General features: G+C 45.4%; 3 protein-coding genes and 2 long non-coding RNA genes across 6 annotated transcripts; 3 read left to right on the top strand and 2 right to left on the bottom strand.

Moving 5' to 3' along the window:
* Positions 1 to 11,805: 11,805 nt before the first annotated feature.
* Positions 11,806 to 13,056, bottom strand: LOC147966694 (uncharacterized). Its single transcript, XR_015607847.1, has 2 exons — positions 12,765 to 13,056; positions 11,806 to 12,450 (listed from the first exon to the last, which is right to left on the bottom strand). It is a non-coding gene; the product is annotated as an uncharacterized LOC147966694 (long non-coding RNA).
* Positions 13,057 to 20,017: 6,961 nt separating this feature from the next.
* On the top strand, positions 20,018 to 25,878 carry LOC125515459 (protein LUTEIN DEFICIENT 5, chloroplastic). The gene is made up of 16 exons (XM_048680927.2): positions 20,018 to 20,530; positions 20,637 to 20,856; positions 20,957 to 21,028; positions 21,147 to 21,257; positions 21,346 to 21,537; positions 21,640 to 21,801; positions 21,885 to 21,980; positions 22,069 to 22,170; positions 22,315 to 22,347; positions 22,445 to 22,525; positions 22,599 to 22,681; positions 23,093 to 23,224; positions 24,272 to 24,332; positions 24,597 to 24,662; positions 24,731 to 24,989; positions 25,546 to 25,878. Exons 1-15 carry the CDS (start codon positions 20,250 to 20,252, stop codon positions 24,944 to 24,946), a joined length of 1,908 nt encoding a protein of 635 aa, XP_048536884.2. The 5' UTR covers positions 20,018 to 20,249; the 3' UTR covers positions 24,947 to 24,989; positions 25,546 to 25,878.
* On the bottom strand, positions 25,518 to 27,175 carry LOC125515460 (uncharacterized). 2 transcript variants are annotated; one of them, XM_048680930.2, is made up of 5 exons: positions 26,822 to 27,175; positions 26,432 to 26,608; positions 26,173 to 26,242; positions 26,018 to 26,089; positions 25,518 to 25,801 (listed from the first exon to the last, which is right to left on the bottom strand). In XM_048680930.2, exons 1-5 carry the CDS (start codon positions 27,095 to 27,097, stop codon positions 25,746 to 25,748), a joined length of 651 nt encoding a protein of 216 aa, XP_048536887.2. In that variant the 5' UTR covers positions 27,098 to 27,175; the 3' UTR covers positions 25,518 to 25,745. The 2 variants fall into 2 exon arrangements, with proteins under 2 accessions (XP_048536887.2, XP_048536886.2); XM_048680929.2 differs by having other exon boundaries at positions 26,432 to 26,611; positions 26,822 to 27,174.
* A 27,064-nt stretch (positions 27,176 to 54,239) lies between these two features.
* LOC125513036 (uncharacterized) lies at positions 54,240 to 59,276 on the top strand. The gene is made up of 3 exons (XM_087529028.1): positions 54,240 to 56,179; positions 56,265 to 56,484; positions 58,752 to 59,276. The coding sequence occupies exons 1-3, from the start codon at positions 54,458 to 54,460 to the stop codon at positions 59,036 to 59,038; spliced, it is 2,229 nt and encodes a 742-aa protein (XP_087385154.1). The 5' UTR covers positions 54,240 to 54,457; the 3' UTR covers positions 59,039 to 59,276.
* Positions 59,277 to 64,646: 5,370 nt separating this feature from the next.
* LOC147966695 (uncharacterized) lies at positions 64,647 to 65,642 on the top strand. The gene is made up of 4 exons (XR_015609042.1): positions 64,647 to 64,786; positions 64,924 to 64,971; positions 65,069 to 65,101; positions 65,222 to 65,642. It is a non-coding gene; the product is annotated as an uncharacterized LOC147966695 (long non-coding RNA).
* The last annotated feature ends 5,654 nt before the right edge of the window (positions 65,643 to 71,296 follow it).

The following is a 71,296-nucleotide window of genomic DNA, read 5'->3' on the forward strand; positions in this document are numbered from 1 at the left end:
GAACAAAGAGAAGGATGAGATAGCGAGTTCAACGCAATGCTAGAAAATTGACGGCATTTGACTGATATTGGAACGAAGAACCGAGACATCACCAGCCAGGATAACAGTGACAAAGTATCAAGTACTCTCTCCGAGGAAGTACTCATATAAACAAAAGCCACGGCTAGCAAAATGAAACAGGCAGACGGCGAGCACCGACATGATCTTGCATAGAATGGCCACGGTTCGCCTCTCATTATCCTTCAGCCGGCCTCTATGCAACACAAATCCTCACCGTATGGCTGCTAATTAACTGAATTAACATTAACTGTACCTGTTGTCTTTCTCTTACCATATATATGGAGTATATATATACACTCATACTACATAGTTTGAAATTTAAATGCGGTGTCGTCTTACGCACGTACGAAAAGCAGCTAGCGGACCGTTTCGCGGTCGGTCGTGCCTGGCTCTGGCTGGCTTCTTCTTGTCTCTCGTGCATGCGTCCATGCATGCATGCATGGCTGGGAACATGCCACGTATGAGGCCGGCCATGAACATGCCACGTCTGTCTGTCACACTGCTCCGTCCGTCGAGCCGGCCGGCCGGGGCAATGCAGGTTTTGCAAGAGGAGACAGCATGTGATAAGTGGAGGGAGTGGAGACACCGCTGCAGCGCCTGTGATCGGTGTTCCGGCCGGTACGTGCACCTGTGCCAGCTCGAGCGAACCGGAGCACTACCTACCTACTCCAAATTCCAAAACAATCACCAGATGGATGGAACAAAGTGTAGTACTGCTCCAGAACGTATCAACAACAAGAATCTGCTTTTCAGGCTTGGCGGCTTCCTCTAAACCCAGCTCAGCCCAGCTGACGGTGTGCCCTTCATGCTTTGCAGGTGGTTGGGTGGGGGTAGTGATACAGCCTTCCCCCTTTGCCCGCGTGCACCGTCGCCTCGCCTGCCCGCCGGCCGGCCGGGCGGTCTCTCGACCTCCTCTCCTCTGCTCACAAGGAGACAACAAAACCACCGCTGCATTGCGTTTATATTATTGCCATGTACTATTCCCATGACTGCTCCTGTTCCATGGGTCGAGTCGACAGGGAGGGAATGGTTCCAAATCGTTCCATGGGCGCGGGCGCGTACGTGCGTGCGTGCGTGCGGTCTTTCTCTGCTTGCTATGATATGATATCCGGACCGGGCAGGACAGGGCAGCAACACTCTGGACACGCGACGAGGACGAGAATGAAGCAAGTTTGGAAACTGCAACGATTTTCGTTCATATGCATAGGGGGGAGCTCAATCAGTCGAGCGCAAAAAGTCCATGAACAAATGAAGCAGTATAGTTGCTCGCTGGATTTAGAGTATCTATAGCCGGACTTTGCAAATCCAGCCCCTCAAACTCACACATACGCGATCGGGCGCGTCCGCTGACAATGATCGGCCACGCCCCAAATTAGCCACTCTTCATCCGCCTCTTTCATATTTCATCTCGTAGATCCATACAAAGCATGCAAAATAAAATCCTACGTACTACGCTAACTAGTCTTCATCGTCGGAGATGTCCACGACAACGGTGCCGGGCGCCGGCTGGACGGGTGGGTAGGAGGGCTCCGGCTCATCCTCCTCCTGCTCGACCTCATCCATGTAGACGAACATCTCCGCCTCCTCCGCGACCTCTTACGCCTTCATCTCCTGCCGGCGACGGCGTCTCGCCTCCGCAGCCGACTCCGACCAGAGGGAATCAAGGATGGCCTGCTACTCTGCCTGCAGATCCGCGTCGCAAGCGTCCCCTACATCCTCCTCCTCCTCCTCCTCCACCTCCTCTTGATCCACTGCATCCGGAGGTAACCCCACGGCGATCCGGGCTTCGAGCCTAGCCCGGATTCTCTCAAGGAGCTCGAGCCGGCGCTCCGGCGTCAGAAATGGCTCGCTTCGCACCTGGCGGTGTGGGGGCATGACTACTAGGCGGACGGGTGGAGTGGAAAGTGGCGGCGGCGGTGGACATCCGGAGGAAAATGTGGATGGATGGTAGGGTTTCAGTGTCGCCGGTCGACTTAAATAGTTAGGCTAGGCAGTACGCGGCCCGCCGGAGCAGCGCCACCGGTCCAACGGAGGAGACGAGCGTCAGACCGTCGGATTTCCGGGCGTTTTCGCGTGAGACCCCGCTATCAGTCCGACGGGGCGGGCGTGCCCGAACGCCCTCATATCCGTCCCATATTTGGACTGGATATCAGGAGTGTCGGTCAGCCCGGGCGTTTGAGGCGTCCATATAAATCAAAAAATCGTGACCGGTCAATGACCGAGTAGCCCGGCTGAGCTTTTAAAGAGGATTTGGGATGCCCAGTTGTAGATGCTCTTATCACATTGAGAAGAATAGCTAGAGGCAGTGATTGATGACACCATCCCTCCACCAGACCACGGGACAAGGCATAAGACCGACGGCCAACAACCGATGCCCAAGAGAACCAGCAAGCACCGTAGCTTCACTGCTAGGCGTCACAGAGAGTATGCCCAAAATGGAGAATCCGTTTTTTTTGTGGGTAAAAAAATGGAGAATCCGTTATTGCTCCAGATTCCAGGCCGAAGATCCATCTTCGATGCATGGTCGAAATGGGGATGCACCCACATGCTCCACCGATCCACTATAGGTAGCCTCCCTCCGCTATGGATGGCAAGCTTGGGAGGTGGATGCCGCCCACCGAATGCTCGTCTCGTGCGCGGGTGGCATGCCGGGGGAATCGTCTCCCCTAAAGTCGTACTATGGCGGTAGGGTGTTGACTAACGGCTACCGTCATTGATTGTGACGGTAACCCATCTTATCCTACGGTCATTGTGTACGGTGGTAGAAAAAATGTCTGGTCGTGCTAGGTTTTTAAAGAGGAGCTAAATAGTGCTAAACTTTGATCAAAGGCTCAAAACCAACAGTAAATTTGCTCGTGGTGGATAGTGCGCGCTTTACTTTTTGCCACTCCTCCCGCCGGACCCACCAGCCAGCCAGACGGCGAGCCGACAGGGCACGGGAGAAGTCGTTGCACGGCACGGCAGTCTACCTTCACTGCGGGGCAGAGCAGTACGTGGCGGTGTAAGGGCATCTCCAGCCGCGTCCCCAACAGGCCCTTCCCAGGCGATTTTGCCGCGCCGGCGCCAAAAAAACGGGCCAGTCGCGCCCCCAGAAGCCCGTTTTTCGCCGGCTCGGGCCAAAACTGGTGCTGGCGGACCCAGGCCGAACCCGGCGCCCTGGGGGGCGCTTGGGGAGCCGGCACAAGCAAAAAAGGCGCGTGGGCCCGCCCTGGCGGCGACCCGAGGGCTTTTTCCCGCCACTTCTTGACGCTTTTCCCTCGCATCTCTTCCGCTCGCTCGCCTTCCTCCCGCCATTCCCTCCATTTCTCCCGCCAAACCCCCTCCAGCTCGCATTCCAGTCGCCGCCATGCCGCCGAAGAAGTACGCCATGCCGCGCGCGGCGGCAACCACGACTGGCACCGTGGCCCAGCCAAAGCAGAGGAAGCCGAGGGCGCCGCCATCGAAGCCACCGGGCATGTCGAGCGCCCAGTGGAGGGTGGAAGTTCAGCGACGCGACGCAGTCACCATCGACCGACGGAACAGGGCCATTGCCAAGAAGGCCCGCACAACATGGCGCGTGCGGCGGCGTCTTCCTCATCGGTCGACCACGTGGAGGTGATGAATCCACCCGTCGTCAGCCACGCCCAGTACGCGCCCTGGGGACAGCAAGGCGTCGGATCTCCATGGGGATCGTCGTCGCCCGGCTACGCCGACGGCGACGCGCACGGGGGTTTCAACCCAAACGTGACCTTCCCCCATGGCCACCCCGCGATGCGCACACCCTCGCCCGCCTTCGTCGGCGTGCAGTACCCTCCATACAACTACTCGCCGCCCGCCGCCTACGCGTCCACACCGACGCCCCATCTCCGCCGTGGACCGCTGCCCTTCTCGCACCTCGGCGACACCGACGACACAGAAGCCGACATGGACGACATCATCACGACAGGATCGACCGCGGCCGCCGCGTCTCCCGGGTTTGCCACCCAGGACGAGGTAGTGGACCTCAGCGGCGACATGGAGGCCGAGCTCGGCCACGTCTACGCCGAGGACGCGCATGAAGCGTAGGAACCCGAGGAGGAGGAGGAGGACGAGGAGGAGGAGCCGTCTCCTGTTCCGACGAAGGGGCGCCAGAAGAAGAAGAAGCGGGCGGCTAGGTCAGGCGAACCGCGCATCAAGTGGACGTCCAAGGAGGAGGAATGCCTCGCCGAAGCACGGAAAGTCGTCTGCCTCGACCCGACCACCGGCGTGAACCAGAGCTTGGAGACGTACTGGGACCGCATCAAGGCCGAGTTCGACGAGCGGAAGCTCGTCGACCCGTACTTCAAAGGCGTCTACATGCAGCGCGGCTCCAAGGCGATGGCGAACCATTGGGGGCGTATCCAGTTGGCGTGCAACAAATGGCATGGAATCGTCGAGGAGGTCGCGGGTCGCCCGGAGAGCGGCGCCAGCGTTGAGGATCAGGTACGCACGCCATTCGCCCGCATCGCTTCGTCGTCAACGCCCGCCGCCCAGCAGCTCAGGGCGTGGTACATGGCGAAGCGCGGCCTCATCCTGAACCAGATGCAGACGGTAACGCCGACGACGCAAGCTCCCGCGCCCACGACCACACGGACGCCAAGCCCGAACGACGCCTCTACATCGCCGCCCAGCAGTGCCGAAGCCGCGCCGACACAGCCCAGCACCGAAGCAGCTGCGACACCGCCGAGCACGCGCACGCCGACTCCGCCAGCTTGGAGCCGACCCCGCCGAGTGAATCATTGCGCACGCGAACTTGCGGCGTGCGGCGTTCTGTTTTTTGTAACGCCAGACTACGTCCGATCGCCGGATTTGTGGCGTCTTTTGAGAACGGAAACGATCAAGTTTAAATTTTCCGCATCCTGGGGCCGGCGCTTGGGGGCGTGACTGAGAGTTAGCTCGCCCCATAGGCCGAACTAGCGCCGGCACGCCCCCAGACCGCTCTATTTAGGCGCCCTGGGGGGCCGACCGGCTAGAGATGCCCTAACGCGGCGGCCGGATCGCCGTGCGTAGCTGCGTGCGTCTGGCCACGGCCAAGGTCCTGATGATGAAGGAGGGATTGTTGGATTAATTTGAGATGGATCACTTTCACTTGAGCGGTTGTTTTACTTTTACCAGGGGCGCGCGCTGTGTGGCTGGGTCCAGCTTGGCGCGTCGCTGCTGTTGCTGCAGCGGAATGGCAGGCAAAAGAGAGTCGCTCCCTCAGGGCTTGTTCGGTTAATCCCTCCCACAAGGGATTGGAGGGGATTGAGGTGGATTTTGACATGGGAAATTAAATCCCTCTCAATCCTTCCAAACCCCTTCAAATCTGAAGGAACCGAACAAGGCCTCAGGTATATCATCATATGGAGGCGATGAAAAGGTGAGAAGCTTGCTTTCGCGGCCTGCATGCATGGCTAATTCTTGTGCATGCATCCATGCATCTGCTGCCGAACTGAACTGGACCATCGGCGCAGGCAGGCACAGTGCTTAACACGAATCAGGCTTTGATGAATGCGCACTGATCATCCCACGCCGGTGCGGCGGTGCGTCTCATCCCGTCCTCTCTTTGCTCTCCGCCTCTCCCTGCCTATGCGTGTGGGCTGTGGGTTAGCTCGGCGACGGTCACGTTTGTTTGGGCTGTGGGTTAACATTTTGGAGTTGCAGGTGGTGGTGGGGGTACAGCTGCCTTTTTTTTCGAGAGCATACAAATTATGTGCCTTAGCTTTATAGAAGATAGAGAATAAAATACAAAAAGCTCCCACCACATCCCGGTGAGAAGCAAGAGCCACTCCATCTCAACGATCACAAAACAACCACAACGCAAGAGAGCCTACCCTAAAAAGTCTAACAAAGCCGCGTCTCGACCAACATGGAGCACTTCCGAAGAGCAATAACTCGAAAGAACTCTCCTTGCCAACGCACCCTCCACCCATGAGCGCCTAAAGAGAGTTGGCAGGTGGGTGGCGGGACTCGGACAACTCCGTGAAAGCCATCGTCTTGGAAACACCCACGATGACGAACATAGCGCCCTTGAAGAACAATCCAGAGCAGCGGCGAGCACCGAAGAAACACAACAAGGAACCTCCAAGCCCTCCTCCAACAAACGATGCTCCCAACGGAGGAACGACGCCAATGACGCCGTCATCGCCGATTCGCAACCGAATCAAGGCTTTCGCCCGGAGACAACATACCAAATGAGAGGGAGCAAGGTGTCGACACACCACAGCGACGCCTTCAGGAAGGTGAACGACATCCACAGGTGCCGTCGCCGCTGGCACCGACCAAAGCCGGGCTGGATTTTCATCCGTATCGCCGCACACCTACAATCCAACCCATCGGAATGGGGCTGCACCGTCCAAGTTGATTCACATCGCTACTGCCGCAGCAACTTGCCGAAGGAGCCATTTGTGAACAGCCGCACCATCGCCAGGATAGCCAGCACCACCCCGCCGAACCACACCGCAGCTGCCAGCACCACCAAGTGCCCAGCAGCCTCCGAGGGCGCCTGCTTGCCCAACACCACCACCACCACCACCGGACAGGGCTGCCACCAGAGCCTGGACGCGCTGCGCCGCCAGGAACTCCGCCGGACGAGATCCCATCTGGGGTAGGGAGGGAAGACGCGCCGCCCAAAGCTGCCGCCACCCAGGCAGCACCACCGGACGAAGCCAGCCCACCACCGCCACCTCCGCAGAACAGGGCTGCCGCCAGAGCCTAGGCGCGCCGCACCGCCAGAAGCTCCGCGGACGAGATCCCGTCAGGGGAAGGGAGAGGGGGTCGTGGCGCCCAAGTCGTTGCCGCTGCGCTCGCCAGATCTGGGCCGCCCGGACCTCCCGAACGCCCGCGCTGCACCTCCGTGCGCAGCCGAGCTGCGCCACAGCGCGCCCTCCAGGTGCAGACGCCCCCGCCCACCGCGAACCCTCCAGGCGCCAGATCCGCGCGCGACCGCACCGCGACCTGGGCGCCGGAACCATCCCGCACCGCGACCTGCGCGCCAGAGCCACCCTGCGCCGCGCCGTCGACTTGCCGCCCCGCCGTCTTGCCGTGCTGCCTCGAGCGATGCGTCCCCAAGAACTCCAGCAGAAGCCAGCGGCCCGCGCCGCGAAGCCCGGAAGCGGAGGTGAAGAGGGCCCCGGCGCCGCCAGGCCGCGCGGGCTTGGCCCGGCGACCCATGCCGGCGGCGGCGAGGGGAGAGTAGCCGGAGGTGAGGAACTGGCGGCGGCTAGGGTTTTTACTCCCGGGCCGCCCGCGGGACCGACTCGGGAGTCGGGAGTCCACTACTCTAGGCTTCTACGCGCCCACGCTGCTCCACTCCAGTACTGCACTGGGGGGGACACACGCACGGAGAAGGTCTGCCCGTACCATCAACACACGCACGCACTGCCACTGCTAGTTGGATCGACCGAGAAGGGGTCCGCGCGTAGGAAGGAACGTACCACACGCTCTCTCTCTTTCTGTGCTTGATACAACGACACTTTGGAGATTCTTCATGTGGTGCCGTTGCGACGTGGAGATGAGATGAGATGGATAGATGCGGGCGGTTGGTTCACCCGGGGTGCGTGCCATGCCACCGTGCTTGCCAGGTGGCCGGCTGGCATGTTGGCGCTGCAGCCTGCAGCACGGAGGCAGACTAGGGACTGTACCTTCACTGCGCCCCGGCAGCTACGGTCCAGCGCGGCAGGCTCGTATAGTACAGTCGTCGCCCATTTCGCAGGGGCTGTGTGGTTTGTGACTAATTTAGCCAAAGATTATCACAATTAAGGTTAGGCAAGCAACTTAGGTGAGTGTTTGTTTAGTTCATGCCACACCTTAGGCAAGCCACACTTAGACCCCACATGGCATACACACAAAAAGTGTGGCAAGATTAAACAATTAAAGTATGAAGCCTACTGGGAAAGGGAGGGTATGGTGTTTGAGGATCAGATTAAAGCTTCCTGGAATGAAGGTACGTATGTTCAGGATCTGAAGGATGTGGCCAACAATTTGAATAGTGTGCTTGGTAAATTGCATGCCTGGAGTAGGAAGTACATTGGATATATTCCCAAAAAACTTGAGCAAGCTAGGAAGAGACTTGATGTACTCTATAAAAGGAATAATCACGATGATATGCTGGAAAGAAAAAGAATTCTCAGGGACATGGATGAGCTTCTTTTTAAAGAAGAGATATTATGGAAACAAAGATCTCGGATTGATGAAATTAAATGGGGAGATAGGAATACAAAATTCTTTCGATCAAAGGCTTCCTGGAGATCCAAAAAGAATAATATCTCTAGGCTGAGGAGGAACGATGGTACAGTTACTGAGAATGTGGATGAAATACAGGAAATCGCTAATTCCTTTTTTAAGCATTTGTACACCTGCAATGGTATGGTTGATCCTTCTCTTATTATTCCGCTTGTCAACCCAATTGTTACTGATGAGATGAATGATGATTTATGTAAGCCGTTCTCGGATCAAGAAATCAGTGACGCCCTTTTTCAAATTGGACCCCTTAAAGCTCCAGGTCCAGATGGCTTTCCTGCAAGGTTTTTTCAGCGGAATTGGGGATTGCTCAAAGAAGATATTATTCGTGCAGTAAAAAGGTTCTTTGACACTGGGGTCATGCCGGAGGGTGTAAATGATACGGTTATTGTTCTAATTCCTAAGGTGAAGAACCCCCAGTCGATTAAAGAGTTCCGGCCTATCAGTCTGTGTAATGTTATTTATAAAATTATTTCTAAATGCCTCGTCAACAGATTGAGACCGATTCTTGATGGTATGATCTCTCCATCCCAAAGTGCTTTTATCCTTGGGAGACTAATCTCTGATAATGCGCTTATAGCCTTTGAATGTATGCATTCTTTGAGCACGCTTAAGGACGGCCAGGGTGAATTTTGTGCTTATAAATTGGATATGGCAAAAGCGTATGACAGGGTCGACTGGCACTTTTTGAAGAGCATGTTGGGGGCATTGGGATTCGCTCCGGGGTGGATAAAATGGATTATGGCTTGTGTTACATCAGTCAAGTTTTCTGTTCGCTTCAATGGCCAACTGTTGGAATCATTCTCCCCGTCCTGTGGTATTAGACAAGAGGATCCTCTATCTCCGTATTTATTCTTGTTTGTGGCGGAGGCGCTATCTCTGTTGCTTCAGGATGCATGTTCTAGAGGTGCTCTTCTGGATTTCAAGGTTAATAGGAATGCCCCGGGTGTTTCCCATCTTATGTTTGCTGATGATTGCCTATTATTTTTCAAGGGGACTATTGATCAAGCGTTGGTAATTAAAAATGTTATTGCCTCTTATGAAAAGGGAACTGGTCAGCTATTGAGCCCAGATAAGTGTTCTATTATGTTTGGGAAGAACTGCAGTATGGAATGTCAAGTGGCTGTTATGGTAATCTTGTGCATCACCGCTGAGGGTTTTGAGGACAAATATCTTGGACTGCCGGTGCCTCAAGGGAGAATGAAGGCGGGTAAATTTCAATCTACCAAAGAAAAAGCTCTCAAAATTCTTTCGGATTGGATCGAAAAATATGCGTCTTGTGGGGCGAAGGAAACTTTGATTAAATCTGTCTTGCAGGCCCTTCCGGTGTATGCTATGGGCATCTTTAAATTTCCGGCGTCACTTTGTGAGGAATTATCGCAGATTATTAGGAATTTTTGGTGGGGTGATGAGGAGGATAGGAGGAGAACTCATTGGCTGGCTTGGGATAAATTGACTAGGCCCAAGGGTGAGGGAGGCATGGGATTTCGCGACCTCAGATTATTTAATCAAGCTCTCCTAGCTAAGCAGGCCTGGAGGTTGGTGGTTAACCCTGAATCCTTGTGCGCCAAGGTGATCAAGGCAAAATATTACCCCCAGGGGCATCTCCTTGATACTGTTTTTCCACAATCCACATCTCTCTCTTGGCAAGGTATTGTGCATGGGTTGGATCTGCTAAAATCAGGAGTAATTTGGAGAGTGCCTGATGGGTCTAATATTAATATCTGGAGAGATAACTGGCTCCCTAGAACCTCTGGGCTTAAAGTTACTGCAAGGAAGAACAGGACCAGAATTAAATGGGTATCTGAATTGATCTTGAGTGGCCCTAGGAGATGGGATGAGGATTTGGTCAAGCATCTGTTTTACCCGCATGATGCGGAGGAGATCCTTAGTTTGCGCATTCAATCAGTAGGGGACGGTGACTTTGTTGCGTGGCATTATGAGAAGAATGGGTTGTTCTCGGTTAAAAGTGCGTACAAGCTTGCGCTCAATCTTAAGGAAAAAGAAGAAGATGAGGGGCAACATAGTAGGGCTATGAGGGGGTAGAGAAAAATTTGGGATTTGATCTGGAAAGCCAATGCTCCTCAGAAAATTCGTATTTTTGCGTGGAGGGTAGCTACCAATAGCTTGGCTGTCCAGGTTAACAGAGTGGTGCATCACCAAGCTACGGTTAGTACTTGCTCAATTTGTGGAGTGGAAGATGAAAGTATGTTTCATGCGCTTGTCCACTGTCCAAAGGCTTATGCTTTGCGTATGGCCATGAGGGACACTTGGGAATTACCTGCGGAGGAGGTGTTCAGGTATACTGGGTGTGATTGGTTTCTTATCCTTCTGGATCAATTGAGTCCTCTGATGCGTGACAGAATTATCTTCATCTTTTGGAGAGCCTGGCATTTGAGAAATGATTTGATTTTTGGTAAGGGGAAGGAATCTGTCACAGGCTCTACTAGTTTTGTGGATAATTACTGGTCGTCGTTTGTTGCTTGCCATTCCTATCCACTGGTGGACTCGAAGAATAAAGGAAAAGGTACCGCTCCTGGTCTAAAATCTGTTCCTAATACCTTGGGAATTCAGGTGGCTTGGCAACCCCCTCCTTCGGATTATATCAAGATAAATGTCGACGCAAGCTTTGTGGAGAGCATTAGCGCTGCAAGTGTGGGTGTGGTGGCTAGGGACTCCTCTGGAAATGTCATTGTCTCTTCTTGGGATTTCATTGGATGTTGTAAAAGCATGGAGGAAGCGGAACTTCGGGCCTGCATTGCTGGTCTCTATATAGGTATTACGCTCCACAATCCTATAATTTTAGAGACTGACTGTGTGCTTGTTGCTGCGTCTCTTGCAAAGGAAAGTTTTGACAGGTCAGCGCTATTTGATTTGAAGAAGGAAGCAATGAGTATCTCCAAGATGCTACCTATGGTCAAAATTTCAAAGATTAACCGGTCAGCCAATGTGGTAGCTCATCTTATTGCTAAGTATAGTTTTGATAATAGGTCAGACGGTATTCTTGTTAATGATGTTCCGGCCTGTGTGATGAATTTTGTAATGAGTGATTGTAATAACTCTGTTGGTTAATTAATATATGAGGTGGTTTTCAAAAAAAAAAGTGTGGCAAGATTCCCTTAGGTTTGCCAACTTGTGGCTCTCATTTTGATGAACTAACCTTAGGCAAGCTTGACAAAAATGTGTGACAAGGTGTGACAATGCTAGTCCTAGAACCAAACAGCCCCGCAGTCTCCTCTGCGTGCTCCGCCTGCCAGTGCCACACCACGGCCCCTCCTCCTCGGTTGTGATTTGTGACTGTGGCAGCTAGCGCACCGAGTCCGAAGATCGACAACCATCGACCCACAGCCCGCCCTGCATCGTTTCGTTTTCACCAACGAGGGCCGGTAGACGAACCAACCATGCATACTTCACCCATCAGTGGAGGCGCAATTAGTGGCGAAGCTTGAAAGAAATCTTTGGAAGGGCGAAGCTGTAAAAAGACTCAAATACAAAATCATACAAATACCACAAGTTAGATATTGCAAATATCGAGAAACTTATACGATTATATTGATCTTCTCCACAGTAGCTTACAAAATACATTTCTAATTTTAATTATATATATAACCTACTCCATAACAAAAGGAACTATACCAAAATGCCATTTAACCATGGAGCATTCAGTTCACTACAACAACACTACACTACAGATTAGCTTTTCGCTTCTTTGCACCCTTAAAGTGCATAAGAACATCTTCACAGTTGTACTTCTCTGAGATTTCACTCTCTATTTTTACTAGCAAGTTTACTAGCAAGCTATTGGATAGATAATCATCTTCCATGGTATTACGTAGCCTTGTCTTAATGATCTTCAAAGTTAAGAATGCTCGCTCGACACTTGCTGTAGAAACTGGAAGAGTTAGAACCAATAGCAACAATCGATCAACCAAATTGTAGATAGAATGTCTCCCTGTCTCAAAGAGATATCGACAAAGATTTGTTAAGGTTGACACATTTTTCGAAGGATGTGGTCCATGTTGCTCAAATTCGAGCAACAACAGAGGCTGAACATAGTCTGTTGGCTGAACAAGCATTGCTTCGGTTGCTGTTGGTTCATCAACTGAATCACATCTCTTTCTTTTTGAAAAATGCATCAATCATTTTCTCTTTAAGCTTCACTGACTCCCTTCACTGCAAAGGACATTTTCTATTCAGTACAAAATGCAATTGAATAAATCCATGACGAGATGACCTAATTAGAATTTTCCTCAACTAAGGTGAAATAAAATTCAGAATCAAAATAATTGAACTTTCTACAATTTCCATACGGGAGAGATGGACCCAGATCTAGCGAGCAGTGTTGACAGGGTCCAAATAACTTTGAGAGAGCACTATTGACAGAGTAATCTAGCTAGCTTGCTAGGACGACCAGATGGGGGAGATTGACTAGCAGACTAGGCAACGTACAGGAGCAAAAGCAAGATCCAGCGAGAGCAGCTGCTCACCAGCTCACTGAGGCACTACAGGGCGCCGATGTGGTTGCCTGATGTTTTCCGCAGCAGAGGTCGGAGTAGAGGAGTGGATGGAACAGCGGCTAGTCCTAGCCGGCCGCCCGCCATCAGCAAGTGGCCAGTCCCCACGCGGCGCCGGCAAGCCACAGCGGCCGGTCCGCCGGACGCCGGTGCCCCACCCGACTCTCAGGCGTCCATGGTCCCAAGCGGCAGGTCAAAGGGGAATTCGATTAGGTCGCAGGCGTCCGCAGTCGCAGGTGGCTGGATTCATTCGTCTCCAGGCAATGAAGACTGTAGTTGATAAACGGGCCTTCTGGTTGTGGGCTGTATGTAATATATAGGGGTAGTAAAAAAATTCATTTTCGCTGGAGGGGCGATGGCCCAGGTTCGCCCCACGTAGCTCCGCCGTTGGGCGCAATCACTGTTCAAAGCAGCATATCACTCATGCGTGCATTTTATCCAAAACAAAATTGCATATGGATGCATATTTTTTTTTAAAGGATGTCATCCCGGGCCTCTGCATCCGAAAGATGCATGTGGCCATGTACATGCATGCACATGCATGGTGCCTCACTTCCCCACGGCAAACGCAGTTCCCCTCTCCAGCCTAGCACCTTGCCACACGGGCGAAACTGCTCCATGCACGATACAAGTGCATGATTTATGGACGACACAACAATACAGCGGACGGCGACTTGCTCAATCGTACATATGTCCGGCTAGACTTAACCATCATGTGTGCATCGTACAAAGTTTGTCATGTGCATAACACTTCTCCCGCACATACGGGCTCAACTATAGTCTACCTGCCTCCTTTTTTTTGGTGGCTGTAGCTACTCTCGGGGTTTCACTAGACCGAGAAATTGGATGACCAATGGGCCATTAACAGATCAACTAACTAGGTGAAGTGAAGAGTAAATTGTCAGTATATGGATGAGCACATCGTAGGCGCATTTCACTGGACCGAGAAATTGGATGCAAAGACAAGGGTCAAAGCATATTTCAGTGTTTTTTCTTCTTCTAAATGTGATGTCTTACTAAACAAGAATTCTTAAGTTTTTAATAACAGGTATAATTACTGTTTGTTTTTCTGTTATAAGTCAACTGAATCATCATGTGAATAATGTTTGCATAAGTGATCTGAATTATCATGTTAGTGTGTTGTTTCTATAAGTCAAGTGACTTATCATCTTAGTGTACATATCACATAGAAGGAAATGCTGCCTTTCTGATATAAGTGACCTGACTTATCACTTATAAGTACTATTGCTTGTCGCATATAAGTAACCTGACTTATCTCATATATGTACTAATGCTAAATAGTCAGTTAAGTACCACATTCACTCATCTACTAAATATTCCATCATTTCAACATCAAATGGTATATCATGATGTCTCCACAGCATAATAGCATCACTCATTACACATGTCCTGCTTGCTAACAATGACACCAAACATAATGGCACACATGGGAAGATACATAACAGTCAAAATCCCAACATCCTATCCCTAGACAGCAATCTTTCCTTCTGCATCCTTCCAATTTGCCCTCTTTTCATGACGATTCCTCTGTATTTCTACCTCACACTCTTTGACCCTGCTCTCCAACTTCATGGTCTTCATGGCAAGATCCCTAATGACCGCCTTAGATTTGCCTTCCTACTCCCTTTCAATCCACTCAACATATGTGCAAGCACCAACACCTTGCAATATATAAGCAACAACATAAAAACCAACATGCCTATTTTTTATCCACTTAACAGTCCCACATTGCAGCAGAAAATGCCTCTATTTGGCAACCTAATAACCCTCTACTCGTGACATCTCCCTCATTGCAAACACGATGAGCAGGGCTGACTAGACACTCACGAAGCTTCTTCTTCTTGATTCCATTGTACTATGAATCGTACTGATATTTTGGTAGCCCATAATCAAGTTGCTACCTAATGCATATTTTCCGACTTCATTCACTAATCTAAAGATGAGGTTTTTCAGCAAACAAGAGTGGTGTGGGGAACTCACCTGATTCACCCCATCATCCGGAGACAGGCGGATCAAATATTCTGGATGTAGTACTCGAACGAATAGAAGTACTACTTACTGACAATGAAGACTATGCTTTCCTTCCTCAGATGAGATCATACTACAAAGCAACCTTATGTTTAATTCCGCACTAGGCAAGCACACTTACAAATCGCACGTTATCACCATCTAAACACAGCATTGCGTTGCAATTTGTTTTGTCACCATGTACCATCAAGCCTTCCCATGATTGTTCGTTCGATCGAGAGAGGGAGAGGGGAATATAGTATCACACTATCACTGCTACTACTACCAGTGGCGAGTCTGGTAGGGAGGCTTCAACAGGCTCTAGCTTACCCTCCATAAATACAATTTTATTTACTACTACACGTCCCAAGTCCCAACTCAGCAACCGAATCTATCATTCTCAGCCGAACAACACCAACAACCCACACGCAAGTAGTGCACAGGACATCAAGTAGGCACGCATGAGAGCGAGATGACGGACATGCTCCAGGGCTCGATACAAGCATATCAATATTTGTTTGCTGCAAAAGAAAAACATATCAATATTTGCATGTTTAAGTTGGCAAATACCAAATATATAGTCCAATTTGATACTTTTCAAAAACTTCGAAACAATTACAGTAAATACTACCGCCAAAAAATGTCTTACATTATGAGACGGAGGGAGTGCATGTTTTCAGTAGTAATCTACCAATTTTTGAGCTTATTTCAAGAATTTTTTTTAAGATATAATGGCTATATTTTGCTACATAAATTCAAATTTTGTTTTTTTTAAGATAGCAAATGATAATGACTATATTTTGCTACATAAATTCAAATTTTGGTTTGTTCAAAATTTTATTTCTAGTAATAATCTAAGACATTTCAGCTTCTTTGGAGCGAAAGGACTGGAAGATAATGACTATTTAGCTAGATAGATTGAAACGAACACTATGAGAGAAAACCGAGACAACACCATAGCAGACTAGCCCTATTACAAGCCAGGATAAGAGTGACAAAGTATCAAGTACGTACCCATATAAGCAAAAGGCACAGCTAGCAAAATGAAAACAGGCAGTCTGAATAAAGCTGCAGGCTGCAAGCACCAACATGATCCTCCGCAAAATGGCCAGCAGATCACCCCTCATTCTCCTTCAATTGGCCTTCTCGACGCAGCACAAATCCTGATCAGGTTCACAGTATGGCTACTACTACTTGAACTGACTTTAACCCTACTTGCTGTCTATTTTTTGTAGATAAGTTTGAGTTTTAAATGTGGTGCCGTGTTTTACGCACGTACGACGAAAAGCAGCTAGCGGATCGTTTCGCGGCCGGGCCTGGCTGGCTTCTTCCTGCCTTGTGCATGCGTCCATCCATCCATCTATGCATGCATTTTGCTCAAAAGAAAAAAGAAAATAGAGAGATCCATGCATGCATATGCATGCCTCTACTGCCTCCCTGTGAACGGAGCAGGCGCACTGCTCGTGTGGACAAAGAAAAAGAAGAAGCAGATGGATGGAACAAACGTACAGTACTGTATACTTAGGCCCTGTTTGGATCATGGGGTTAGAGTTAGTTTGGGTTAATTGGAGGCTCAAATAACTCAAAAATATCCAAACAGGGAGGGTTAGAGTGGGTTAATTCCATCTAACCCAACTATCCCGATGGAGAGATGCTTATTTGGATTAGAGTGGGTTAGAAAATAACTCTAACTCTAACTGTGTTAAAGTATCCAAACAGATATTAACAACAAGAATCTGCTTTTCAGGTTTGGCCGCTTCCGCCTGTGTGCCTCTGAAGTCTGAACCCAACTCAGCCCAACTGACAGTGTGCCCCGCATGCTTTGCATTGCAGTCGGTTGGGTTGGGATACAGTCGGCCTGCCGGCCTCTCCTCTGCTCACAAGGAGACAACAAAACCACTAGGGGCAGATGAACTCTGTTTAGTTCACCACTGGACAAGCTCGATCGTCTAGTTCGCATCTTCTCATCGCAGTCTAAACACTGCTGCATTGCGATTTGTTTTCTTTTGTTACCGTGCAGCATCACGACACGCATTGCCTTCGCATGACTTGACTGTTCCCGTTGGATCGGTCGAGAGAGAGGGAGGGAATGGGTCCAAATCGTTCCAGCGGCGCAGGAGCGTACGTGCCGTATCACTGCTACTACTATCACTACTGGATCAACCAGCTGATAATTAACTCTTTTTTTTTGCGGGTGAGCTGATAATTAACTCAACTGAGATGTACCACTAGTACTAGTAGTACATACATACAGTACTACAAAAGGAGTACGCATATGTATATGCCATCGTCGTCTGCTGCTCCGCATCCCTGTTGGTGTGGACCCTGGCCGGTGGATGCCTCCATGGATTTGGTGGCCGTCAATCGCTCTCGCGGGCTGTGGCTGGCTTGGCGAGGGTGCGTGGGAGAGCTAGCCTAGCATCTTTGACCGGGAGCACGGTTCAAGCCAAGGAACGGAACACAGATACAAATGAGTTAATTGCACAAAAACCGGAAATTGCTTTTGGAGACCGAGCTCCATGGAGGCCTCCAAATACAAAATCCGAATTTTTGGACAATTCATATTTTTAGATTTCAAAAAATTCGGAAAAACAATATAGAGATAGATGAAGGCATGGCGCACAAGCGTGTAATTTTCAGGACGGGATACATTGAAATGAGGGCTCTGCAAAAATAACAAATCTGCGGCTTTTTACTCCCTCCATTCCACAATGTAGTGCTTCATCTATCCACGTGCTTCAAATTTGACCGTAAATTTAACTACCAAGACCGATTGTGGCGGGAGCAAAAATTATATCAGTGAATTCGTATTCGAAAGAAGTTTTTAATTATATAATTTTTTTCTCCCGCCGCAGTTGGTCTCGTTGGTTAAATTTATGGTCAAAGTTGGACCTCGGAAAGCGCGGGCGCACTATATTTTGGAATGGAGGGAGTAACACATTATACTATTCATCCTTCCAGAACATGAATTTGTCTTTTTTCAAAGGTCACATTTCAACGTATTTCATCCTGAAATTGTACACACATACGCCTCACATCCTTGTTTACTTACACAATTTTTTAGATTTTTTTCGAAACAGAAAAGTTTGATTTTTTTTTATTTTCTTTCAAAGAATCGGCCTCCGTGGAGGCCGAGAGCCAAAACGCCATGCTCCACAAAAACTAGCTATACAACCGTGGCTAGTTTAACGGATTGGTGCTATTCTTCATTTTTCTTTTGGAGCATCTATATACGTTAGGTATCTGAAAAAAAATTTATGTTTCAGTCACATTGAATTTGGTCCATTAGATAATAAATCAATGGATATGAAAGAAAACAAAAGAAAAGGTGAGTGAATTCTGTTTCTTTTTCAGACAAATTACCTGGAGGCCACAAAAACCGAGTTGGCAAACTAACCGGGTTAAAGGTGCGATCCTTTAACCCATTATTAATTCTGTCCCCCACGCCATCGAGCGCGCCCGTCCCCTAGCCGCCGCCGGTAGCAAGTAGGGAAAGATGGATGAAGATGAAGAAAATCAGAAGATCAGAAAATTGAAAGGGAAACAAATTGTAGAGGAGGCATCAGAACCTAAGATATGGATGGGGCTGCTCAATAGGTCAAAATTATCTAAAACCCTACATGCTAAAACCCTAGATGAGACATGATCAAGAAAACAAGCTTATCTAACAAAAAAAACATAGATCATAGAAACATTTAAAAAAAGATGTTGCTTAGTGCATCCACACAATATAACTAGGGGATCATCACCAACTTTTCTTGAACCATGAACCGTAGAACAATTGTTCTACGGTGTATTTAATTAATAATAATGTACATCAACTTTTAACCGAGCAACTAGTTACAAACCATATCTAACCATTATATCTGTGTGGGCAGTCAAATTTGAGCCTAATTTTTACAAAAATTAGTAAAATATTGTTTACGATATTTGTAAGTGGATCTTCATCATGAGTAAAAAAAAAGGCGACGAGTTGCTGCTACGTGGAATGTTCATTTCAACATTCCGGATAACCAAAAGTTTGCCATCAAATGACTTACAATATCTGGAGATTGGATGGATCAGGGCGATGAGATTCGAACCTTGAGCAGTATGGACGTTGGATGGATCAGTTGCGTGTTAATGTCGTCACCATCTTCACCCGAGCAAAACGAAATTTTGAAAGCAGACGAGCACCGTGATCTTGTCTTGCGTCTCGGAAATCGGTCTTGCTCGTGGACGAGCGCGGCCTGGGTGGGATCTTGAAACACGTCGGCTCTGCCTGCCTGCGTTTCTGGGCTGTGCTGGTGTTTCTTCAGCGATTAGTTGCCCTGTGATTTACAGAAACCTCTATCTAGTCTGAAGTTTGAACCTGTGTTTTTTCTTTCTTTGTTTCGCGAATGCAGCCTGGACCTGTCTGTCTGTCTGTTTGCATCGTCCAAGCTTGAGCATTAGGATTTCATTTTATTCATTTATCACTCGAGCTGTTGATGGTTTTCCAGCCGGCTGCAGCTAGCCACCTCAACTTAGGTGCTGAGCTTTCACGATTGTGATTGATTTATTTATTTATTTATCTACAGTAATTTGTGCAACTCTGAATAATATATCCTTCAGGAATGCAGTTCAGTGTTAGGGATGCTTCTCTTAGTTTTTTAATGAGCACTTTTTAAAAGACTGAGCCGACATGTCATGGTGAGACCAAAAAAATCATCAAAGGTGTATCGTAGTCGAATAAATGCAGAAATGAAAAATAAATCAGAAATAAATGCAAACGCCAAGATTTAATTGAATGAAAATACTCCTACATGTCTAGTATCCGGAAAGGCCAAACGTAAATAAGCTGTTGGCTTACTTTTACAACCAACGTTTTCGCAGGTGTACCTCGTAGTTGCCTTCGACTATCTTGTCTAACCTGCAAAATCATTTGTCTTTATCCGCACAATTCTATTATGTTTAATTAATCAACGGGACATTATCTTTTGCTTCTGTTTTGAAAAAGAAATATTTTTTTGCCGGGCCTCCGTAGTGATTTTCACTCCGCTTTTTTCTAAGTAACTAAATAATTTTTTATTTTTTGTAAAGAAATATAGGATCGTTTAGGTCACTATTTTAATCCGAAGCTGAAAAATATTAATGTGTGGAAGTCTCTCTTGGGTGGATTTTGTTTGCACTATGGTACGGTGGCGGAGAAGAAGATACCGTGGAAAAGATACCTCCAACCCCCGGGCGACAGATTCCGTAACGGCAGCCTCCAAAATCCGGCGAGTCGCCGTCGTCGTCGTCGCCGCCTCGTATCCGTTAGCAACAACAACAGACGGAGCACCCAACCCCACGTCCCCCCCTCCTCTTCTCTCCACTCTCCGCTCTCCACGCACGCGCGCACGCACCTCACCTCATCCCCTCTCCCCCTCCCCCTCCCCCCTGCCCCGACACAGCGGCAGCGCCCGCCCCATGCCGCTGCCGCTGCACCCCTGCTGCGCCGCCGGCGCCGCGGCGACGCCCGCCATGGCCACCACGGCCGGCAGCTGCAACGTGTCCTCCGCCCCGCCGCCCCGGTACCTCGGCTCCGGCCAGGGCCGGCTCCGCCTCGCTCCGGCCGCCAGCCGGCGTAACAGCCCGCTCCTCCGCTGCTCCGCGTCCGGCGGTGACGGGCCCGACAAGGTTCTTGAGAAGCGCCGGGCCGAGCTCACCGCCCGCATTTCCTCCGGCGAGTTCACCGCCCAGGGGCCCGGGTCAGTGCTCCCCGCCTAATTCCTCATCCTCTCCGCGCATTTCTTTCCCCTCGCGTAGCTCCGGTGCTGATTGGATTGGGCGCGGTGCTTGAATTGTTCTGTTCAGATGGCTCGCGCCCGTCGCGGCGAGGCTGGCCAAGCTCGGCCCGCCAGGGGAGCTCGCGGCCGGGCTGCTCACCAAGGTAGCGGGCGGCGAGCGCAGGGGGCCGGAGCTGCCGCAGGCGGTCGGGTCGCTGGCCTCCGTCGCCGGGGAGGCCTTCTTCCTGCCGCTCTACGACCTCTTCCTCACCTACGGCGGCGTCTTCCGCCTCAACTTCGGGCCCAAGGTGAGCGAGCCATCCATCGAATTGCCCCCAAAATTTCAGTCTTCTGAACCCTGCCATGTTGCTAATGCTCTGCACCTTTCTTTTCATTTTCTTCGTCCAGTCTTTCCTCATCGTCTCTGATCCGGATGTAGCTAAGCATATCCTGAGGGACAACTCCAAGGCTTATTCCAAGGTTTGGTTCTGAATTTGGTTCTACTCATTTCCAAACAGTAGAGAAATGTTTCAAAAGGCTTCAGAAGTCAGTAGGATGCCTGTTTGATTCAGTCCTTGTTTGATCATGGTGGGTGCAGGGTATCCTTGCGGAAATACTGGAGTTTGTGATGGGCACCGGTCTGATCCCGGCTGATGGGGAGATCTGGCGTGTTCGACGGCGTGCCATTGTACCAGCATTACACCAGAAGGTTCTAGCTTCCTACTGACAATCAAGTTTTTGTGTGTATTGCTTTCTTTCTAGTGTGGTTTTACTCACTTGAATATTGTGCTCGGCAGTACGTGACAGCGATGATAGGTCTCTTCGGAAATGCTTCAGATCGGCTCTGCCAGAAGCTGGACAAGGCGGCATCCGACGGGGAGGATGTGGAGATGGAATCTCTCTTCTCTCGGCTAACGCTGGATGTCATCGGGAAGGCAGTGTTCAATTATGATTTTGATTCATTATCTTACGATAATGGAATAGTTGAGGTTATTGCTCAGATTTTGTCGTATTCCTGAGTACATTATGAAATTTCATTTGCTTATGTTTTCTGTCAACTTTACTTATTCGGTTTGCTGGTTCATCATCAGGCTGTGTATGTAACATTACGGGAAGCGGAAATGCGGAGTACATCTCCTATTCCAACTTGGGAAATACCCATATGGAAAGACATCTCCCCTCGGCAGAGGAAGGTCAATGAAGCTCTCGCACTGATAAATAATATTCTTGATGAACTAATTGCTACTTGCAAGGTAAGCCTTCTCTTATACTTTGACATTAGTAAATAGTAATTATTGTGTTTAGAAAAATCATGACACTGGGACAATTACTGCAGAGGATGGTAGATGAAGAAGATTTGCAGTTTCATGAGGAATACATGAATGAGAAAGATCCTAGTATTCTTCATTTTCTATTGGCATCTGGAGATGATGTATGGGACATCTGCACTGACAAAGTCGTTTAGATATTTTAACCTGCTGATATTCACATTGCTCCATTGTTCAATCCATCTATCTTAGGTGTCCAGCAAGCAGCTCCGTGATGATCTGATGACAATGCTCATAGCTGGCCATGAGACCTCTGCAGCAGTCTTGACTTGGACATTTTATCTTCTGTCTAAGGTGTGATACTGCCAATAACTGAAAACTCAGTGCTATAGTAGTATAGCAATGTCAAATGATAATGTGCCGTTCATCATTTTCATATTCATCAAGCCATCAATATTGGTACTTATTCTCACTGTGTTATCTATTGCTAACTTGCAGTATCCGAATGTAATGTCCAAGCTCCAAGCTGAGGTAGACTCAACTTTTATGCTCAATGTGGGTTTCCATGGAGGTACACTTCTGAATCGTACAAATGCCAATTAACTTTTCTTTGCTCAATTATCCACAGGCTGATGCTGTTCTAGGAGATGGTTTACCAACACTTGATGATGTGAAGAAACTTAAATATACTACTCGAGTTATTAACGAAGTAAGTACCAAAAACTGTTGCCTTGCCACATAATGAGTTTCGTCGTTGAATGATAACATTACATTTATTGCAGTCTTTGAGACTATATCCACAGCCGCCAGTTTTAATTCGCCGCTCCCTTGAGGATGATATGCTAGGGGAGTACCCGATCGGCAAGTAAGCATTTTCCAGCAGAATTCTATCTGTTAAATCACTAAAGAAAAGGCTAGCTTAGTCTCTAGTCAAGTGTAAGGAGTAAGGATCGTTTATTATTTTGTCACAAAACCACCTTGATTACCATGGGAGTTCTACTCCTTTTATCTTATTTGGGCTTTTCCACATCTTTTTCCCATATTTAGATACCGTGTGAGTAACGTTAGGGTGTTCCAGCATTTTCCCAGTCTTGTGCAGACTATTTTACTCAACATGTTCTGTTTTCTGCTTGTCCTTATGCTGTTGCTGGTAGCGAAGTTTGTTTAGTTGTTGCTGTTGGGTATTTGTATGCCTGATACTGTTTATTCATATTTAGCATTTCTATGGGAAGCTAAACTTTTCGTATTTCTGAAAATATATATTGCTCTTCTCTAGGGGAGAAGACATTTTTATATCCATCTGGAACCTTCATCGCTGCCCAAAGCATTGGGATGATGCGGATGTTTTCAATCCAGAAAGGTGGCCTTTGGACGGACCGAATCCAAATGAGACAAACCAAAAATTCAGGTTCCATCCCTATTACTGTAATAAAATGCTTTTTGGTAAACCATGTGTCACTCTAGTTAGTACTCCATCCGTTCCTAAATATAAGTCTTTTTAGAGATTCCAATGCGGACTACATACGGTTGTATATAGCTATATTTCTTCTTGTTATAGAAAATGTATTTGGACAGTAGCATGGAATATAGTTAGGTGGATATTATTGAGGGTGAACATGATGCAGAGATAAATGAGATGAATATTAAAATGCTACTCCAATGAGCAACAGGAAATCACACTTCTGATCAAACAAAGCAGCAATTATTTTTCACCTTAAGATTTTACCAAAAGCAAGAAGCCATCACACTTAAACATCCTCTGTTGCATTTTTTTATGACTGTTGTTCCTTTATGAATGTCCCAGAAAAGATTCTTCCAGTAAACATTGGATATTATAAAGAGAAATGTATTAGAAATTGTAACTTATCATAGACTGGATATTGCCTTAATGGGAGATACATTAATGGGGTTATATATATTGTTTAGTGCTACGGGTGATACATTATAATGCTCAATGGGTACATTCTAAGAGTATGGACTATGTGGTATCTTCAGCTGCGATGAATCTAACAATTTGAAATATTACGGTGGGTTGGTGCAATGGCATATTGGTTGATAAAGAAGTGATGACTGTTGTTCCTTTATGGCATATTGGTGTGATGAATCTAACAAGTATCTACTAACCATTTATAGTAGATAAAAGTCGTCTTCTAAACATACCATTGAAACTCGAAATTAGTAATAGATAAATAAATATGCAATACAGTTACGTTCTCGTGTTTTTTAGGCTTTTGCTTCTCTGTGTCGCTATGTTCTGTTACATACATGAGCACCATTATAACGTTGTGATCCTAGTTGCCACTGTCAAACTCTTAGAGATCCATTGTGTGATTGTGGTTGCTTTCCTTCTTAAGAGTAGTGGTGGCGTCTGCTTGCTACACTGTTTAATTAATGCCTAACAAACCTGCTTTAAGTTATAGTCACTTGTATTCATATAATCTTGTTGAATTTTCAGTTACTTGCCATTTGGTGGCGGGCCAAGGAAATGTGTAGGCGATATGTTTGCTACTTTTGAGGTAATCCATTTTGATTATTTGGGGTTTCAGCTGATAATATTGAAATAGCATTTTGTGATTTCATGAATTTTTCTGGTAATTAGTAATTTGATTTAGTCATATTAAGGCCTTGTTTCTTTCGGCTTCTTGGGATATGAGACTTTTTTTTTGTGAAAACAAAGATTTGTTGCTATCCCAGCCTATGCGCTACAAGGATGCACTGCCCAGAGTCATTTTTTCCTTGACTATTGGGAGAATCACTGACATTCTGCAATTTCTGTGCAGACTGTGGTGGCAACAGCAATGCTTGTCAAGCGATTTGATTTTCAGATGGCTCCAGGAGCACCTCCGGTATGTTTCCCACCAGCTTTCTGATTCATCATAGCTGATAAAATATATTTATCATAGCTCTATTGTAGGTTGAGATGACAACCGGAGCAACGATTCACACAACTAAGGGACTGAACATGACTGTTACTCGGAGGATAAAGCCACCTGTAATTCCAAACTTAGAGATGAAAATCGTTTCCGATTCAGAAGGAAGCACAAGTTCTACTGCGTCAGTGGCTGTTTCTACTGCTAGTATTGCATCCGAAGAAGGTCAACAAGTAGAGGTGTCAACGAGTCAAGTGTGATTTGTCATTTTTGATGCTCAGATTGCAATGAGATACATAATGAGTACGTTCTCATCTCAGTTCTACTTGGAAATTTAAATAATTATAGTTCCTTCACATTTGAATTGGTTATTTTCTCTGGTATGGGCATTCATTGGCCCTTTCCCCTCATTTCTCTTCTGCTGTAGTTTTCATATGGCACACTTCATTTACCTGAAGTGCTCAAAGATGTTGTATGTCCAATAAATAAAAGTCACTGTTTTTTCTTCAAAAGATGAAGTGCTCAAAGGCATATAGTCCTCGTCTGTTGAGTGTCTAGGGCAAAGGAATTTCGTTTGCACTTCTCGTTGTTAATCATGAAGTCGTAGATTTTATTTAGTAAATTACATCGTGCTATACATCTTTGGTGATAAAACTATTGTACTGCTTCTGGAAACCGTGTGCTAACCATCATTGTCTATGAACACGCGTGGCTGCACCTAATTAAATTTCATGATCAATTTAGGCATACCCTTTTTTAAGCATATTGCCTCCATTTTTGTGAAATGTTACTATGAGTTTTTCTTTTTCTTGCCGTGGAATATGGAAGTCATTGCTCATGGAAACATTTTCATGCGCAGATACCAAACAGTACAGTACAGAGCAGAAGCTTTCTGGCGTGCTTCTTTACAAGGAAAAGCTCTCCTAAATGCTCCCAGGCTTATTTTTGTGATACAGACTACAAACACTTTTACAGACTATAGGATCTGCCTGCTACTCAAAGTACCGCGGACACACATATTTACAGATCCACAAGTACCGGGCATGGACTCCTGCATCTCTAAAACTTCAGCATGGCCTCCAACGCGCGAAGAACGTCATCGCGGGTAACTATACCTGTTAGCAGTGTTTAGAATATCCTGTTAAGCTTGAAACATACTCCAAACAATAGTCAATGTTAAGGGGATGATACAGATCTACTCCCTCCGTCCCATAATATAAGAGCGTTTTTGACACTACATTAGTGTAAAAAACGCTCTTATATTATGGGACGGGGGGAGTAGTATATATAAGTCCTTTACTGCTGGTTTTGTCGTGTTTTCTGTTACTCACCTATTACTTGATTATCCTGGTTTACTATCGGTAATCTGTGGATCTTCTTCCTGAGCATCAGAGCTGCGGCATCTGTTGGCATCACACGATTGCGTACTGTTAAATTAACTGGAAACAAATATGAAAAAAAAATGATGAGTGGAAACAACAATTACCGGTCACTGTTTTATCGCATGATAGTGTGATTGCTGGAGATGTCATCACATCTGCAATCTTCGTCTTTGGCTGTTACAACAGATAGCAACTAGATTAGCAAACACAAGATGGTGGTGCTGAGTTAGCAACTTGTATATGTGGGTGTGGTTGTGTTTTCTTTTTCTGTCTGTTTTAGTTCTTCTGTCGGGCCCGAAAGGCGGCAAAGAGTTGTGTGTAAATAAAACAGATAAAGAGAGAAGGGGGAGGAGCTGAGCTGACCCCATGTGAAGCCCTCACGCGATCGCTCTTGACAACGACCCCGACACATCGGCGGGCGCTGTCGACAACCGGGAGGCCTGACACGAGCTGAAAGTGGCCTTCAATCTCCACCAGCGCCTGCTCCGCTGTGACCATCAGCACGGGCGTCGACATGGCCTCGCGCAGGAGCGGCCCCCGCTGCTGCAACCAACCAAGCAACAAGGTTCAAAGTCAAGCAAGGGATCAAGAGGAAGAAGCATCATCAAGAGAGGAGATGACAGAGACTACAAGATCACCAGGAAGAAGAAGCATCATCAAGAGAGGAGATGAAAGAGACTAGAAGATCAGCAGGAAGAAGAAGCATCAAGAGAGGAGATGAGCAGAGACCACAAGATCAGCAAGAAGAAGAACCTGATCGCCGGCATGGGATGGTTGTTGTTGTTGCTGCTGCTGCTGTGACTGGAGGTATGCACGGAGGTCGTCGTAGCTGAGGAGGGAGAAGTTCTCGGGCCACTCGCCGGAGATGATGGCATCGGGGTTCTCGTCGAGCCCGAGCCGGAGCCCGCTCCCGTCCATGAACGTGGACGCCCGGCACTCAAAGGTCCCGCCACTGGCTCTACCTCTTCTGGCCTTACTCTTGGCCCCTTTGAACATGGAGCAGCTCTGCAAGGTATTGATGCACGCCATGGATGCTAGCTACTCTTCACTGCTTCCTTGTCTTGTGTTGTGGATGTTGTCTGACTGTGTTCTCTTGCAGATCCCAGCAGGAGGGCTCCATTTATAGCAAATGGAGCTGGAGGTGCACTCACTTGCTCCATGCCTATTGTCTGTCATTGAGCCGAGGTGGATGGGCTTGCTTGCTTGCATGGGAGGGAAGGGCTGGCCCACCAGCGAGTGAGCGACTGGTGCTGCTGAGATCCCACTTTGACTTGATGACTGATGAGTGTGCTGATAGATAAATATCTCTGAATGATCAGTGAGCTCAGTCAAGGTAGGTAGAATCATGGCGGTGAATTCCTTGGGAGAAAGAGTGGCAGAAGCTGGGTGGCTGGTCATGGCGTTTTAAGTTTTAACCCCTGGCCTGGGCCTGGGGTGGTAATTCATGGAGGGTGGGGTGATGGATCTGGATGTGCACCTAACTCTGAATGTGATGACAAGTTGGATCTGGACTGGGCGTTTTTTGTCACCGCCCGGAAGCTATGGTCCTTGGACGTGGATTGACGTGGAGCCATGGACACGCGGTGCTTCCCCTCGGAACGGCGTGGCGGGGCGCGAGTGGCCGGCGAGATTCCCGTGGGGCCCGGTCACGTGGCGCCGGATAAGGATGGAGGAGTGCCGACCCTTCCCTCCGGTACGGCTGGCGGAGAGCCGGAGGTCGACGTTGCATGCCGTTTTCTTCCGCCAACTCCGGCCAGTGGGTTGGGTTGTCGCCGTGCGTGCTGGGTCTGCTGACCTGTCGGAGCCGGAAGGGACGATGAATGAGCCCACGGTTTCGTGTGGATGAATCTGGGGCGGGAAACAGGCGCAGAATCTCCCATCCCTGGGAGCGATGCAGAATAGCACGAATCTTCATTCCTGTTTCACTCGCAAAGTGCCCGTGAATTGCAAATGCACAACATACTTTTTTTTGCGGGAACAAACTTTGTTTTTAGTGGAATGCACAACAAACTTATACATAACCAATTCGCAAAAAAAAAGGACTTGTACATAACCGCAAGCATGGAAAAAATACCTTATTTTTGTTATTTACGATACTCAAAATTACAAAATAAATTTTTAAACTTATTTAAAAATATTTATATTTATACTTTTATTATTATAAATATTTCTTAGTATTACTTTATTTTTGGTCCCAGTATAAATACCTTAAATATAAAGTTTATAAAAATGCAGAATCTCCATTCCTATTGCACTAGCAAAGTGCCCGTCAGTTGCAACAAGTGCACAGCAGAGTTATAAATATCCAATTCGTAAAAAAAGACACACATGCTGCAGCGTGGCTTTATTAATTTAAAGCCTGATGCTTCTAGGGTCTTTGTTAAAAAAAAGACATATACATAACTACAAGCATGGGAAAAATATACACCTTATTTTCGCTATTTATTTCTAAAAATAACAAAACAAAACATGTATATTTATTTTAAAATAGTTATATTTACACCTTTTATTATTACAAATATTTATTCTTACTTTATTTTGTTCCCAGGATAACTAGCTTAAATATATAAAGTTTATAAAATCAAAAGGTATAGTGGTCTAAAATACGCTATGTTGCACAATAAAATACAAATGTGGTGGTCTAGAATGAGAGCGGTGTTTTATAGGACGGGCTCCAGGTAGACCGTTTTACAAAAAAAGGAAAAATATTTAAAATTTTCAAAGAATGTTTTTTTGTACAAATACATATACATGTTCTTTAAGTATGTGTAAATCATTAAAATGATACGATTATGTTTAGGTTACAGAAAAGACAAAAATCTAGCACAAAAATAACAAAGAAAAAGCCCATTTAATCTATGTGTTTGTCTTTTTTTTTTACATCACATATGAAGATATATGTTCATGAAATTTTATACATATATATAATATACATATATGCTTACGTGTATACTTTTTTCCAGAATTTTTAAGATGTAGAAACAATATTCTCTTTGGAAAAAAAATACCGAGCTACCTGGAGCCTGGCCACCACATGCACTTTCCACGTCTAGAATAGCAAACACTGATAGGACACGATAGTGTTATTAATTGATATAAATATAGATATTCACATTTTGTTTTTTTTGTAAAATTTGCAAATATAGACATTTTCAATCATTTTTGTGTCAACACATGAAATCATTATTGTTATTTCTAAAATCTTAGTCTCCCTTGAGCCATTTGATGGAAATTCAAGTATTTTCACCTTGATATTACTCCACATTTAACATGAAACCATTTTTTCAAGTCCGGTTTAACTCAGTACAATGAACCTATTTGATGGAAATTCAACTTCTTAATCGACATCCATGATGTCGCACCGGACAGTGAAATAATCATACTTTAGATTGACCGACCTTTCAAGGGCATATCTTTTCACGAACTTGTGGTAGCCTCAACAAGGATCACGCTTGGAGAAAGGAGATAAAGAGGGGAAGGTACATGTTCGGGGAGGATACGAGGAGGATGAGGCAGGATGATGGTGTGGGGAGGAGAAGCAAGGCCTACGGAAAGTATGTTGACATGTCGAAAAAGCAGAAGGTGAAGATTAGCCCTGAGTTTATGTAAATACAAAGGTGGATTTCTTTTTAAACTTAATTTAGGTAACTTCTTCTTTGGTGATAAAAAAACTCAGTCAGGTTCTACTTGGCATTCCATAAAATATAAAATCGATGGTAATATAACGCATTTCGTGACTGGAACCTATCTTGCATCCCACAAAATTCAGCTCGATTTATTCTGAATCTTTTGGGTCCATTTATTCTGGATCAAACAATACCCCCTTGAGCTATGGGCTTTGCAACTCGTGGACCACGGGCCTTCAAGCCCAATAACGTGGCGAGTTGGTAATGGTGACTCAGTAGGTCGATTTTCGCGAAATCACTAATTGAGGAGTATTCCTTTCAAAGATCACTCACACCTTTTTAGGTTGTGACAAGTGGCACGCACAACCGGGAGTTTTCTCCTTTTTCATAGATTCCTTTATTCAAAATGTTTTATCTCTTAAACCGTACGTCCAAATCTCGAACCGTTTTCACCATTGGATTCCTCGCGTTGTGGTCTTTACAAGTAGACCCCATGTTGATAGATTTTGACAAACATTTTTTTCACAAAAAGATGAAAAAACAGAACCAAGAACTCGCGGAAGCAAATCGTGCCTCTCACAAAAAAAACATTTTTTTTCGTTTCCGAGAGGCACGCCTCTCGAAGAAAAAAGAGAAAACACATTTTTTTTCATTTCCGAGAGGCACGGTCGTGCCTCTTGCGGAAGCAAAACCTTGCCTTGTTTTTTATTTTGCGAGAGGCACGACCGGAAGCAAAACCATGCCTTTCACGAAAGAAAAAAAACGTGAAAACACGTTTCTTTTCCTTTCTGAGAGGCATGGTCGTGCCTCTCGCGGAAGCAAAACCGTGCCTCTCATGGAAGCAAAACTGTGCCTCTTAAAAAAGCAAAAAAACCCGTTTCTTTGCACAAAGTTTTTTTGATTTTTTTTGAAAAGCTAAGACAGACCGGTGAAAAACCAGGAAAAAACCGAAAACGCCTGCGGAAAAATAAAAATAAAACAAAATCCGAAGGGAGCGCCCAGGACGTGAGACGTGGCGGCGACTGAGAGCACGCAAAGTGGCGCGCTCTCAGCCCAACCGCAAGTGATCATTGCGAGTATATCTAGCCATATCTCGGGCCGGGCAAAAAAAACCGACGTCTGCGGGACAAGCCCGAGCCAGGCTCGGCCCGATGAATTCTTACGTTTTCCAGGCCCAGGCCTGGCCCGATGAAAAGCTCGAAAGCCCGAAGCCTAACTCGACGGCCCGTCATAAAGAAAACAACAAGAAAATCTGTTTAGCAAAAAACAGAAGGAAAAGAACAACATTACAGCACAAGTTTTGATAGTAAGCCACATCAAAGTGGAGTACTAAACTGCAACAAAATAGCAGGAAAACATTACTAGTTTCAACAGCATAACAACACCAAAAGCATCACTAATTTTGACAGCAGAACACCATAGTTTTATAGTAAAACAATAGCAGTCTAGCATCTAAGTGTTCCAGTTTCAACAACAGCATCTAAACGTTCCAGTTTCGACAATAGCATCTAAAGTTCTAAACGTTCCAATTTCGACAAACACAAGTGCATGAATATCATTACAGTCCGGAACCAAAATAAAGACTAGTAGATGGCTGGCTGCCACCTCGCCATGCCTCCTCCGAATCTTCTCTTCTGATTGATCTAGCACTCTAGCAAAAACTCTACAAGATGGAATGAACAGAAAGTTAGCGATAGTATAAAGTACAACCTGACAATTGACATGAACAAAGAATAGTTATGTTACATTTTTCATTTGAAGATGAATCTTCATCATTATCTAGCGCAATCACTTCTTCTGCCTTTCTCTTATTATCTACAACGATAGATTGGGTTAATAATCATTTGCAAACATACAAATAAGAATGTGAAACAAACAAGATTACAACACATACCTTCTTCTTTCTACAGTTTGCAACGATACCAATCTTGTAAACACATTATGGCCTCAACTGTCTTTGGTTTAAGTGAGCTTCGGTTCAGGGTTATAACCTTCTTACTCAAGCTAAAAGCAGATTCTGAAGCAATACTTGACACAGGAACTACAAGGATATCACTTGCCATTCTTGCTAGTTGCGGATACCTAGGTGCAGACTTACTCCAAAAATCCAAGATATTGACATTTTCATTCAACCTCTTCACAGGTTCAGCCAAATACAATTCCATTTCAGATTTCTCTTCATGCAAGCTCGTGCTTTCCGTCAGAAAAGGCACCAAGTCCACAAGTGCTTGATGATGCACTTGTTGCTAAGTTTTCATTGACATGTGCGGCACTACCGTACTCATTAAACAAAGAAGTCATTGTACTTTTAACAAGATTAATGCGCTGAAGGGCATCATCACCATCATATGGCTTCGAGTAGGCATCATCACCATCGACTCGGCGCACGTCCGCTCCTCTGATGTGTCGAACCCAGAGAAGGGAAGAACAAAACGGGAAAGGAGTTCTGTCGAGGAAAAGATGGAAGTCGGGGAACAAAAATCTGTGCCAAGGAAAGTGCGGGCAAAGGTTAGGGTTGGAGACCGGAACGAATCCCCACCCCCTCTCTCCCCCTCGTCCCCGACGCCGCCATCTCTGTTCGCCGCCCCTAGATCCTCGACTGGAGGCAGACCTCCTCCAGATCCATGGTCGCCACCGGATCCTCCATGGTCTCCTCCTCCTCCTCCTCCAGGAGGATCTGGAGGAGGAGCACCAGCACCCGCGGCAACAAGAGCGACACCAGCAGCCGCATCAGCAGCATGCGCCTCACCGCCCGCAGCCGCAGCCGCACCGCTAACACTGAGACACAGATCTACGGGCCGGACAACTTCAAGCACGACGAGCTCGTGCTCAACAGCGAGGAGATCCGGACGCTGCAGTCGGAGCTTCTCGCCAATATCACCGGCCGCTACGCCCAGGTGAAGCTCCGCGGGGTCATCGACGCCGGCTTCTGCTTCGGCCTCCTCGGCCCCGTCTCCAACGTCGTCGCCGGCGTCCTCATCGCCGAGTCCGTCCAGGCCGACCCCGCCCACAAGGAGGAGGAGGAGGAGGAGTCCATGTCCATCCCGCCGCTGCGTAAAGAAAAGCGCATTTTAATATATGTATTTGTCTTTTTTTGGACATCGAGATATATGTTCATGAAATTTTGTATATATCTTCGACGTGTATTTTGAAGCTCTGAAGATGATTTATTTCTGTCAATTCCTGCAAGAAGTAGCTTTGAGTGCACAGGAAGGGGATATAGTTTTTCTTTACATAATAAATATCTTTTTGTCAAGTGTGTCCAAAGCTTTGAGAGATAAGCCATTCATTCATAAAATCCATATCTTCCTTTGTCTGGCTGTTGTTTCATAATAAGCTTCTCATTAGAGACAACTTAGCTACTATTAGACCACAAGGGATACATGACAAACACTTGGTGGAAGGAGGGAAGGACTCCCTCCCTATTCCAATTCGGCCCAGGGACTTCCATAGGGAGGTGGCACCCCATGTGGGCCCTATGGGGCCCACTAGGGGTGATCATCTCATGACGGTCCTTCATAACTTTCTTCCACAAACAAAATCCTGGATTTTTCGGATGTCTCCGGAACCCACTCCGAGACCCCTGAAAACTTCCATATATAGATTCGGACTTTCCGAAACCATGTGAAAGGATCGAGAAGAGGTGTCTAGAGGGGGGGGGTGATTAGACACTAGGTGCTAAAAGTTACAGTTTTTAATTTCTTTAAGTTGAAGTGGAGTTTAAGCACAAGTTTAACAAGCACAATACATATCAAGCACGCATGCAAAGAGTATATGAGCAGCGGAAAGTAAAGCATGCAACTTGCAAGAATGTAAAGGGAAGGGTTTGGAGTATTCAAACACAATTGGAGACACGGATGTTTTTGTCGTGGTTCCAATAGGTGGTGCTATCGTACATCCACGTTGATGGAGACTTCAACCCACGGAGGGTAACGGTTGCGCGAGTCCACGGAGGGCTCCACCCACGAAGGGTCCACGAAGAAGCAACCTTGTCTATCCCATCATGGGCATCGCCCACGAAGGACTTGCCTCACTAGCGGTAGATCTTCACGAAGTAAGCGATCTCCTTGCCCTTAAAAACTCCTTGGTTCAACTCCACAATCTTGTCGGAGGCTCCCAAGTGACACCTAGCCAATCTAGGAGACAACACTCTCCAAGAAGTAACAAATGGTGTGTTGATGATGAACTCCTTGCTCTTGTGCTTCAAATGATAGTCTCCCCAACACTCAACTCTCTCTCACAGGATTTGGATTTGGTGGAAAGAAGATTTGAGTGGAAAGCAACTTGGGGAAGGCTAGAGATCAAGATTCATATGGTTGGAATGGAATATCTTGAGCTCAACACAAGTGTAGGTGGTTCTCTCTCAGAAAATGTAGGTTGGAAGTGTAGGTTTGTTCTGATGGCTCTCTCCATGAATGAAGAGTGGGTGGAGGGGTATATATAGCCTCCACACAAAATCTAACCGTTACACACAATTTGCCAAACTCAGTGGGACCGAATAGTTAAACTCGGTCGGACCAATTTAGCAAACCTAGTGACCGTTAGGATTTTCGGTGGGACTGAGATGCAACTCGGTAGGACCGATATGGTTAGGGTTAGGGCATAACGTAATCTCTGTGAGGCCGCTTACACAAACTCGGTGGGACCGATTTTGGTAATAAGCTGACCAAAGAGTTGGTCAGGTAAACTCGGTGAGACCGATTACACAAACTCGGTGGAACCGATTTTGGTAATAAGCTAACCAGAAAGTTTGCATTGTAATCTCGGTAGTACCGATTGCTCAATCTCGGTCAGACCGATATTGATAATGGACATACACATAGAGATTACAATCCCATCTCGGTGAGACCGAGATCCCTATCGGTGAAACCGATTTGCCTAGGGTTTTTGGCAGTGGCTATGACATCTGAAACTCGGTGGCGCCGGATAGAAAGAATCGGTGGGGCCGAGTTTGATTTTTGGTTTAGGTCATATGTGGATGTGAGAAAGTAGTTGAGAGTTTTGGAGCATATCACTAAGCACTTTGAGCAAGCAAGCCATTAAGCAACACCTCATCCCCTCTTGATAGTATTGGCTTTTCCTATAGACTCAATGTGATCTTGGATCACTAAAATAGAAAATGTAGAGTCTTGATCTTGAAGCTTGAGCCAATCCTTTGTCCTTAGCATCTTGAAGGGGTTCTACATCCTCTAGTCCATGCCACTCCATTGTTGAACTTATCTGAAAAATACTAGGTAAAAGTGTTAGTCCAACAAGAGATATGTTGACATTAATTACCAAAACCACCTAGGGAGCACTTGTGCTTTCAATCTCCCCCTTTTTGGTAATTGATGACAACATACATCAAAGCTTTAGATAAAGATATAGAGAATAGCAAGTAAAGCTTTGGAAAGACATGTAACATGCATAGGCTCCCCCTACATGTATGCAATCATGTGAATATGGAATATAGGAGCATGTGACTGCATAAACATGACAGAGTAAGCAATGTGTTACATGTATCTTGGCTATATGCATCAGAGCAAATGATGTGAATATGAGAAATGTACCTTCATGCTCATGAGTCCTTCTTGCAAACAGTATGTACATCAGCAAGAACTTCTCATTCACATGACTGTGATGCATATACTTACCTTGTGGTCTTGAGTTGGCTTAGGAAGGGATGAACCTGCGTAAACAAGGTTAGATAACACAGATACACCTACTGACCGGAGCAAACAAGAGAAACCACAAGATAGCAAAGACTGGGATGACATGTAGAGTGAGTACTAAGTACCACATTGGATATAGACATGTCCCCAAAGGTAAAGATATGCAAAGAAATCAGAGATTTTCTTCCCTTAGATGTCTTGCTCCCCCTGAATCTAACATGGGATATTGGGAGAAGATAGGGAACAAAAAATTAGAGCAACAGAAAAGAAGCAACAGAGCTTGAGCTAACGCAAGCAAACAGACATGTCTTTCCCCTCTTAAAGACATGTGACTTCTCTCCTCTTGAACACCAAGCATCTGGGGTCTTTGAACGATATTACTGAGAAACTCTCTCCCCCTGAGTATTCTCTCTTTCTCCCCCTGTAGGAAAGATTAAGCTTTGATGTGATCTCTCTCTCCCCCTTTGACATCAATTTCCAAGAAGGGCTCTTCTGGACATGTGATATAAATGGGTTGGTCCTTGAGTCACAGAGCAAAGCAGCATGTCTAATATGATGCTGGTAGAGGACAAGAATCATTGAGTGGAGCTGGAGCAAAAATAATGCAGGAACAAGTGGCAAGTTGGTTTTCCTGTGGTGAAATCGGTGGCACCGAGTTGTGTGCTTTGGTGGCACCGAAAAATTTCGGTAGGGCTGAAGAAAACAAACCGGTGTGACCAAGTTCATCAGAGTGAAACCACTTGTCACCTCAGCTCACTAGACAAGTAAGATCTCACAAGAATATGCAAGGAATTAACTGAAAAATTTGCAATGAATTGGATGCAAAAAATGCAGAACAAAAAGGAAAAGGCACGAAAAGATCTAGATGAAGTTTTTTTTTTATTATTTTGAAAGGGGAAACAAATATGCAAATGCAAAAGCACGGAGAGATGCACGAGAACTTCATCTAGAAATGGTCGGTGACAAAGTCACCTATGTTAGAGTATATTGACTTAGGAGTCAAGTGAGATCACTTGATCATAGGTCATACTCATCGTTTAAGCTCAAAATGGGGTTACCATTTTTCGTTTAAGCCTTTTGATGTATTCACATCTTGTCGAGTTGCTTTGACTCATGACTTGGAGTAAAGCTTCCCTAAGATGGAATAACATACCTTGGGTGGTGGTGTTGATCTCGATCATGTAGTTGAACTTGTGTGGGTTGCTCAAGGTTGATGTAGTTCATCAAGAGTTGGGAGCACCACTTGGAGTTTGAGTTCATCTACCTACATGGGATAGTCTTGCAAGGAAGAGCACTTGTGTGTCCAAAATGACAATTATAAGATTCAATCATAGAATTTGTCAAAGGATATGTTTGAAAGGTTTCGTGCTTCCTTGTCTTCAACCACCATTGTGTAGAGACTTGGTGATGTAGAAATTGCTCAAGATGTGAGTGAGTGGCAATCTCATAGATTTAGATTCATCCAAGTACCTACACGGGTTAGATAACATGCAAGGTGCAAATATAACCAAGACATATGAATAGCATCATAAGATAAATATCAAGGATTAGTCATAGGCTCATGCCTTGCACGTATCAAATGGAGTTCCTACTCTAAGTTTGAAGCATCAATGATGTTCAATTCACCTCTTAACCTGCAAAATACTTTCTCATCAAGTGGTTTAGTGAATATATCCGCTAATTGCTTATCGGTGCGAACATGCTTAAGGTTAATGTCCCCTTTGGCAACATGATCTCGAATGAAATGATGACGAACTTCAATATGCTTAGTTCGAGAATGTTGCACGGGATCGTGAGCAATCTTAATGGCACTTTCATTGTCACATAGCAATGGAACATGTTTCACATATATCCCATAATCTTTAAGAGTTTGGGTCATCCAAAGTAATTGAGCACAACATGAACCAGCGGCAATGTATTCCGCTTCGGCGGTGGATAACGATACCGAGTTTTGTTTCTTGGAGGACCAAGACACAATAGATCTACCAAGAAATTGACAAGTACCCAAAGTGGACTTTCTATCAACCTTGTCTCCGGCATAGTCCGAATTGGAGTAGCCAACAAGATCAAAAGAGGACCTCTTAGGATACCAAATGCCAAATTTTGGTGTATGGATTAGGTATCTCACTATCCTTTTCACAACCTTAAGATGACATTCTTTAGGAGCAGCTTGATATCATGCACACATGCACACACTTAGCATAATATCGGGATGTGAAGCACATAGATATAATAATGAACCAATCATTGAGCGGTAAACTTTTTGATCAACCGGTTCACCATCTTTGGTCAAATCAAGATGTCCACTAGTAGGCATGGGTGTAGTCATACCTTTGCATTCTTGCATATTGAACTTCTTGAATAAGTCCTTGCTGTACTTTGTTTGAGAAACAAAGGTACCTTCCTTAGTTTGCTTGATTTGCAAACCAAGAAAGAATTTGAGTTCACTCATCATAGACATCTCAAACTTCTCCGACATTAGCTTTCCAAACTTCTCACTAAAATGAGGGTTAGTCGAACCAAATATAATATCATCAACATAAATTTGGCATACAAATAGTTCTCCATCAACCCTTTTAGTAAAAAAGAGTAGAATCAATTTTTCCAATTTCAAAGCCTTTTTCAATAAGGAACTTGGTCAAGCATTTATACCATGCTCTAGGAGCTTGTTTAAGATCATAAAGAGCTTTGTGAAGTTTGTAAACATGATTAGGTTTCTTAGGATTGACGAATCCGGGAGGTTGCTTAACATAAACTTCCTCCTCAATTCCACCATTTAGAAAATCACTTTTAATGTCCATTTGGTACAAGGTGATATCATGGTGATTAGCATAAGCAAGTAAGATGCGAATGGACTCAAGTCTAGCAACGGGAGCATATGTCTCACCATAGTCCATACCTTCGACTTGTGTGTAGCCTTGGGCGACGAGACGTGCTTTGTTGCGAACTACTTGTCCATCTTCATCTTGCTTGTTGCGAAACACCCATTTGGTACCGATGATGTTGTGGTTGTTGTTGGGCTTCTCGACCAATGTCCACACTTGATTTCTCTCAAAGTTGTGTAGCTCTTCATGCATAGCGTTTATCCAATCCGGATCCTCCAATGCTTCTTTAACCTTCATAGGTTCAATGCTAGAGATGAATGAGTAATGTTCACAAAAGTTAGCCAAAAGAGTTTTAGAGCAAGTGATTCTCCTGGTTTGGATATCATTGTAGATTTGCTCGACGGGATGATCTTTGGCAATTCTTGCTCGAACTCGTGAAAGCTTTTGCTTGGGTCGGGGTGGAACATCCTCTTCATCTTGTTCTTCTTCTTGGCCTTCTTCATTATTGACGTTGTCATTATCTTGTCGTGGTGGAGAGGGAGGTTGCTGATGTTCGTCTTGGTGCACTTCCTCGTTTTCTTCATCTTGGTGTGTCCCACTTGTGGATGCTTCCGTATCAACTCTTGGTTCACCTTGTCGTGAGGTAGAAGCTTCCACTTGGACGGACGAGGTACTCTCCTTCACCTCTGTTGGACGAATCTTGCCAATGGACAAGTCTTGAATTGCTTCCAAAGGGTCTTTGTCTCCTACATCAATTGGCAATTGCTCTACTTGCGAGCCGTTAGATTCATCAAACTTCACATCTACTGTCTCTTCAACCTTTCGGGTGAAATTGTTGTAGACACGGTAAGTGTGAGAGTTTGAGCCATAACCAAGTAGGAAACCTTCATGAGATTTAGGAGCAAATTTAGAACGACGATGCTTATCAAGAATGTAGCACTTTGAGCCGAATACTCGAAAGTATCCAACTTGGGGTTTGTTACCGGTGAGTAGCTCGTATGCCATCTTGCCGAGTAGCTTGTGAAGATACAAGCGATTTGTTGCATGACAAGCTGTCTCAACCGCTTCCGCCCAAAAGTGTTTTGGCGTCTTGTACTCATCAAGCATCGTTCTTGCCATCTCGATAAGAGTCCGGTTCTTCCTCTCAACAACTCCATTTTGTTGAGGTGTGTACGTAGCCGAGAACTCGTGTGAAATACCCTCTTCGTCAAGAAAGGTATCCAAATTTGCATTCTTGAACTCCGTTCCGTTGTCGCTCCGAACTTTCTTGATCTTCACGTCAAATTGATTTTGGGCCTTCCTAGCGAAGTTTTTGAAGATCTTTTGGACCTGCGATTTGTCATCAAGAAAGAACACCCATGTAAACCTTGAAAAATCATCAACTATGACCAGACCAAATGAGTTACCGTCGAGACTTTTGTAGGCATTTGGACCAAAGAGATCCATGTGAAGTAGCTCGAGTGGTCTTCTCGTGGTCATGATGTTCTTCGCGCGGTGAATTCCTCCAACTTGTTTCCCTGCTTGACAAGCACTACAAAGTCTATCCTTGTCAAATATTACATCTTTTATTCCAAGGATATGATCGCCTTTAATAAGCTTATCAAGATTTCGCATACCAACATGACCTAGTCTTCTATGCCACAACCAACCTTTAGAAGATTTGGCAATTAAGCAAGTTCTAGGTTGAGCCTTTTTAGTGAAATCAACAATGTAAAGATCTCCTCTACGTATACCGGTAAAGACCATTTTATGATTGTCTCTACGAAACACTTGGCAATCTACTTCGGTGAATAAGACATTGAACCCGAAATCAGCAAGTCTAGAAACTGAAAGTAAATTGTATCCAAGGGATTCAACGAGCATGACATTTTGTATGGAGCTATCATGTGAGATGTCCACCTTACCAAGGCCAACCACCTTACCCTTTGAATTATCACCAAAAGTGACATATTTTCGAGGGCCGTCGTTTTCAGCAAGCTCACAGAACATATCTTTATCTCCAGTCATATGATCAGTACATCCACTATCAAGGACCCATTCCTTTCCTCCAGCCATGTAGCCGCGAAGATTTGCCATAAGACCAAAGTGTCTCATTGCACCATCAGGATCATAGTCACTATCATCATCCTCATCATAGTATCCATGTTCAACATCATCTTGTGATTGATCAATTCCTAGAGAGGGTAATTCATTAGATAAATGATCATCACAATGGTCATCTTTATGAATTCTAATGGCTTCAGATATGATATCACTAATGATCCCAACATTTACTATGGCACGCATGAGATTGGTAAGCTCAAATAGACAATCACCAAAACTAGGATCACTAGAGTTCATCTTACTCAAGGCAATAGACTTATGGAGAATTTCGTCTAGATTTTTCAAGGAATAATACGGAAATCGTTCCTCAAGAAATTTCCATATAGTATAGGCACATTCAAGAGTAGGTAAACTAGCAATCAAATTTTTGGGCAATCCTCTTATGATAAGATTGATGGTTCTAAGATTGCGAATCATGTCAATATCCTCTTCGGGTGTGGGATGCAAGGGATCAATATGAGGTGCACAAGGGCTAGTAATGTACTTGTTCAAGTGATATTCATTGAAAATCTCAAGCATTTCATTTTTCCACTCATGAAAATATTCTCCATCAAGAATAGGCACTCTATGTCTAAGACTCCCCAAAGTAGACACATCCATCTTCCTCCAAAGGTGTTTAAACCAAGGCAATGGAGACCAACGCTCTGATACCAATTGAAAGGATCGAGAATAGGTGTCTAGAGGGGGGGGTGATTAGACACTAGGTGCTAAAAGTTATAGTTTTTAATTTCTTTAAGTTGAAGTGGAGTTTATGTTGGAAATATGCCCTAGAGGCAATAATAAATTGGTTATTATTATATTTCCTTGTTCATGATAATCGTTTATTATCCATGCTATAATTGTATTGATAGGAAACTCAGATACATGTGTGGATACATAGACAACACCATGTCCCTAGTAAGCCTCTAGTTGACTAGCTCGTTGATCAATAGATGGTTACGGTTTCCTAACCATGGACATTGGATGTCGTTGATAACGGGATCACATCATTAGGAGAATGATGTGATGGACAAGACCCAATCCTAATCATAGCACAAAGATCGTGTAGTTCGTATGCTAAAGCTTTTCTAATGTCAAGTATCATTTCCTTAGACCATGAGATTGTGTAACTCCCGGATACCGTAGGAATGCTTTGGGTGTATCAAACGTCACAATGTAACTGGGTGACTATAAAGGTGCATTACAGGTATCTCCGAAAGTGTCTGTTGGATTGGCACGAATTGAGACTGGGATTTGTCACTCCGTGTAAGCGGAGAGGTATCTCTGGGCCCACTCGGTAGGACATCATCATATGCGCAATGTGACCAAGGAGTTGATCACGGGATGATGTGTTACAGAACGAGTAAAGAGACTTACCGGTAACGAGATTGAACTAGGTATTGGATACCGACGATCGAATCTCGGGCAAGTACAATACCGCTAGACAAAGGGAATTGTATACGGGATTGATTAAGTCCTTGACATCGTGGTTCATCCGATGAGATCATCGTGGAACATGTGGGAGCCAACATGGGTATCCAGATCCCGCTGTTGGTTATTGACCGGAGAACGTCTCGGTCATGTCTGCATGTCTCCCGAACCCGTAGGGTCTACACACTTAAGTTTCGGTGACGCTAGGGTTATAGAGATATTAGTATGCGGTAACCCGAAAGTTGTTCGGAGTCCCGGATGAGATCCCGGACGTCACGAGGAGTTCCGGAATGGTCCGGAGGTAAAGAATTATATATAGGAAGTGCTATTTCGGCCATCGGGACAAGTTTCGGGGTCACCGGTATTGTACCGGGACCACCGGAAGGGTCCCGGGGGTCCACCGGGTGGGGCCACCTGCCCCGGGGGGCCACATGGGCTGTAGGGGGTGTGCCTTGGCCTATATGGGCCAAGGGCACCAGCCCCAAGAGGCCCATGCGCCAAGAGATAGGAAAAAGAGGAGAGTCCTAAAAGGGGAAGGCACCTCCGAGGTGCCTTGGGGAGGATGGACTCCTCCCCACCCTTAGCCGCACCCTTCCTTGGAGGAAGGGGCAAGGGCTGCGCCTCCCCCTCTCCCTTGGCCCTATATATAGTGGGGAAAAAGGAGGAGCAAACCAATCTAAGGCCTGGCGCCTCCCTCTCCCTCCCGTGACACATCTTCCTCCTCCCGCAGCGCTTAGCGAAGCCCTGTTGGAATCCCGCTACTTCCACCATGCCGTCGTGCTGCTGGATCTCCATCAACCTCTCCCTCCTCCTTGCTGGATCAAGGCGTGGGAGACGTCTCCGTTCCGTACGTGTGTTGAACGCGGAGGTGCCGTCCGTTCGGCGCTAGGATCATCGGTGATTTGAATCACGACGAGTACGACTCCATCAACCCCGTTCACTTGAACGCTTCCGCTTAGCGATCTACAAGGGTATGTAGATGCACTCTCCTTCCCCTCATTGCTGGTTTCTCCATAGATAGATCTTGGTGACACGTAGGAAAATTTTGAATTTATGCTACGTTCCCCAACAGTGGCATCATGAGCTAGGTCTATTGCGTAGATTCTATGCACGAGTAGAACACAAAGTAGTTGTGGGCGTTGATTTTGTTCAATATGCTTGCTATTACTAGTCTTATCTTGATTCGGCGGCATCGTGGGATGAAGCGGCCCGGACCGACCTTACACGTACTCTTACGTGAGACTGGTTCCACCGACAAACATGCACTAGTTGCATAAGGTGGCTGGCGGGTGTCTGTCTCTCCCACTTTAGTCGGATCGGATTCGATGAAAAGGGTCCTTATGAAGGGTAAATAGCAATTGGCATATCACGTTGTGGTTTTGCGTAGGTAAGAAACGTTCTTGCTAGAAACCCATAGCAGCCACGTAAAACATGCAAACAACAATTAGAGGACGTCTAACTTGTTTTTGCAGGGTATGCTATGTGATGTGATATGGCCAAAAGGATGTGATGAATGATATATGTGATGTATGAGATTGATCATGTTCTTGTCAAGGGAATCACGACTTGCATGTCGATGACGAGACAACTTCAAGAAGACACGATGATGGAGATCATGATGATGGAGATCATGGTGTCATACCGGTGACAAGATGATCATGGAGCCCCAAGATGGAGATCAAAGGAGCTATATGATATTGGCCATATCATGTCACTATTATTTGATTGCATATGATGTTTATCATGTTTATACATCTTATTTGCTTAGAACGACGGTAGTAAATAAGATGATCCCTCATTAAAATTTCAAGAAGTGTTCTCCCCTAACTGTGCACCGTTGCTATAGTTCGTCGTTTCGAAGCACCACGTGATGATCGGGTGTGATAGATCCTTACGTTCACATACAACGGGTGTAAGACAGTTTTACACATGCAAAAACACTTAGGGTTAACTTGACGAGCCTAGCATGTGCATAGACATGGCCTCGGAACACAGAAGACCAAAAGGTCGAGCATGAGTCGTATGGTAGATACGATCAACATGAAGATGTTCACCGATGATGACTAGTCCGTCTCACGTGATGATCGGACATGGCCTAGTTGACTCGGATCATGTAATCACTTAGATGACTAGAGGGATGTCTATCTGAGTGGGAGTTCATAAGATGAACTTAATTATCCTGAACATAGTCAAAAGGTCTTCGCAAATTATGTCGTAGCTCGCGCTTCAGTTCTACTGTTTAGATATGTTCCTAGAGAAAAATTTAGTTGAAAGTTGATAGTAGCAATGATGCGGACTAGGTCCGTAAACTGAGGATTGTCCTCATTGCTTCTTAGAAGGCTTATGTCCTTAATGCACCGCTCAGTGTGCTGAACCTCGAACGTCGTCCGTGGATGTTGCGAACATCTGACATACACGTTTTGATAACTACATGATAGTTCAGTGCGTAATGCTAAATGGTTTAGAATTGAGGCACCAAAGATGGTTTTTTTTGAAACATCGCAAAAACATATGAGATGTTTTGAGGGCTGAAATTGGGATTTCAGGCTCGTGCCCACGTCAAGAGGTATAAGACCTCTGACGATTTTCTTAGCCTGCGAACTAAGGAGAAAAGCTCAATTGTTGTGCTTGTGCTCAGATTGTCTGAGTGCAACAATCGCTTGAATCGAGTGGGAGTTGATCTTCCAGATGAAATAGTGATGGTTCTCCGAAGTCATTACCACCAAGCTGCTAGAGCTTCGTGATGAACTATAATATATCAGGGACATATATGATGATCCTTGAGATATTCGCGATGTTTGACACCGCGAAAGTAGAAGTCAAGAAGGAGCATCAATTGTTGATGGTTGGTGAAACCACTAGTTTCAAGAAGGGCAAGGGCAAGAAGGGATACTTCATGAAATGGCAATTCAGCTGCTGCTCTAGTGAAGAAACCCAAGGTTGAACCCAAACCCGAGACTAAGTGCTTCTGTAATAAGGGGAACAGCCACTGGAGCAGAATTACCCTAGATACTTGGTAGATGAGAAGGCTGGCAAGGTCGATAGAAGTATATTGGATATACATTGTGTTGATGTGTACTTTACTAGTACTCCTAGTAGCACCAGGGTATTAGATACCGGTTCGGTTGCTAAGTGTTAGTAACTCGAAATAAAAGCTACGGAATAAAACGGAGACTAGCTAAAGGTGAGCTGACGATATGTGTTGGAAGTGTTTCCAATGTTGATATGATCAAGCATCGCAAGCTCCCTCTACCATCGAGATTGGTGTTTGCATTGAGCATAGACATGATTGGATTATGTCTATCGCAATACGGTTATTCATTTAAGGAGAATAACGGTTACTCTATTTATTTGAATAATACCTTCAATGGTCTTACACCTAAAATGAATGGTTCATTGAATCTCGATCGTAGTGATACACATGTTCATGCCAAAAGATATAAGATAGTAATGATAGTACCACCTACTTGTGGCACTGCCACTTACGTCATATCGGTATAAAACGCATGAAGAAGCTCCATGTTGATGGATCTTTGGGCTCACTCGTTTTTGAAAGGTTTGAGACATGCGAACCATGTCTATTGGTGTGTATGCATGAAGAAACTCCATGCAAATGGATCGTTTGGACTCACTTGATTTTGAATCACTTGAGACATGCAAATCATACCACATGGGCAAGATGACTGAAAGCCTTGTTTTCAGTAAAATGGAACTAGAAAGCAACTTATTGGAAGTAATACATTTTGATGTGTGCAGTCCAATGAGTGCTGAGGCATGTAGTGGATATCGTTATGTTCTTACTTCACAGATGATTTGAGTAGATGTTGAGTATATTTACTTGATAAATCACGAGTCTGAATTATTGAAAGGTTCAAGTAATTTCAGGGTGAAGTTGAAAGATCGTCGTGACAATAGGATAAAATATCTATGATATGATCATAGAGATGAATATCTGAATTACGAGTTTGGCACAGAATTAAGACATTGTGGAAATTCTTTCACAACTAATACAGCCTGGAACACCATAGTGTGATGGTGTGTCCGAACATCATAACTGCACCCTATTGGATATGATGCATACCATGATGTCTCTTATCGAATTACCACGATAGTTTATGGGTTAGGCATTAGAGACAACCACATTCGCTTTAAATAGGGCACCACGTAATTCCGTTGAGACGACACCGAATGAACTATGGTTTAGAGAAACCTAAGCTGTCGGTTCTTAAAAGTTTGGGGCTGCGACGCTTATGTAAAAAAAAGTTTCAGGCTGATAAGCTCGAACCCAACGCGGATAAATGCATCTTCATAGGACACCCAAAACAGTTGGGTATACCTCCTGTCTCAGATCCGAAAGCAATAAGGGATTGTTTCTAGAATCGGGTCCTTTCTCGAGGAAAAGTTTCTCTCGAAAGAATTGAGTGGGAGGATGGTGGATACTTGATGAGGTTATTGAACCGTCTCTTCAACTAGTGTGTGACAGGGCACAGGGAGTTGTTCCTGTGGCACCTACACCAATTGGAGTGGAAGCTTATGATAGTGATCATGAAACTTCGGATCAAGTCACTCCCAAACCTCGTGGGATGACAAGGATGCGTACTACTTCAGAGTGGTACGTAATCCTATCTTAGAAGTCATGTTGCTAGACAACAATGAACCTACGAGCCGTGGAGAAGCGATGGTGGGCCCGGATTCCGATAAATGGCTCGAGGCCATAAAATCCGAGGTAGGATCCATGTATGAAAACAAAGTGTAGACTTTGGAAGAACTACTTGATGGTCGTAAGGCTGTTGAGTACAGATGGATTTTAAAAGGAAGACAGACAATGATGGTAAGTGTCACCATTGAGAAAGCTCGACTTGTCGTTAAGGTGTTTCCCGACAAGTTCAAGGAGTTGACTACGATGCTTTCTCATTCGTAGCGATGCTAAGAGTCTGTTGGAATTATATTAGCAATTACTGCATCATTTATGAAATCTTGCAGATAGGATGTCAAAACATTGTTTCCTCGACGATTTTTGAGGAAAGGTTGTATGTGATACAACCGGAAGGTTTTTGTCAATCCTGAAAGATGCTAATAAGTATGCAAAGCTCCAGCAATCCTTCTAAGGACTGGAGTAAGCATCTCGGAGTTGGAATGTATGCTTTGATGATGATCAAAGATTTTGGGTTTATACAAAGTTTATGAGAAACTTGTATTTCCAAAGAAGTGAGTGGGAGCACTATAGAATTTCTGATGAGTATATGTTGTTGATCAGAAATGATGTAGAGTTTCTGGAAAGCATATAGGGTTATTGGGAAAGTGTTTTTCAATGGAAAGCCTGGATTAAGCTACTTGAGCATTGAGCATCAAGATCTATAAGGATAGATCAAAACGCTTAATAGTACTTTCAAATGAGCACATGCCTTGACGTGATCTTGAAGGTGTTCAAGATGGATCAGTCAAAGAAGGAGTTCTTGCCTGAGTTATAAGGTATGAAGTTAAGACTTAAAGCTCGACCACGGCAGAATAGAGAGAAAAGACGAAGGTCGTCCCCTATGCTTAAGACGTAGGCTCTACAGTATGCTATGCTGGGTACCGCACCTGAAGTGTGCCTTGCCATGAGTCAGTCAAGGGGTACAAGAGTGATCCATGAATGGATCACAGGACAGCGGTCAAAGTTATCCTTAGTAACTAGTGGACTAAGGAAGTTTCTCGGTTATGGAGGTGGTAAAAAGAGTTCGTCGTAAAGGGTTACGTCGATGCAAGCTTAACACCTATCCGGATAGCTCTGAGTAGAGATACCGGATGCATATAATGGAGCAACAATTTAGAATAGCTCCAAGTAGAACAGTTATTTGGAATAGCTCCAAATAGAGCGTGGTAGCTACATCTAGGAGATGACATAGAGATTTGTAAAGCACACACGGATCTGAAAGGTTCGGACCCGTTGACTAAAACCTCTCTCACAAGCAACATGATCAAACCTAAAACTCATTGAGTGTTAATCACATAGTGATGTGAACTAGACTACTGACTCTAGTAAACTCTTGGGTGTTAGTCACATGGCGATGTGACCTGTGAGTGTTAATCACATGGCGATGTGAACTAGATTATTGACTCTAGTGCAAGTGGGAGACTGTTGGAAATATGCCCTAGAGGCAATAATAAATTGGTTATTATTATATTTCCTTGTTCATGATAATCGTTTATTATCCATGCTATAATTGTATTGATAGGAAACTCAGATACATGTGTGGATACATAGACAACACCATGTCCCTAGTAAGCCTCTAGTTGACTAGCTCGTTGATCAATAGATGGTTACGGTTTCCTAACCATGGACATTGGATGTCGTTGATAACGGGATCACATCATTAGGAGAATGATGTGATGGACAAGACCCAATCCTAAGCATAGCACAAAGATCGTGTAGTTCGTATGCTAAAGCTTTTCTAATGTCAAGTATCATTTCCTTAGACCATGAGATTGTGCAACTCCCGGATACCGTAGGAATGCTTTGGGTGTATCAAACGTCACAACGTAACTGGGTGACTATAAAGGTGCATTACAGGTATCTCCGAAAGTGTCTGTTGGGTTGGCACGAATCGAGACTGGGATTTGTCACTCCGTGTAAGCGGAGAGGTATCTCTGGGCCCACTCGGTAGGACATCATCATATGCGCAATGTGACCAAGGAGTTGATCACGGGATGATGTGTTACAGAACGAGTAAAGAGACTTACCGGTAACGAGATTGAACTAGGTATTGGATACCGACGATCGAATCTCGGGCAAGTACAATACCGCTAGACAAAGGGAATTGTATACGGGATTGATTAAGTCCTTGACATCGTGGTTCATCCGATGAGATCATCGTGGAACATGTGGGAGCCAACATGGGTATCCAGATCCCGCTGTTGGTTATTGACCGGAGAACGTCTCGGTCATGTCTGCATGTCTCCCGAACCCGTAGGGTCTACACACTTAAGTTTCGGTGACGCTAGGGTTATAGAGATATTAGTATGCGGTAACCCGAAAGTTGTTCGGAGTCCCGGATGAGATCCGGGACTTCACGAGGAGTTCCGGAATGGTCCGGAGGTAAAGAATTATATATAGGAAGTGCTATTTCGGCCATCGGGACAAGTTTCGGGGTCACCGGTATTGTACCGGGACCACCGGAAGGGTCCCGGGGGTCCACCGGGTGGGGCCACCTGCCCCGGGGGGCCACATGGGCTGTAGGGGGTGTGCCTTGGCCTATATGGGCCAAGGGCACCAGCCCCAAGAGGCCCATGCGCCAAGAGATAGGAAAAAGAGGAGAGTCCTAAAAGGGGAAGGCACCTCCGAGGTGCCTTGGGGAGGATGGACTCCTCCCCACCCTTAGCCGCACCCTTCCTTGGAGGAAGGGGCAAGGGCTGCGCCTCCCCCTCTCCCTTGGCCCTATATATAGTGGGGAAAAAGGAGGAGCAAACCAATCTAAGGCCTGGCGCCTCCCTCTCCCTCCCGTGACACATCTTCCTCCTCCCGCAGCGCTTAGCGAAGCCCTGTTGGAATCCCGCTACTTCCACCATGCCGTCGTGCTGCTGGATCTCCATCAACCTCTCCCTCCTCCTTTCTGGATCAAGGCGTGGGAGACGTCTCCGTTCCGTACGTGTGTTGAACGCGGAGGTGCCGTCCGTTCGGCGCTAGGATCATCGGTGATTTGAATCACGACGAGTACGACTCCATCAACCCCGTTCACTTGAACGCTTCCGCTTAGCGATCTACAAGGGTATGTAGATGCACTCTCCTTCCCCTCGTTGCTGGTTTCTCCATAGATAGATCTTGGTGACACGTAGGAAAATTTTGAATTTATGCTACGTTCCCCAACAGTTTAAGCACAAGTTTAACAAGCACAATACATATCAAGCACGCATGCAAAGAGTATATGAGCAGCGGAAAGTAAAGCATGCAACTTGCAAGAATGTAAAGGGAAGGGTTTGGAGTATTCAAACACAATTGGAGACACGAATGTTTTTGTCATGGTTCCGATAGGTGGTGCTATCGTACATCCACGTTGATGGAGACTTCAACCCACGGAGGGTAACGGTTGCGCGAGTCCACGGAGGGCTCCACCCATGAAGGGTCCATGAAGAAGCAACCTTGTCTATCCCATCATGGCCATCGCCCACGAAGGACTTGCCTCACTAGCGGTAGATCTTCACGAAGTAGGCGATCTCATTGCCCTTACAAACTCCTTGGTTCAACTCCACAATCTTGTCGGAGGCTCCCAAGTGACACCTAGCCAATCTAGGAGACAACACTCTCCAAGAAGTAACAAATGGTGTGTTGATGATGAACTCCTTGCTCTTGTGCTTCAAATGATAGTCTCCCCAACACTCAACTCTCTCTCACAGGATTTGGATTTGATGGAAAGAAGATTTGAGTGGAAAGCAACTTGGGGAAGGCTAGAGATCAAGATTCATATGGTTGGAATGGAATATCTTGAGCTCAACACAAGTGTAGGTGGTTCTCTCTCAGAAAATGTAGGTTGGAAGTGTAGGTTTGTTCTGATGGCTCTCTCCACGAATGAAGAGTGGGTGGAGGGGTATATATAGCCTCCACACAAAATCTAACCGTTACACACAATTTGCCAAACTCAGTGGGACCGAATAGTTAAACTCGGTCGGACCGATTTAGCAAACCTAGTGACCGTTAGGATTTTTGGTGGGACTGAGATGCAACTCGGTAGGACCGATATGGTTAGGGTTAGGGCATAACGTAATCTCTGTGAGGCCGCTTACACAAACTCGGTGGGACCGATTTTGGTAATAAGCTGACCAAAGAGTTGGTCAGGTAAACTCGATGAGACCGATTACACAAACTCGGTGGAACCGATTTTGGTAATAAGCTAACCAGAAAGTTTGCATTGTAATCTCGGTAGTACCGATTGCTCAATCTCGGTCAGACCGATATTGATAATGGACATACACACAGAGATTACAATCCCATCTCGGTGAGACCGAGATCCCTATCAGTGAAACCGATTTGCCTAGGGTTTGTGGCAGTGGCTATGACATCTGAAACTCGGTGGCGCCGGATAGAAAGAATCGGTGGGGCCGAGTTTGATTTTTGGTTTAGGTCATATGTGGATGTGAGAAAGTAGTTGAGGGTTTTGCAGCATATCACTAAGCACTTTGAGCAAGCAAGCCATTAAGCAACACTGATACGTCCATTTTGGATCATGCTTTTATATCGATATTTATTGCATTATGGGCTGTTATTTCATGTTATATCACAATACTTATGGCTATTGTCTCTTATTTTACAAGGTTTACATAAGGAGGGAGAATGCCGGCAGCTGGAATTCTGGGCTGGAAAAGGAGCAAATATTAGAGACCTATTCTACGCAACTCCAAAAGTCCTGAAACTCCACGGAATATCTTAAAATAAATAAAGAAAAATCCTCGCCAAAGATGAATTCCAGGGGGCCCACACCCTGCTCACGAGGGTGGGGGGCACGCCCCCCTCCTAGGGCGCGCCACCCTACCTCGTGGGCCGCCTGGTGGGTCTTCGACGTCCATCTTCTGCTATATGAAGTCTTTCGATGAGAAAAAAAATCAGAAGGAACCTTTCGGGACGAAACTCCGCCGCCACGAGGCGGAACCTTGGCGGAACCAATCTAGAGCTACAGCAGAGCTGTTCTGCCGGGGATACTTCCCTCCGGGAGGGGGAAATCATTGCCATCATCATCACCAACGCTCCTCTCATCGGAAGAGGGCAATCTCCATCAACATCTTCACCAGCACCATCTCATCTCCAAACCCTAGTTCATCTCTTGTATCCAATTCTTGTCCCAAAGTCCGGGATTGGTGCTAGTAGGTTGCTAGTAGTATTGATTACTCCTTGTAGTTGATGCTAGTTGGTTTATTTGGTGGAAGATCATATGTTCAGATCCTATATGCATATTATTACCCCTCTGATTATGAACATGAATATGCTTTGTGAGTAGTTACGTTTGTTCCTGAGGACAAGGGAGAAGTCTTGCTATTAGTAGTCATGTGAATTTGGTATTCGTTTGATATTTTGATAAGATGTATGTTGTCTAGCCTCTAGTGGTGTTATGTGAACGTCGACTACATAACACTTCACCATTATTTGGGCCCAGAGGAAGGCATTGGGAAGTAATAAGTAGATGATGGGTTGCTAGAGTGACAGAAGCTTAAACCCTAGTTTATGCGTTGCTTCGTAAGGGGCTGATTTGGATCCACTTGTTTCATGCTATGGTTAGGTTTACCTTAATACTTTTGTTGTAGTTGCGGATGCTTGCAATAGAAGTTAATCATAAGTGGGATGCTTGTTCAAGTAAGAACAACACCCAAGCACGGTCCACCCACATATCAAATTATCAAAGTACCGAACGCGAATCATATGAACGTGATGAAAACTAGCTTGACGATATTCCCATGTGTCCTCGGGAGCGCTTTCCCTATTATAAGAGTTTGTTCCGGCTTGTCCTTTGCTACAAAAAGGATTGGGCCACCTTGCTGCACCTTATTTACTTTTGTTACTTGTTGCTCGTTACAATTTATCTTGCCACAAAACTATTTGTTACCACTTATTTCAGTACTTGCAGAGAATACCTTGCTGAAAACCGCTTATCATTTCCTTCTGCTCCTCGTTGGGTTCGACACTCTTACTTATCGAAAGGACTACGATAGATCCCCTATACTTATGGGTCATCAAACACCTCATCCCCTCTTGATAGTATTGGCTTTTCCTATAGACTCAATGTGATCTTGGATCACTAAAATAGAAAATGTAGAGTCTTGATCTTGAAGCTTGAGCCAATCCTTTGTCCTTAGCATCTTGAAGGGGTTCTACATCCTCTAGTCTATGCCACTCCATTGTTGAACTTATCTGAAACATACTAGGTAAAAGTGTTAGTCCAACAAGAGATATGTTGACATTAATTACCAAAACCACCTAGGGAGCACTTGTGCTTTCACCATGTTATACCTTTCCGGAATTCCCAGAACCCTTTTGGAACGATCCGAAACACTTCTGGAACTATCCAAAAACTCTTTCGGTGCTCTTTTAACTCATTTATCATTTCTTCGGTAATCAGGACTAGAACCCATTAAGCGTGTGACATTACAGGTTCGAAAATAAGTGGACATGACCTGGAACACCTTCCGGTCAATAGTTAACGGCGGGATCTGGACACGCTTATTAACTCCCTTATATTCACGAGGTTCTTGAACTAACCTTTGGTTACAAATACCATTCCCTTTGCTTCGCGGTACATTTACAAAACCCAAGGTGAGATTATCGGTATCCTTGTGGTCAACTCCTTGATCAATGTACCGTTTATCCTTGTTACCGGTTTCGTTCTCTTTACTCGTGTCCTTGTTTTGGTATCGTGTGATCATAATCACAAGTCTCTGGCCAGGCAATAATGACATCGTAATGCCGAGTGGGCCCAGAGAGTATCTGTATATTGTGAGAGGAGCAAATCTCAGTCTTGAACTATTGATATTGAAATATATGTTTCTGGTATACCCGTAAGTTACTTTTATTCAAGTCCAACTATGGAAGTGTCATACGGTAACCCCAAAGTAACTATACGATATGTTGATATGCAATATTCTCATGATCTAACGAACAATGCAATCGTGAACAAATGATATGAAATACTGATAACATAACAACGAAGACATATCTCAGTAATTCATAAGTTGGGTCTATCCAACTCTGTTATTACCATGACGACAATGTTCACATATATTGATGGCATCCTTATTAGACTAACAATGCTCATGATCAGGAAAAGAAGATCATCGTCAGCACATGAGCTAGTCTTCGAGGCTAGACTAGGGATCACTAGGTGTTTATATTTTCACACATGTATTTGGGTTTTCCTATGAATCTCATATTCAAGAACTAGTACAATTGTAGCACAAAAACATAAACTTAATAATGAACATGAAGATATAATAATATATTTATTATTGCCTCTAGGGCATATTTCCAACAACCAAAAGTAAGAAGGTAGGGTTAGGGATAACCGAGACCGAAATTGCTTTGCACACGATCTTTGTACATACGATCTGATGTGTCTTCACTAGACAACATGCTGCATTGGTTTTCTTTTCCCGATGGAGTTGGTTGATTGGACGAAAGCACATGCAACAGCACATCGTATGTGTTTCCGACGTGAAAATGTCGTACATATAGCAGCTCTGTAACCGAGACTCCGAAAACGAGAATGTATCCTGATGTTCACTTCCTTGAAGGGAAACTAGTAAGCGTTGGAGGGATATATGTTACCACGAAGGAACCCCAACACCCCAACACCACGAAGGTCCCCCGTTGCACATTAAAAAATGTTTGAAAAAATCCGGTAAAAAGTTAGTGATTGACACAACATCAATGTGGTTTGCTTCGCAAAAAAGAAAAATACACGTCAATGTATGTTGTAACAAAGATTTAAATAAAAAAAAATTTGAAACGTTGCTGGCCATATGGTCCTCCACCGACGGCCTGGGGCTTCGAATCCTGTGGCTGTGGCAGTCGGCGCCCGTCTGCTCCTCTGATGTGTCGAACACAGAGAAGGGAAGAACGGAACGGGAAAGGAGTTCCGTCGAAGAAAAGATGCAAGTTGGGGAACAAAAATCTGTGCCAAGGAAGGTGCGGTGCGGGGCAAAAAAGGTTAGGGTTGGAGACCGGAGCGAATCCCCACCCCCTCTCTCCCCCTCGCCGCCGTCTCGGTTCGCCGCCCCCAGATCCTCGACCGGAGACAGATCTCCTCCCGATCCATGGTCGCCACCGGATCCTCCATGGCCTCCTCCTTCTCCTCCAGGAGGATCTGGAGGAGGAGCACCAGCACCCGCACCCGCGGCAACAAGAGCGACACCAGCAGCCGCATCAGCAGCATGCGCCTCACCGCCCGCAGCCGCAGCCGCAGCGTTAACACCGAGCCACAGATCTACGGGCCGGACAACTTCGAGCACGACGAGCTCGTGCTCAGCAGCGAGGAGATCCGGACGCTGCAGTCGGAGCTTCTCGCCAAGATCACCGGCTGCTACGCCCAGGTGAAGCTCCGCGGGGTCGTCGACGCCGGCTTCTGCTTCGGCCTCCTCGGCCCCTTCTCCAACATCGTCGCCGGCGTCCTCATCGCCGAGTCCGTCCCAGCCGACCCCGCCCGCAAGGAGGAGGAGGAGGAGGAGGAGGCGTCTACGTCCATCCAGCCGCTTCGTAAACCGGACCGGATCGCGGACATGAACCGGCGCTCGTTCCACGGCCTCGTCGTCTTCCTCACGGCCCTCTTCCCCCACCTCTCTAACGCCATGGCGATATGGTACCTCAACGAAGCCCAGCTGGATCCCCTCGTCGCCGCCCACCTCGTTATCAAGCGCCGCCGGATGAGATTCGGTTTTGCGTCCGACACCACCATGGCCGCCATGGAAACGGCCCTCAGATGCGCCGCGGCTGCCGCCCAGCACCCCAATCCCGAGCAGTTCGTGCTGGGGTGGAAGTTGCTTTCAAATTCTCTCAACAAGGTCGACATGGTGCTGTCAGACCCCTGTGCCACCTCCGACCCCTTCGCGTCCATTGCCGTCATACAAATTCTGCTCGACAAGCCTCAGCCCTCGGTTTTTAGCCTGGAGAAATCGTGGGACCTCGCCTCTTCTCGCTTCGGCAAGCAGAGTCCAGACCTCTACTCAGTCCTAGGAGGGAACAAGGGCAAGAAGAACAGTGTGCTCAAGGTGTTTCCTGAGAGGGTAGCCGTTTGGCGTATGCTTCTTACCACCATCCATGGATACTACCTCAAGGCACTTTCCAGGCTGCCCAAGGACAAGCTCCGCTCTTGCTACCACCACAGCTTGCTTCAGGCCGGCCACTGCTATGGCCCGTTGGATCCTGTCAACAATATCATCGTCAATACCATCTGGTATAGCCGAGCCTACCCTCTAACAAAAAATGTTGAGCTAGATGCTATCAGCACCAGGGGCCTTCTGCGAATTGCTGTCCGATCCTTATATGGTCTTGTCTCTTTTCTGTGCACCCGCTATGCCACACACCTCACGCCAGATGAAGCCATTCAGCGACTGCAAGACGTCGGGGCTGATCTCCGATTTGCTGATCCCAACCTCCTTGATGATGATAGGAATGAAGATGCTATGGTATCTGCCACTGTCGAAAAAGCCTATGCTGCTGCGGCTGCTGCCGCTCTACACCCCGAGCCTCATGATCAGATAATGCTTTTCAGGCCGAGTAATTCAATGTTGCGGATGGCCTCAGAACGCCTCAAAGACGATGCCATGCTCTCCCCTGAGAATGCTGACCACCTCTCTGAATCCTTGATGTATTCCTGCATGTTATCGGAACACCAGCAGCAGCCAGAAGCAAAGATCAATGTCCTAGACCGGTGGGCCTACACAAGGGTGAAACAACGGATAAACAAATTCTGGGACCAGCATGCTAGACTTGTCATAATGGTGAAATCTGCAATGGACTTGTACAGCCAGCAACCTGGGGTTGGTTTCTTCTCTTTTGGACTTGCTCTCTCTGCAAAACGATTTGTGTTTCCTGTTAACCTTTCTTTTGTCTTACTGGTTGAAGGTACCCAAGTACAAGCTTCATGTTATCTGCGGTGTCAATGAGGATGTTGATGGCCCTGTACATCAGGGACCTGGCAAAGGCTGGTACCGTTGCTCCCACATCAACTTCCTTGCTACCCATTCTGCTGGTACACCTCCAATGCTCTTCTTTGCTGAATGTCCCAACGATGGCACCAAGGTGCGCTTGTGCTGTCCTGTGAGCGTGACTCCTCCAGGCACTGGTATGTTGCTGTTTTGCCCTTGTTATTAATGCTTTCCATCCCCCATCAATCAGATATATAGTTCCCTGTCTTTTGTTAAGCTGATAACTTAGGTACCAATTTTCTCCCATTCATTGCCTTGCGTCGATAAATTGCTTTGTAATGTCCAAACAACCCAGTAAAGTCTGAGAAACCAGAAGTTGTATATATAGAGATTTGTACGCTGTGAGTAATGATTTCATTCTACAATATAAATGGAAGAATCATCCGGACAAATTATTCAAGACAATAGATAGAAGTTAAAAAAATATCAACAAAATACCAAAAGACAAGATTTATGACCACAAATTACACCTTTTCTATAGCCATATGCCAAAGCCTCTAGAGGTTTAAAACAGGGAAACCAAATATTGGAATAGTAGATGCTCGGTTCAGCTGTCAAGTTCAGTACTAGCAGATAATTTAAACTACGTTGCATGGATACTTGGATACGTATCGGATACGCGATACGGGGATACGCCCGATACGCCAATTTTCTAAAAACATGGATACGGGGATACGTTTATATATAGGTATTACATATATATTAATTATTAAAAGTCTGAAAAAAATAAGGAGCTTCCAAGTCAAAGCATTCCTCAATAGGATTACCCCATTCTTTTCTTGCACTTGGTCCACTTTCATCAATTGGCAGTGGGATTTCCGTAGGTTTGTTGTTCCAATCACAATCAGTGCATCGACTCTCTTGCTCACCTCTCAATTGAATAAGAACATTGGCAGTCATGTTTTGACATGAACTCACGCCCATTTTGGGAATCTTCAAAAGGTGTGCCTTTACTATTGAGGGGATTTCACATCAAACAAGGGGTTTGAGGTATCCAAAACGTATCGCGGAAGTATCCCAAGAGTATCAAACATTATTTTCTTTTTCTTAAATAAAAAAATCAAGGGATACCTACGGGATATGTATCGGACCGTATCGGGGCAGTATCTGAATATCAGGGCAGTATCCGACTGGATACGCACGCTTTCTGAAGTATCCACGCAACGTAGAATTTAAAAGGTGAAACTAAGTTTTAAAACATATCTTCGTACTATTTGGTCTCATTGGGATATCTGTAAGACAACAAAAATCTTAGGTTTTCTTTAAAGGTCAATTTCAAATCCATACCTGCTTCCACAATTTTGAAAACTGCAATTTAATGGCATTCTTGCGTCACATTTGCCCCTCCTTTGAGAAGGCCATCAATCACTATTATTGTACACATTATAGGCATTTAGGAGGTACCACTGCATGTGCTAAAGCATAAACCGAGCGGTTTGTCATCATGCAGATAAAGTTCTGGTATGTGTTAAGACCACATGCTTTTAGCTCATCCTATGCAAAGCCTGAGGCTCCTGCTTCTTAATCAGTACACCAAGGATCTATTTTAAGATCCATTTTGGAGCAGCAGTGCTATCATTCTAACCCAGGCCATCAAAATATAGATCCCATGAAACAGATTGTGTGGCAAGTCTGAAATATGAGTTAAGCTTTCAACAAAGAAGAAGAGCTACGAGTGGAACAGCTTCTTCTATTCCTTGGTGGCCTCCAGCTCCTTTTATCCCTCAATCCTCTTCTAGCAAAAGCAAATATTTAGTACTTAGATAGTGCCTGCTGTACCCCCTTTATTCCTTATTTATTGAAAAAACCAATTTCAACAGAAGTAGTACTCATTCCCAACTACTAAGTACACTCATGATGGATAAGATTTGAATGAACTCGTGATTATTCATTATCAAGTAAGCCCAAGCAAATATTTTTGAATCGTGTCAAGCTGGTCTTCACTGTGAGTTTTGTGCTCCACTAGAGCAATCCACTTTAATCTTGTCTTAGATTTGACCACATTTATTATAGGAAAAATATTAAAATGTACACTACCAAATCAATATCAAAATATTAACATGTACACTGCCAAATCAATATCACTAGATCTATCATGACATATGCTTTGATAATGAATGTCTTTATTAGGTAATGTGTATTTTTTTTTATAATTTTCTCTAGAAACACGACTCACGCCTCACTTCCCTGCGTTGCTGCAATCAACACCATGAATTGCTAATTACCAAGAAAAGATGGGTTCAAGAATAAATGTGTGATATGCTTCAATCCCTTCATAAATAAGCAGTATCTGTTGATGTCAAAATAAATAAATCTGTTGATGAATAGATTAGTAAATTTCAGTTCACTCTACCATCCAAAGCTAACTATAAAAAGATGATGTCTTTGTATGTTTGCATGGCAGAACAAGTCCGTTGCATGTACTGTGAGTACCATGGGAGTAGGATTGTACACCCAACAAGGGAGAGTTTCCGTGGGCGCGACATCGAGTTTGAGAAGATGCTGTGTGGAGAAGGAGTGTATTCGCAGTCATTCACCAACAATGGGATCATCGCACACAGTCACGAGACAAGTGGCTGTGTGGGTGCTGTGATTGACGACTGCATCTACGGCGATTACCGACGTGACGAGACACCTATAAAGGCAGAGGACTTTGTACGCATGTCAGATGCTAATGTGGTGTTTGACTGATTGAAGAGCTCCTGCCAATGCAAGCAGCAAATGTGACTGGAAATGCTTTATATATATGCTAGAGAAGGCGGCCTCCATTGATTTAGCTAATGTCATGCCAAATACTTGTAAACCTTGTATTTGCATGTGTCATGATGATTAGTAAGTAGATGGATGACTCGTGATTGTATGTCATGCTTATGACTTAAAGATTATGGGTTAGGCCCTTTCTGTGAATGCAAATTAACTTTATGTTGAATATGTTGGATATCTGTCTCAAAATTGGTGAAAGCGGATTTTCGGAACATGGGGGGAATGGAGCAGTTTATTTTAAACCCTCCAAAACAAGTGCTTAAAAGATTTGAGAAAAAATGAATTATTTTGCATGAATATGCATGCATGTGGTCCAAGTATGCGTGAAATTTTGTCTGAAAATATGTTGTATTGTACACTGCACAAAAAAGACAAAATTTTGGCCCAAAAATTCAAAAAACTGACCCCAAATTTTCATGTGTTTTGTTTTTTTGGTATCTCTCACATGCAAGCACATATATTGGTGAAATTTTGGCACATTATACTGCACCGCTATACATGCATGTACACAAAAATTTGGAAATTTAAAACCGTACAAATTCGTTCTTTTTTACATCAAAATAACGGGCAAAAAGTGCCCATGCTCAGATGCCCAAGCACAAGTAATACTCAGCAGTCAGCACCATTTATCTACATGTTTGTGGAAGTGACATAACACAAAAACTTGACACCATTCAGACGTCGTCGGTAGTAACAATTAATCTGGATCAACAATTTTAGGGAAACTTAATGATCCTAGAGAAATGGAAGAGGCAGAAGAAAGAAGGAGGGAATGAACAATAGTAACACATGTGACACAAAATAAAACAAAACCAAGGAGGGAATGAACAATGAAGTACCTCACCATCAATCTTGTAATAAACCCATTTCCTGCAGAGATAAAATCAAATAATCTTGTTATTTTGTAATAGAGTACGCAAGAAAAAGGTATTGTCAATCGTCCTCCATGACAACAGGAAACCACAAAACAGAAAAAAGGTAGAAAAGAGACAAGGAAGAAACTAACATACCCTCAGTTTTGTTCCCACAATTCTAGAGCGCGTGTCAAAGTATTCACCATCATACAAAAGGTTCATGTTGTGTTGTAAGACATCAGTAGACCTCTCATCTTCATTCATCAATCTCAAGTTCTCGACACCTACATAGAAAGAGTAATTCAATTGCTATAAAGTATTGGGAGAGAAAAATTAAAGAACTTTTGTTAGTCCTTGGTCCTTACAGCTTCCCTCTTCACCATGACGAGCAAACTTGATAAAATTCATCCTGAATTCTGTTTCTGCGTTGATTTTCCCGAAACCAGCACAAACGGGCTCTCTTTTTTGTTTCTTGAGAGCAGGAGCAGTGCTGCTCTCAGCAAAACAAGGAACGGTGCTGCTTTCGGTAACACAATGAACTGTGCCCTCGGTAAGCCTAGATGCAACGCTCCAGGATTCATCCGGAGCAAACTGAGGACAAAACACATTTCCTTGTGCATCCAGACCATAGAAACCCTTATTCCCACCGATAGAAGCAGCTCCAATCAAAAGAACCACATGAGACGCCACATCTCTATCCCTCGCAAGCGCTGTGTCAAATTCCAGTGTGGTCACACCAGTGTAAAACTCACAGAACTTGAGATCACGATAGTCTGAGCCAGTAGTCAAGGTCGCAATAAGGGGATTGCCATCAGCTATCTGTTCACAGACTTGTTCAAAATCAAAAGAATGGACAATCTGGATCTCACCCACTTGAAAACCCACAGAATTTTCCTCATCTTTCTAGAGAAGGAAAAGAATGAACAGTAGTTGGTTCATTCTAGTAGGACTCCCCCCCCTTTTGGCGCGCCCCTAGGGCCGGGCTCCTCCCTCTCCCTCCTTTATATACGTGGGCAGGGCACCCCTTGGAGACACAACCGTTGTTCTCAGCCGTGTGTGGTGCCCCCCTCCACAGTTTACTCCTCCGGTCATAACGTCGTAGTGCTTAAGTGAAGCCCTGCGCAGATCACATCACCATCACCATCACCACGCCGTCGTGCCGACTAAACTCTCCCTCGACACTTTGCTGGATCAAGAGTTCGAGGGACGTCATCGGGTTGAACGTGTGCTGAACTCGGAGGTGCCGTACGTTCGGTACTTGATCGGTTGGATCGTGAAGACGTTCGACTACATCAACCTCATTAACCTAACGCTTTCGCTTTCGGTCTACGAGGGTACGTGGACACACTCTCCCCTCTCGTTGCTATGCATCTCCTAGATAGATCTTCCGTGATCGTAGGAAATTTTTGGAAACTGCATGCTACGTTCCCCAACACTTAGTACTTGAGAGAACCAACTACTGCAGACACCGAGAGACTCTTGGAAATGTTTGAAGCAAAGAGGCTGCCTAGGTTTGTCCGAATCTTTTGATTGCATGCATTGAAGATGGAAGAACTGCCCAAATGCTCTACAAGGGCAATATAAGGGCCATCTTAAGAAGGCCCACTATCATTCTTGAATCAGTTGCATCCCACGTTTTTTGGATTTGGCATGCTTTCTTTGGCATGCCCGGGTCTCACAATGACATCAATGTGCTGCAACTATCTTCATTATTTGCTAGGCTGCTAAAGGAAAGCTCCTCTTTGCAATTACACTATCAATGGGCATGCATACAACATGGGCTACTATCTGGTTGACGAAATCTATCCTTCGTGGGCTACCTTTGTCAAGATCATCTTTGAGCCACTTGGTCAGAAAAGGTCTCACTTTGCCCAAAGACAAAAAGTAGCTAGAAAGGATGTTGAGAGGGCATTTGGAGTTCTCCCGACCCATTTTGCAATTGTTTGTGGACCTGCTAAACAATGGGATCCAGAGACCTTGTGGGAGACGATGACATGATGTGTGATTATGCATAACATGATCGTGGAGGATGAGGGTGTGGATGCTGCCACAGCTCTAGAATTTCAGAACATGGGTGATCCTATCAAACTTCCATATCAGAATACGGTCATGTTTGATGAGTTTGTTCAAATACATCAACAAATTCGACATCAAGCAACTCATAAGCAGCTCAAAGAAGATTTGATTGAGCATCTGTAAGTGGTTAAAGGGGACAACTAAAACATATATGTGCTAGTTGAAATCAAGTTTGAACTACTTTAATTTGTTTTTTTATTGTACTCCCTCCTTAAAGAAATATAAGAGCGTTTAGATCTCTAAAGTAGTTATCTAAACAATCTTATGTTTCTTTACAAAGGGAGTAATATTTAATTTAGAACTACGGTCGCATTTGATCATCTTTAGATCAACTATGATTCGATATGCGTTTATTTTGAGCTTGTGGTCATTCAAAAAAATGGCGGACATTTGCAACTAGTTTTGGATGGCCGGCTCTCGCATCAGTGCCCGTGGATTGGTCCCTACCGGTCTGCGGACAGATACGGTGTCTCATTTGCTTTTTTTTTAATATTAGATTATGAGGAAGTCACACTGACATGTCACCCCCACATGTTAGTTAACGGTCAACCAAACAGTTCTCTTATCGTGAGGGCCCCAACTGTCATAATCATGATCAATTGTAAAGCACTTGGCCAATTGGGTTTTTGAAATAGTCAATCACACTTTTGGTAGATATCGGCGACAAACAAATTTCTGGTAGTTTCTTGAAACCATAACCCGAAAAGTGGTAGTTTTATGCTTTTTACTCCATCCAGTCCAGAATTTGTTTGAGGGATAATGCTAATCAATGTACAAGTTTGAACTTTAGCCGTTTGATGGGGAATTGGAATATTTATATCAATGTCAAGATAGCCCTAAAACTACACAATGTCCGAGACTATATTTCCTGGCCGTTTGAATATTATATCAATGTCACCCTTGTAGACAACATATCCTTATCCTCAAACTTAACTTTGAGAAAGCTCTCGACTTGATTGAGCACTCAACCATTTTTTAGATTTGGAAGCTAGAGGATTTTGGCCTAGACGAATTGGATGGATCAAAAAAATTTGTGGTTCTGGCTGCTGACTTCTTGCAATCCATTCTCAATAAGGCCATGAATAATCATCTCATTCAAGCTCCCTTGCAAAGATATTGAGGTCTAGACTTTCCGATGGTGCAATATGTTGATGATACTATATTACTCTTTCGAGATGTTGATTCTCAGTTATTGTGAATCAAGAACCTTCTGCTGCCCACACTCTACACTTAAAGTTAACTATCACAAATCTGTGATGATTCCTATCAATATGGTTGATGATAGAGTGCACCACCTCTCCCGTTTGTTGAGTTGTGAGTTGTGGTCCTCCCCATTCACTTACTTGGGCTTTCCTCTGAGCATTTCAAGCCAAGAATTGAGGAATTTTTTCCCCATGTTGCAAAAAAAGGAAAGACGAATCTCTGGATACTAAACCTTTTTTGTCATATGATGGTAGACTCCAGCTTATCAACTTTGTTTTCTCTGCTTTGCCCACTTTCTGTATGTGTTTCTTGCTTCTCCTAGTGGGGATTGTGGAGCAAATTAACAAATATTTGAGAGGATTCCTGTGGAGATAGTGGTCCAACCTTGATTGATTGGAATGTAGTTTGCAAACCTAAATCACAAACTGGTTTGGGAGTTTTGTATGTTTCTGCGCACAATAAAGCTCTGCTCATTGAGAATCTCCACAAGTTCTTCAACAGGCTGAGCCTCCCTTGGGTAAAGCTCATATGGGAATCTTATTACAGTGATGCCCCTATTTGTGGCAGATATGAAGGATCATTTTCGTGGAAAGCTCCAGATAATCCCACGGGCAGGGATGGTTGGTCCCGTCAGCTAGGAGAACCATCAATACTCTGCTGCTTCAGTGAAGCTTACATGTCACGTACAATCTCAATCTGAAGGACAAATCAGCACCATCTCTATCCAGAGATTACTTGGCAATGTAATCTTCAAATGCAAACTGCATGATTGGCCAGCAATGCTCAAGTTAAGATCTCCGTGACGTTTTTGACTGGGGCTACGGCGGCGGTCAAAACTACATTCAGAGTTTTACTAGTCTATACTAGTCACCTCTTTGGATGATCCCCTCCTCGCACGCCGTACTAGCTGAAGTTGAACCCTAATATACACTTTGGACTGAGCTGAGGGAGTGTCTTATCAAGTCAATACCAGTACCATTTCACTGATAATTACACACAACAAACTAAAATGCCTCCTCTCTAGTGAGTAGTGACTGTGAAGGGCTGGATTTATTTTATTTGGTACTACTACTGTACTACTCACCAACGTACCGTCAAAAAGACAAAAACTCATGTGCGTGCGCTGTGGCAATAATGCTGCCTCTACATCCCCAGCAAGTCAGCAGAGACTACAGTGTACATGAGGCCGATCGTCATCTGGCTCTGGCTGGTAGTGTTGTCCTTGGGACATTTGTTGCATTCGACTTTCAGCTAGCCTTCAATGGTCTCTCTGCTGCCAACAGAGGTCACAGCCCCTTGTCATCGTATAGACTTGTAGACCTACGTGTCGAACGCCCGTTCGTGTGCGCAGTGCGTGCTCTGGCCTATAAAACGGGGGTCGGGAGGGAGGTGGTGGTGTGTGCTACCATTGTGGTGAATAGTAGTAGGAGCTAGCTATCAAGAGAGAGATAGTGTGGTTTGAGCTGGAAGATGGATGCATCCGGCTCCGGCTCCTCCAAGTCCAAAGGTGGAGATGAAACCAAGAGCAAAGGCAGTGATGGAGGTAAAGCATATATACATCCATCCATGCATGTCTAATTCTTCTTCTGCCATTGGTGGTAGTACGTAGTATTTGCTGCTGAGTTTGTTTTGCTAATAATCGCGCGTCTAACACGCGTGTCTCTTGCTTCTTGAGAAAAGATGGCGAGAAGAAGTCTGGAAACCTTCTCAAGAACTTGCTCGGCATCGGTACACGGCCCCCTTCCTTCCTTTTTCCTCTTTCTTCAACCTCGGTATTCCAAGCTCTTGTATAGCAGATATTGATCGTTTCTGATTTTCCATGAAGGGGGCAAGTCACCAGGGAGCAAACCACGGAGAGGTACTTAACGCTCTTCAAGTTTAACCCACCTGCATTTTCATGTACTGCCTTCAGGCTTCAGCCAACTTCTTACTCGAGTTTTTAGCTAACTCCTTTTCTCTTGTTGTGGCTTGTGAGCAGTGATACTGGACATCACCGACATCGAGCGGCCTCCCCGCCCTGTCCATCGGAACCCGGTGCTGGCGCCTGATGAACTCATATTCCGCGTAGCTCATGGGCCACCCCCTGTCCAAGACCCGCCACTTGAATGAATGAACAAGGAGGGCAAGACAAGTTGTTACTAGTGTCATACGTAGTTACGTACTGTATGACACTAGCTTGGTGTGCTTTATTTATGGTCTTCCCTTAGGAGTAGCAGTGATCCGATCCCGCGTAATAACTAATTGTAGTGATTGTCAGACTGTTAAGTCGTCTAGCTTTGCTTCCCAGTTCCAACTGCATGCCATGCCGTGGCTGTACCTTGTGTGGAGTACGCCACTAGGCCAGTGTATCATGTAATAATCGCTCCGTGTCAAATGCAGAACTCCTTCCTTGTTTGTGCTACCACAACGCTGTTCTGATTTCATCCCCCACAACATTGTTTTTACCGTCCCCCGCAAAAACAACAACATTGTTTTTACCCTCGTGTAAAATGCCTCGACGCTGCCTCGAGAACCAGAAACCAATTGGATCCAACGCTGAGACTTTGAGAAGGAAAAATGCATCGGGATGGAATAGCGTGCAGGCATGAGATGCATCCATGTCACTGCAAAATCCGGTGGAGGAGCAACCGAGGACAAACAGTTTCGAGTCACCACTCGTCTCCATTTTTAAACTAATAAAATACACTCTTTATCAGAAAATATAAATGAGCACGGAGCACCCTGACCTGGTCGGCGCCGCACTGAGGTGGCGGCGGCATTGAAAAACGCGGCAAGGGAGGAGACTGTTGGGCTAACAGCCCAACACCCACATAAGTCTAACACATGCTATTCTTTTCTTTCGGAAAGGAGGATAACACCGGTCTTTGCATCGAGTGATGCACACCATCATATTTTATTAATTATGCAAAATCCAGCATCCGAACAACATCAACTCGGGAAAGAAGACACCACCATATATTATTTATTATTCAAAATCCAGCAGCCAAACAACATCAACTCGGGAAAAAAGAAAAACGAGGCCGCATGCCTCGTGACAGTAACTCTACAAGACGGCTGCAAGTACAAAAAAAATACTAAACAGGCGAGTGTTGGGTTAATGAGAAAAGAATTGGAGGAAGAGAAATATTATTATTATCATCACGGAATTAGTTGTTCGGTTTTTTCTAAAAAATTGCTTATATATTTTACAAAAGTGTCTATGCTTTTAATAAATGTTTCTGTAATTTAGAGTGTGTTTGCAATTCTTCAAATTTTTGTGTATTTAATAAAACGTGTTATTGTTCATGTTTTTTCTACAATGTGCTTATATAATATTAAAAAGTGTCCGTGCATTTAATAAAATGTTTGTCTATTTTAAAAATGTGTTTTTGCAGTTTCAATTGTTTGTGTGGCTTTATAAAAGGTGTTCACGTATTAAAATATGGTCCTATTTTTTAAAATGTTCACCCTTTTAAAAATGTGTTCATTTAATTTATAAAAAGTGTTCATTTGTTTTTTTAAAAATTGTAATTTAAAAAGTAGTCATGCATTTGAAAAATGTCATGTGATTTAAGCATTGTTCATGTATTTGAAAAAGACTGTTCACGCATCTAAAAAACCAAGTGGGAGTTATGAGGGACGGTGTAGGGACCAATGCCAAGAAAGGTTTTCATGTATGAATTTTTTTTAAAAAGTTCACCTTTTTTCTGGATGTGTTCCTATAATTCCAAAAAGTGTTCGTGTGTTTAAAATATGTTTGTAATTTTAAAAGTAATCATGCAATTGGAAAATTTCATGTGATTTGTACATTGTTCATGTGTTTTGAAAAGAATGTTCACGCATTTGAAAAAAAAGTGGGAGTATGAGGGGCGGTGTAAATATAGGGTGTACCTCGCGGCGGGCGTCCCTTGAGATCGATTAGGTTAGTTTAAAACAATTTAAACATTCTCTTGTGCTTGAATGACTCAATGGTAAGTGTGTCATGCGGTGGCCAAGATCATCGCCTTGGAATTGACCACATTCGGATGGACGCCACAATTACTATTAGTGAGGACAGGAAGAAGGATAAGCAGCTACATGGATGGAGTGTTGTGTTGAAATAGAACGTGGATTTCTGGAGTGCTTGAGCCATGCTTATTGTGCCGCAGCATGAGATTTTTTTTTCTCCTGTTGTACGCACAACCATGTTTTCTATTAAAATATTAAATAAATAAAATGTAAAAGTACACTACTTATTTTGTACTCCCTCCGCTCCATAACTCTAGTCGTGGTTTTAGTTTAAAGAGGGTTATTATGGATATTGATGTTTTTTCTTAAACTTGGTCAAACATGAACATATTTAACTTTTACAAAAAAAATGTGCGCTATATTTAGAAACGAATGGCATGTCATTTTGCTGAAAAACAATTATTCCGTTGTTGTCCCTATTCGTCGCACAATCGACATAACAAACATTTCAAAGAATTATAATTTTACTATATTGGGACTCGGATTTAGTGTAAAATCAGTACTCCATCTAATAAATATTACTTCCTCCATTTTAAATTACTTGTCGCAGAAATGGATGTATCTAGAACTAAAATATATCTAGATACATCCCTACCTGCGACAAGTAATTCGGAATGGAGGGAGTACTAATATGGATCTGATGGAGTACTACTGATTTAGAAAACTATTTTAATTTTTGTTTGAGACAACGAAAACTATTTTAATACTAACAACTTCTAACGAAAGAAAAATGGGCCGATTTAAAACAGAGTCTGGTTTGAGCCCAACAATTTCGGGGTTCTCTCCCTCGACCCCGGCGCGCCGCCGTCGATCATCCCGTCACCGGCAGCACGATTCGCCTTGCCCTGCGCACTGCCGATCCCCCAAATAGAAATACTTGACAGGAACAAAGCGGATTCTCCTCCCCATCCAATGGAAGCAGCGGCTTCGTTCGCCGCACTCAGGACGACAAGCTCATCGTCAAGAGAGAGGAGAGCTTCTCGTCAAGGTCGAGAGCTGCTACGGGCGGGCGAGGCAACTCCGAGGGGAGCTTCTGCTTCTGCTTCGGCCTCCTAGACCCCATATCCTGTCCATCGTTAGAAATCCGTGCGCTGTGAGTAGTGATTCACTCTGCACCAGAAACATAAGAATCGTTCTGACAAATTACTGAAAACAATGGATAGTTACGCAAGACAGTAGATAGAAGCTAAAAAGAACATCAAGAAAATAACCAATGGCAAGGTTTCTAGCAAAAAACAGCAACAGCTCTGTTTCCACATGCTGGAGTCCAGTGGCGGACCTAGCCTACTGGGCCAGGGTGGGCCAATAGTGCAGTTATACATATAATTTTATTGTTTTCTTTTATTTTTTAGCTTTTTCCCTATGGTAAAAAGGCCATTTTCCAATCTTAGGGTGGGCCCACCCTGTCTACCCTCTACCTCCGCCACTGCTGGAGTCTCTGGAGGTTTAAAACGTAGAAAACCAAATAAAGGAATAGCAGAGTAGCATACGCTCTGTTCAGCTGTCAAGTTCGGCACGGGCAGATGATTAAAAAGGTGAAGATTATTTTTTAGCATCTGAGCTATTGCCATGGTCCTATTTTTGGCAGAATAAAAGAATCCTGTTCATACATATTGGCAATACACACTGAAAAATAAGCTTTCTTTCTGAAGTCGGACTAAAACTACTGCACCCTATGTGAACTTTATTTCTAGACTAGACTAGAGAAGATTAAATCCTTACCTGCTTCCACAAATTTGTAAACTGTAATTTAATGGCATTGTTGCATCACATTTTCCCCTTCTTTGAGAAGGCCATCGTCAATCACTGTATTCTGTACACCATCGTATAGGTATTAAGGAGGTACCACTGCGTGTGCTGGACCATAATTACAGTTGGTTTAAGTCATCGTCCACATATAGTACTGTTATGTGTGAGACCAGATGTATTAGCTCATCCTCTGCAGTCTGCACAGCATGAGGCTTCCGATTCAGTCGCCAAGCTGCATAGGCTTCTTTAAGAGACCACCTTCAGAGCAGATATCCCTTTAACAAAGTGTTCAATGAGCTCTGCAGGTGTGAGTATATTTCAATTTTAGGACGACAATTAGCAGCCCTGTTATTGTTCAGTAAGTGATGTCACCCACTCCCTGGCCATCTACGCGCTCACGCCTTGCTCCCTGAACGCCATGAATTACAAAGACCAGTGGCTTGGGCGCCACCTGGTGGCGCCTCTTTTTTTCTTTTAGAATGAAGGCTTGCGATGAGTCCGGCTTTGAATTAACAAAGCCATCAACCGGCCAGGAATTACAACACAGGAACAAGCACAACAGCCGAACGATACAAGGGAGCACCCTAGGAAGCTTACAACTCAACGCCGAAAACTAGCTCAAAACAAAAGCCCAAGCTAGTACACGCCGCCGACCGCAGCAAACAAGAACCGAGAATTGCGAGCAGCATGAGCACAACAAGGACCTGCAGAAACAGAGTGGAGTTGTGGACATGATCGAGTCCAAGGTTGGAGGAAATCAAGCATCTTCCTTTGCTCTCGCCGTAGAGGGACCCTTCCCTCTCGCCTTGGATCGAAAGGTGCCGCCGACGGACATGAGAGACGCTCACCCTAGAGCAGGAGAGATGCCGTCCTCGAGTCCTGGAACAGTCACAGAGCACATCCTCCTAGGACATGAGCACACCTCATCTGACACACCGAAGCAATATAGGACACCTGAAAAACAGCGGGAAAGCCACCGGGAGGAGCCACTGAAGGACGAGCAGCAAGGACATCAGGAGAGGCCGCAGAACGACGAGGAGCAGGAGTCGTCGGCCGCTGAAGAGAAACACCGGGCGTCCACCGCCAGGGACGTGTTGCTACTGCCGGGAAGAGGAACCCTATCCCCTACCGCCGGATCGCAGACGCCGTACCGCCGGAGCTGAGCTAGACACGCCACCGCCAAGGAGCACCGCACTTGAGGGGAGCAGGGACAGACTTCCCTGCGAGCCAGATCAACCACTGCCACCTGATAACCAGAGCCGCCCAAAAACTCCACCTTTGTCGCCCCTCACCCGAACGCACACTCCCCAGGCGGCGCCTCCAAGGAGGGCACGACGCGAAGCGCGCCGTCACCGCCCAATCCTAGAAGGATTTTGGGCTTTCATCCGGGAGGGGAGCGGGGGTGGATAGGGTTGGGATCTCAGCTGCACCTCCAAGGAGGAAGGGCGGCGCCCAAGGGCGTCGCTGCTGCCGGGCCGGACCAGCCGACCAGTGGTTTCCCACGGTCCCAAAACCGCACCACCGGGCACCCATCCACACCAATCCGGCGACCGAAGCTGTTGGAACCGGCAAGGATGAGGGAGCTGAAGGGGAGGGGAGTCGAACCTCAGATCTGACGAGGAGGGGGATCTCCACGCCACGGCCACCACCCGCCGCCGTCCCACCATCCGCGTGGTCGGGAACGCCGGCTAGGACCACCCACGGACGCCGCCAGCCGGGAGGGCGCCGCCGCCGCGCCAAGGGCCGCCGCCCCAGATCCGGAGTCCTCCGCCAGGAACGGAGCGAGCAGGGCCTCGCCGCCACCGTCACCGGCGACCGCGCATGGCTTGCCGCCGGCCACCTCGGGTGGTGACGAGGGGGAAGGAGGTGAGGGGTGGCGGCGCTGGGCGGAAACCCTAGTCGCCTCCCGAGTCGCCCGAGCGGACGACGCGGGGGCTGCGGGAGGGGGGGGGAGGGGGGGGGGAAGAGAACTGGTTTGACCTGGTGGCACCTCTTGTGGCGGGATTGTGCGCACTAACCATGCTATCGTATTTGTTACCATGGCTTAGCTTAGTGAGAGCGACAGTTACATTAAAAATATAAGGCACAACAATATAACTACAGTAAAAAAAGTGTTCATTCATAGTAGAGCAAGCCTAAACTATATACAATTAAAGCTCGCATAAGTATATTACTTGCAGGCAGAAGGAGCGGCGGCACGCCTTGCCCCCGCAAGATGCCCGTGTAAAGTGCATGTGTTGTTTTTACAATCATGTTGCTCTCACAACTCCATATACACCAAATATCTAACCGTAATTGAAAAAGACCAAGCGGTTGA

Source organism: Triticum urartu, chromosome 6A (assembly GCF_056163025.1).
Source record: "Triticum urartu cultivar PI428250 chromosome 6A, HENAU_Tu73, whole genome shotgun sequence".
Lineage (NCBI taxonomy): Eukaryota > Viridiplantae > Streptophyta > Magnoliopsida > Poales > Poaceae > Triticum > Triticum urartu.

What these genes read in the sequence shown, in the direction of transcription:
- LOC125515459 (XM_048680927.2), top strand. Translation starts at nt 20,250, where the DNA reads ATGCCGCTGCCGCTGCACCCCTGCTGCGCCGCCGGCGCCGCGGCGACG. An exon ending in CATTTTATCTTCTGTCTAAG is followed by an intron (nt 22,171 to 22,314) that starts GTGTGATACTGC and finishes GCTAACTTGCAG; the next exon opens with TATCCGAATGTAATGTCCAA. An exon ending in ATATGTTTGCTACTTTTGAG is followed by an intron (nt 24,333 to 24,596) that starts GTAATCCATTTT and finishes ATTTCTGTGCAG; the next exon opens with ACTGTGGTGGCAACAGCAAT.
- LOC125515460 (XM_048680929.2), bottom strand. Translation starts at nt 27,097, where the DNA reads ATGGCGTGCATCAATACCTTGCAGAGCTGCTCCATGTTCAAAGGGGCC. An exon ending in CATCCCATGCCGGCGATCAG is followed by an intron (nt 26,612 to 26,821) that starts GTTCTTCTTCTT and finishes GGTTGGTTGCAG; the next exon opens with CAGCGGGGGCCGCTCCTGCG. An exon ending in GCGTGAGGGCTTCACATGGG is followed by an intron (nt 26,243 to 26,431) that starts GTCAGCTCAGCT and finishes CTGTTGTAACAG; the next exon opens with CCAAAGACGAAGATTGCAGA.
- LOC125513036 (XM_087529028.1), top strand. Translation starts at nt 54,458, where the DNA reads ATGGTCGCCACCGGATCCTCCATGGCCTCCTCCTTCTCCTCCAGGAGG. An exon ending in TGTACAGCCAGCAACCTGGG is followed by an intron (nt 56,180 to 56,264) that starts GTTGGTTTCTTC and finishes TACTGGTTGAAG; the next exon opens with GTACCCAAGTACAAGCTTCA. An exon ending in CGTGACTCCTCCAGGCACTG is followed by an intron (nt 56,485 to 58,751) that starts GTATGTTGCTGT and finishes TTTGCATGGCAG; the next exon opens with AACAAGTCCGTTGCATGTAC.